Consider the following 61437-nt stretch of genomic DNA (forward strand, 5'->3'; position numbering starts at 1 on the left):
GTACTAAGTACTGAAGTTAGCATGTATTAGTAAATTAGTAGAGAATTACTGCTAAAGTAATTGATTACTTTAGTAGTTATCTAAAGAGGTCAATTGTTTCCTTTAGTACTTAATCACCTACAATGGATTACTGTAGATCAATAATAAAGAAATAATTGACTTTTGGTACTGAATTCACTAATTAATACATTCACCACACATTTTTAGACCCTCCTTTAGTCAAATACTTGCTAAAAATAGAATATGCACATACAGGTATTAGGTCCTGGGATTAAAAAAATAATTTTGGGGATTGAATGAGTTAAAGTGTTGACATGAAAAGTGAAGTGAAATAACACGAACACAAAACATAGCTTTAAAAACGAAGCGTTTTTTTTGTAATCCCTTGCATGATGATTTAAATGCGTTGTAATTTGACTGGGTTCCCCCATGGCCGGACCGTTCCAAACCATTCTTTGGCCACCGCACGGACTTGAAAGGCTTTTGCGTGTTTTGTTGTTTAGCAAAGTGTTTAGCTGGAAGTCGCTCGAGCGAAGAGACGTGGAGACTGGACGTAATGGTCCAAACAGCCCCAGAGAGACGGCAAAGAATCCGCCGCTTCCCTCCAGGGAGGAAACAGCCTGGAATAAAAATACTTCAGAGGAGACAGGAGGAAAGCCACTAATGATAGCAGACAATACAAAAAATAAATGAAAAGTTAAAAAAAAAAAAAAGCTACTGCTGGAGCGCCCACCTGACCAAGACATTAATATACATGCTTAAACAAACACACAAGCACAGAATGACCAACATACACACATGCACTAACACAACACACACTAGCTAACACACAGACTCACACAGAGACAGACACACACTAAACAAAACTGACAAACACATGCATGCACACACATGCAAACACAAAGACCAACAACTCACACACTTGTAGACGCAGACACACACATACTAACACACAGAAAAACCGAGTACACACTAGCCAACACACAAGCACTGACATACACACTCTCACGAAGATAGACTGACACATATAAAAACAAAGACCGAATACTTACACACTTATAGACCAACATACATACAAGGTAACACACACAAAAACAAATTACACACTAGCTAACACACAAAAACTGACATAAGCACACGCCCACAAAGATAAACTGACACACACACATTTAGATTGACCCACATTTCCACATATGCTGACATTAACAAACACACAAACACTGACACACTAATACACAGACAAAACATACATAAACACACATTGACTCAACACACTAACACACAGACACATTGGCGTACATGGACATATTCTAAATTAAATACATAGTCGACACAAACACACATAAGTACCCGCAAGTAAATGCACACACACTGAAACAGACTCAAACTTACACACACAGTCAGAGATAAAGATGCAACACACAAGAACACACAAAAACAAAGCACACATTCGATAACACACAAACCCTGACATACACAAACTCCCATGAAGACACTGACACACAGACATATACAAAATACAAAGACCAACAACACACATTTAGATTGACCCACATATCCAGACATTAACACAGACACAACAATGACACACTAAAACAGACAAAACACAAAAACATAAAATGACTGACAGACACACACACACTAAACAGTGACTCACAATGACACATGATAAATCAAATACTTACTGTAGCTCAACACAGCTCACACACACAAAGCAAAACACAGGCACACACAAACTTAGACCGACAGACACAACACACACAAAAAACAGCACATACTTGCTAACACACAGACGCACACACACTCCCACAAAGACAGACTGACTTGCAGACCCCCCCCCCCCCACACACACACACACACGAGACAGTGGGTGGTCGGGATGATATTCATGACATCCAAATAATGATGCATAATGACACGGAAGCGCCAACATTTAGCAGTTGCACAATTTCAGAGATTTACTTTCCAGTATTGTTGTGAAAACAAGACAAACACTGTTTCAGCACATTTTTTTTTTTTGTTTTAATACTAAAACTCGTCTAAGGCAGCAGTCTTGTGTTTACATGTTCTCCTAACCTCTTGCAGTGAATACAATCAAAATGATAGAAAAAGCAGTCGCTAAATACAAAGTCGGTCGTCATAAAAATATGCCTCGGAATCCAATCATTCATTTTCTCCCTTCAAGTATGCTACTATCCAAAGTGACTAGTGTCAAAGTTGGCAGAGGAAACAATTATTCGCGCATAAGAAAGGTCCAACAGAATAACAACAAAATAAAAAAAAAGATTATAAGTGTTTGTGTTGTCTTTGTTGGTGAGCAACTACTGTAGACAGTGATGCGACTAGCTACTGTTAAAAAAAAAAAGACAGTTTAACAACTCAGCGTTTAAGACTTGTGGAACAAATACAGCAATTTTTCCCTGTGTCTTCATGGGGAAAAAAATGCATATCATAAATTGACAGTTTTCCATAACATATCGTGGTGAGCGTGCCGTGAATACCATCTCAAATTTCGGAAAAAAACTTGTTGACCTCCGAATGTCTTTGTAATATCTCATTTGATTTGTGGATGTGGACAATTGAGAGAGCCCTACCTGTCTTGCCCATCCCTACCTGGGATTGATGGTGTGTTAAGACGTATAAATACGTCTTTGGGATTCAATGAGTTAAAAAAACAACAACAATGGCAGTTACTTGAAATTCATTTTGGGTTTGACTGGATGTTTTATGTGCCCTGTTGCCAAACAATCGCCTACGAGGACACTTAAAAAATAAAATAAAATGACTGCTTGAGCAGCAGATTTTGGAAAGCGCTTCCACGCTGATAAACTTCAGATGATTTCTGTTTTCGCAAAACAAAAATTGCGGTTTTAAGAATACGGAGCACAATTTGAGCCGGGAGAGAAAACGTTTTGAGTCAACACTTCCTGCAGGATGTGAGAGTCGGTGTGAAAGTCTCTTCGGTAGAGTGAAACAAAAGAATTTTGAAAACCAGGTCAAAAATGAACCAAAATTGGGTGGGAAAGTTTTGTACAAAAAAGTAATATTTTGGGGGAGGCTATCCCAATATCTTTATCTAAAAAGGGTGGGCCAAATATTGGGTTATTTCTTCAACTCCAAATTTGGGTTCAATAAACAACTCACAATAAACCCGTTTATTAGGTTATTCTGAACCAAACAACTTTCTACGATGTTCTTCGGGTTATCCAAGGCAATTTTGGGGGTGGCTTTACAATAGATAAACCAATGACATTTTGTTGGGGGGTTGGAACAAAACAACCCATATTTTGTGGGGCTGCCTTTTTTTTCCCCCTATTTGACACAACTTTTAGGGTTAATTATTCAACCAAGAAGTTGGGCTGAATAATAATAAACCCAGAAAACAACCCAATTTTTCATGTACAACCCCATTTATTGGGTTGTTTTGTGGTTTTGGATAAATATATGGATAAAACAACTCTCTGAAAAAAATATAGTCACATTTTTGGGGACCTGTTTTTTTTTCTTCCCAACCCTCCATTAGTCCCTACTTTTGACAAAAACTAATGCAACCCATATCAACCCAAAATCCCAAACAAGGCAGAGAAGGGACAAACCCAACTTTTGGGTTAATTTAACCCAAATGTGGGTTTTTGTAACCCCAATTTTATGACACTAATGCAACGCATATCAACCCAAAATCCCAAACAAGGCAGAGAAGGGACAAACCCAACTTTTGAGTTAATTTAACCCAAATGAGGGTTTATGTAACCCAAATTTTGTGATAACCCCTCCCATCTGACCCAACTTTTGGGTTGAATGAATAACCCAAGATGTAATCTAATTCATGTTTTTCCAATTTTCCAAATTTGGTGAAAAAGGGAACCACCTCACACAAACCTTTGGGATTATTCATGCAACCCAAAAAGTTGGGCGATATGTTTAAAAAAACATTTTTTTTAACCCAATATGAATGATTTTTTGACCCAACTGAGCAGTGACATATCAATAGTGAGTTATAGGAAGAAAATGATGAGCAGTGCACCTTGACTTCAATGCTACATGAACCCAAACGTGATAAAAACTTCATTTATAGGAGCTGATCTTACGTGATTTCTCTGACAGTCTAATAACACTATAATCAAATAGTCTGTACCTAAATGTAAAAATGAGCGCAAAAACTATGTACACAAATCGACACAATATATACACCTGACAAACGTCTTCCATCTTTAAGTTAATGGATGTCATGGGATGGACATCATGTTACTTGAGTCACAAGACTGACATCAGCTTTCTGCCAGCTCAAGACACGTCATTAGCAGTCAATCTCACACACACATACACACACACTTGCCAAAGTGGGTACCTTAGGCTTGAAATAAAAACGTCATGTTCCGACATATATCTCATATAAGATATAGACGTGACCCCATTCTGACAGAAAAATGATGAGCGGGACATGATGTGAAGGTGCGACTCCTACCCTGCGTTACTGCAGTTCAAAGAGGAAGCGAGAAGAAGTGAGGAATGCCTTCCAACAGCTTCAAGCTTGTCCGCAGTAATGACCTTCAGGCTTTGTCTTTGCGAGTCTCAGCATGACGGAATGACACTCCAGGAAAGTATTTCCCTTAAAGCGGCAGGCCAAAAATATCAATCACTGTCACAGCAATAATATTTGATATTATGGTTTGATGTCAATTCAGCTGTCTACGGTATAGCGCTTGTTCCACTTGCATTCGAAAAGGGGCTTTTGCGCTTAAATTTGATTGACAGGTGATTACTCTTGGGTGTGACGCCCAAGTCAGACTGAATAAACAGTACAAAAAAAATGGATGGATATGGGAGGGAGAGTAGATTTTATGAAATTAATTGCAAGCGAGTCAAGGTGTGGTCTCACGCATGTGCTGAATAGCAAATTTCGGGCTTGTCCAAGCTGGAAAACAGCACCTGATTGCAGATAAAATATTCCATGAAAGCATAATTAAAAACAGAAGTGACTAGAGGATCCAGACTAAGAGTCTGACATCTGTACAAAGCATTAAAAAAAGGACCATAAAGTCTAATTCAAGAGTCAGGAATGGAGTATTTACAGTGTGCAAATGAACCATCAAGCAGACAGCGTTCCGTCATTGGGGACTTCCTGCCGCGGCGCACGCCAAGTCTTCAGCACCTGGCAGTCCAAATCGCCGGCTTCCATCTTTGGATGGCTGTACTGTGCATTTCAAGAAAGCCCAAGGTTGCCACGCTTTGTTTGGGTTTCGAAGCCAGCTACAAGTAAAAAAAGACCACCGGGTGTCTGTTTCAAGGCGGTCTCAGCAGAGTTTAGAAGAAGATGACGTCTTCCTTGTTGAGGTCTTCGGTGTTGACGTTATAGGGCGGAGGCGGGAGCGGCATGCTGAGGCCCTGAACCAGCACGTGGGGGTTTGGGCTGAGACCTTGCGGCTGCACCTGGGCCGGGAAATGGAGCGACGCGACCGTGTGCGAGTGGGCCTGGATGGTGGGAGGCTGCAGCGGGGGGTGAGCGGGTGGCATTGGGGGCTTCTGGATTGTGGCAGGGTGGCCGCTGCTAGTGACGCTGGATTGACAGTCGGCTCCAAAAGCGTCCAAAGGATTTGGCTGATGATCTAATACATTTGATTTAGAAAAAGTACCAGTTAGAGTTGCTTCAATAGTACTGCTTTGTGCTCAAGTGTTTTTGGCAAATTTCCGATCGGAAAAGAATCGCCTCGTTAGCTTCAGTTATTCTCAAAGTATTCCGACCGCGGACCAGTGCCGGGGAAAGAGAGCATTGGCGCAAAGCAAATATCGACCTTTATCATCAAAATATTATGTTTGATAATGCACGGGAAACAACCGTGTGATTGAGAACATTTTACATTACATTATGTCTGATATTTTACATTTTTATGCAAAGATTGATCATACAATATACAATTTTGTTCACTCCTGGGAAATTCAGTGCTGACATTTCTTGTAACCCAAAATGAGTTTCCCCCCCAGCATTAACTCATATTTTGCAAGGGAGGAGGGTTCCATTGAACGTTCATCATATAATTCAGTGCTTTGTGTGAAAAAAATAGGTGCCAGTACACCCCTCGTTTAATTGTTGCAAAGTAAATCAAGCAGTGGGTAACCACAAGTCATTAAGATCATTATTTATAAACCTATAATAGACAATAAATAAAATCTGCTGGTTTTGAAACGTCGGAACACATTTGAATCTCACCTCATGTCTTATTACAGTATGACATCACATTCAAGTCGCCAAAGAAATCTTTAACCATTACGGCCCCTAATTTATTACTATTTTTTGTAGAGCAGTGTCAAAATGAGCGTGCCAGACCGAAATTAATCATTTGTGTAGAAAGACACACCGATAGATGTTTACACAGGGCGAGGCTGGGAGAAGAACAAAGATGGGTGGGGTCGCTGTTTGTGTGTGTAAAATTCATTCAGCTATGTTTGATTGCGGACGTCCTCGTGTGTGTGTATGTGTACCTCCGTGATGATGGAAGGCGGGAGGCAGAGGAGACGCAGACAGCGGCGCGTGCTGGTGGGGGCTGACCGAGCGCTTGGCTTTGAGGGCGTTGTCGTCCCGCGCAGATAGCTTCAGAGGGAGAATCTGCTTCATGTCCACCGAGGCTGAGGGAGGGACGAGAAGATTAAGCGGTTCGTTTCATTGTAAAATTGGATTCCGGCACTAAATTGGAGAAGCTTAGCTTCTCTCATTATTTGATAAAAGCACCGGGGACGACGCAATTCGGAGCACCAAAGTGATTCCAAAGAGCCACTTGATTGATAATGCTCTCTGACACAGTTTGGTTATCTGTCACAAGGCGATTCTTTTTATGTAATCAACAAAATTCATTATAAGTGCAAAAAACTATTATGGCTGTACTTAACTGAGGGGAGTTTTCTGTCATACAGAATTAGCAAATCAGCATACAGCTAGAATGACAAGGCAATGGGAAAATAAATCATGGAACTGGCTATAAGTTATAGGCAAAAAAAAGAAAAAAATCCAAAGGGGATCTAAAATGAGATTAGGCATTTGCCATTGTCAGATTCTAACAATATGATAACTTTGAGGAAAAAATATTACGGTATTAATGTTATTATTTTTTTCTTTTTCCATTGAACACAATCTATTTTATTTTCAAACAAAATGTTCAAACAAAATTTACATTAAGAAATGTTTACCATGTTTAGTACAAATAAACCCCCAAAAAATTATACAAACATTTTTCTTGTTTAATTGCTTTCAGCAAGTGAAGTTACTGTGATCTGTCACTGGTGAGCTATTTTAAAGAAAAAGACCTCCTTCTTATCCTCCATGCATGACAAGAAGGTAAAAAAGGCTTATTGAGTCAACTCTGCAAGCACTCGCGATATCATATCATTGAACTGCGCCGCGCTTCCATGAATCTCAATAAAGGCACACTAGACTGAAAAAAAATCCTCTAAAACAATAATATATTTTCAAAATAACTTAACATGTCTAATGTTAATTGGAACCCCTAAAATTATAGTTTGTTTGACTAGCATAAGCACAAATTTGTCCATTTTGAAGCCGTGTTTTGAGTGCGATCATGTAAGATCCAAAAAGGGTATGGAATGCGTGCTAAACGTCATAACTTGATTTCGATTGGTAAAGCTTCATCCAATCACGTCCCAGAAGTGAGTGACATAATCAAAATTCTGCATATTTATTGGTTCAGACACAAAAACGTGTCCTTTAGCTTGCTGCTTAGGTCAAAGGTGTTATGTCAAAGACCTCCTCCTTAACCTCCATGCGTGCCAAAAAGGTTAAAAAAAGAAAAATGATTGCCATCTAATTATTTTCAAGGAGGAGCTTATTTAGTCAACCCTGCAAGCAGCCAATCATATTTCAATGCCTCTTTGTTAGATTAAGCAAAAAAGAGAAGTTCTCATTACCGGTTAAACAGTAAGTGGTTATTGAAATGTTGACCTTTTAACCGTGGTAAACAGTCAATCCGGTTATCTGCCCAGGCTTACATTAAAAATGTATGTAATAACTTTGTTATTATTATGAATTATTAAAGAAAATTGTGAAGATATATATCTGAGAGTGATCATGGCCATGTTTTAATGGGTTCTCAAAGAAAACAAACAAACGAATAAAAAAAAATCCTTCAGATCTCAGCATCTGTTTGTGTGCAAATGTCACATTCTGTCTCTTAATTGATTTTAAAAATAAATTTCATAACTGCTTTACTTCTGCTTTAGATGTTTTTTTGTCCCTGCATTCTACAATGGTTCTGTTTGTCCACAGATCTAGTATGTTTTAATCTTTTAACTGCGAAAACAGCAAACGTCATGGGACTTTGAGTAATATTGCAATGGAGAGCAGTGCCTCTATTAATCTGCAGATGTAGGATCAAAAGCAAATATGAAAACCTTTTATGTTCTCATATCAAGAAAGCTGAAGAACAGAAAGAAACATTGCTAAATTAATACTTTATTGAATCCTTTAAAGTTGCAACTAACGACTGTTTTAATCTGTCCTTTGTCAATTAATTGATGAACCATGTTAAACACTTAATTTTTATCCCTTCATTAAAAAAAAAGACATTATTCAAATTCACAATGACTGTTTTCATGATTTGGTGAGAAAATTTGCCAAAAAATGTTGATCGTTGTTTTGAAATTTGCAAATGTTATTTTGAGTCAACACAATGTGCCTTTCCATTTCCCTCAGATTTACGCGAAATGCAAAAAAGAAAACTCACAAATATTAGAAAAAACGTTTTTACGCTCTCATAAGGTGGTTTTTTGAGATATGTCGAAATAAAAGAATTTTGCAAGTGGAATGGAAAAACTTTTCCCCCCTCATTTCCACTAGTCGTGTGACCCTGGCCGTACGAGTTCATGAGGAGTAACATGACCAGTATTCTTTTATCTTTGATTCATGGCTGCACATGAAGTAAAAAATAAGCAATTCGAACAACACCGAACAACTAAAATATTTTGAGTCACGAGCATATCTATATTTTTTTATTTTTAAGATATCAATTAATATGGTCAATGATTTGTTGTTGATTAATCTAACTTCTCGGCTCCTTTCAAAAAGAGCCTGCAGGTAAATCTAACGCTGTGGCTGACGAAGTATAAAGAGATTTTCTTTTATGTGGATAAATGGCTTCATAATTTTTTTTTCATGAGTCAGGCCCTTTAGATACGTGCGCACTTCAATTGCTCCGCTTACTTTTATTAGGAGTAGATGAGCATGTCCCAAAATAAACCTCATATTTCACTGTCCTTCTGGGAAAGCGAAAGTCTATGAGAATGTTAACGTCCTTCCAAAGAGTCTGGCTGACATAAGCACGTTCCCGTGGCAAATTTCTTATCAGGAGATGTCCTGTGGCTCACCTTGCCACATGCTGATTGCATCAAAATGGCGCTTGGCTGCTTACCAGTGCTGTCGGTGCGCTGCGAGGCCTTTGTGCTCTTCACTCCCTTGCCTTTGCTGCTGCTGAGGGCAGCCAGCTTGGTGGGTATCTGCTGCTGCACCCCCACCAATTTGTGCTGCTGGTTGGTGGTGCTGAAGAGGTGCAGCGGGACCTCCGTCTTCAGCGGCAGGGTGGAGGAGCTGCCGTCCCGCCGCAACGTCACCTCGGGCCGTTCCGGGTAGTCGGCCGGTGCCACCGACATGCTGCCGCGCGCCAGGGATTTCGGAGGCAGGGGCGTGTCGGAGAGGCCCGTAGAGATGCTGAGACCAGAGGATAAGAGGAGCTCTCCGTTTAGACTGCCGGACATGGGAGCCACCTGAAAGGGAAATGACGTCAACGATTTATCTTAATTACAATTTATCTTAAATGATTACTCAAATGTGGATAACACGAAGGCATTCCAGCATTACGTGAGATTTCATTTGGAGATGGGTTTAAAATCTAGTATCCGTGCAAAAACCTTTAAAAAAAAGATTGGATTATGTACATATACTGTAAATTCAGTAGGCTATTTAAATACATGATGAAAATGCAGTTGTGTGTGTGTATATATATATATATATATATATATATATATATATATATATATATATAAATATTCATATCCCTAGTATATGTTGCCCCAAATCATCAGGTTCCACAAAGTATCTCAAATGTCTTTTGAAGGATTATTAAAAGTCACAAACTCTTCTTCTGGATCATTGCATAGCTTTAAATTTGCATTCATTTTTCAGTTTTCGTTGGGCACAGGTCCTCAAACCTTTCCTCTAATGGCCGAAAATAGAAATACACCTATGCTGCAAATGGCCCCCGAGCCGTAGGTTGGACACCACTATTGTAGGTGTCATACTTTGTCTATACAGTGTTTTAAAACTAATTAATCTTAAATGCAGAAATTTGTAAGACAGTGACAGTATATGTAGTTTTCATTACAAAAGAATAACCATAATAAAATAAGAGCTTTCACTTCCTTTAAGCATCTTGACACTTTCACCTCTGTAATGCATCTGTGGTTAAGTTCTGTTAGGAACCAGAGGTGCTTGAAAGCACACATGACACACGTGTATTGTAAAGCGTCTGCGTGGCTCCGTGCCATTAGCGAAACGCAATCTGGAGAGCAGAAGGCGCATTTATGGGCCGCGGCGAGAATCAGAAACACATGCTGCGGCTTTCTGCTGAGCACACGCTTCGCTAAGTTTGCGGCTCGAGCTTTTGATGTGTTCTTAAGACGCTAAAGGACGACACACACAAATGGACAATCGCCCAAAATGAGAGAACATAATACCCTTAATGGTCCCTGTGTACACAGAGGCGTGTCTGCCTAAAGAGGCTGTTTAGACACGCAGGGCGAACATGTAAATGTGTGACGGAACAAACAGTCCATTGTACACCGAACTACAAAGAGAAAGTGAAAGATGATATGCACATGACAACTTTATCGTCTGATCTACACTGACCAAAAGGACCTCGCATCTTGCCTCCAGAGGTAAAGCCCCCACTGTCAACATTATTAATTACAGTGGAACCTCTAAGGACTTTGAACTTGCAGTGCAAACTATTTTTCCCATGAAGGAAATATTAATCCAGCCAAGTCTATTGTACTTGTTTTTAGAAGGGTCGCAGGTTGCTGGAACCGATACCAGCTGACTGTTTTTTGCTCGTGGGAGGAAGCCGGAGTACTCGGAAAAAAAACCCAAGGAAGCACGGGGAGAACATGCAAGCTCTACTCCTGGAAGGCCAGAAATTAGAGTGCCATGCCAGACCTCAGAACCCCAAACCTCAGAACTGTAAAGGGCAGTTTTTTTAAGTAACACTTTGTAAGTAACTACAGTCGGCTCCATAAATATTGGGACATCAAGACAATTCTCATCTTTTTGGCTATAAATACCACCACGATGGATTTGGAAAATGAAACAGACTTTGAGACTATTTACATCTAAATTAGGAGAGCTATGCAAGAATTACAAAAGTTTGTATATCCTCCTGAGACCAAGCCTATTCATTTGTGTCTACAGTTGACTGAGCACACAAGGACTTATTTTGGTAGCGCAAATGAGTACTACAGTGGGCACAAATTATTACGCTAAGTATCAGAAGGATGTATGCTGTCCACTTTCTAACTGACAAAAAGTAATAGAATAATAACTCAGGCCTGAGTCTGAAAAAACAAAACCAATCCATCAGAAAGACAGCAAAAACTAGGGGGGCCAATGTGGATATTTGGAAGAAAAAAAATATTGATTACTGATCAATCTTAGAGATTATAATCAATAAAATACTATTTGAAGCCTACCAAAGTATTTCATGGAGTGCCAATTATGGGCAGGATTTTACTATTCACTGAGCTGGCCAAGCTTATTCCTGTGAGTAGTAGGGGTCAACAATAATACATTAAAAAACAAAACAAAACAAAACAGGCAAACAAAACCTTTGGCATATTACTGAAACTTTTACAGAGCTTTAATTTGATGACATGTTGCATGATAACAAAAAAAAAAAAGTTTTCGGTTGTTTTGAATATCTATTGCATCCTTACTATATTTAATGTTTGGATGAGCTACAGACAAACTTTTATTGGATTAAAAAGAAAATCATGAAACTGTCTCCATATGGAAGGTTCAGTCCCTTTGTTGTGGGTTGTCTTTTGCTTTGCGATTTCCTTCTTCTTTACTGATTCCAGCAAGGACTTTAAGTAGATCCAGAAAGAAAACAGGAGGAAGAAATTCAATGGGATGGAAAGACGGAAGGGAAAAAGAAGCAATTATTGACATTCTACTTAACTATGGAAGCCCCCTTTTAAAATACTAACGTAACAATGTTGGGTTTAATGATGTATGTTTTCGCTACAGTCATTGGCTATAATTATATATTTAATGTCTAGATAAGTATAGGGCAGATATTACCCTAGGTTCAGCTTTAGTTTCTTGAAAAACAAGCAGAACAACAATATGCTGCCTGGTATCAAAAGAAAAAGGTCAAATAAATGCCGGACGCTTTTAAATGGGCCATTTTATAGCCCCACATTTGAGCACCCCAAAATCTTGGGTGGAAACCGGCGTTAATGTAAACCTTGACGTTTGCGGTGCAAAGGCCACATTATGAGCAATGATGAAGAATACATCCTGTGGAGACTCGGTGAGACTTTTACAAGGCGTGGAGGGCAAAGCCAATAGACTGTGACTGTGTTTGAATCCAAGCTCCAACAGCTGAGCATGATGGGAAGCCCCCAGGCACAGAGAGGCCCTTCACTGGGAAAAGTCGGCAAAAGTCCCTTGTTCAACCCCGCTCCCTCCTTCTTCAGTCTTCCTTCATGAACACCGGCTCGTCTTAGCACATAGACCTTCCATTGTTCCCCTGACAAGGTGACTGGCATGGCGCGGCCGAGGCGGCAGGTTTCCAGGGCAGGAAACGGCGCGGAAGCAGGGGAACATAAACAGCCCTGACTGACAGCACACAAACAATTAGCACTGGCGCTCTTCCAGAGGGTTCTGCTAATGACAGGCTTGTGCTAGCTAATTATACAGCCGGGTTCCTCTCATCCTGAAAACCGCTCGGATACTCCCAAATCATGCGGAGCCCCGCGAGAGCCTCGGTTGACGCTACACAATGGACTCTCTTGAGAAGGCCGACCTGCTCGAGGTGATCAGAGGTAACACGATCACCTGAGAATGAGTTTCCATGGGACATGTGAGCGGTGGCCGAGTACCATATTTTTCCTGAATATGAGGCGCAATTAACTCATTCGCTGCCGCTGACGGCTACAGATGTCAAATATCCTTTTGAACTGGGCTGGAAGGGAATTAATTAAAATTGGACCACACGATCAGGGTTTTGGAGGTAGATCACGAGTTTAAAAATAACCGCTAATAGATAGGTATTTAAATTACTTAAGGGAAAACATTGAAAGACGTCACTAGGGAGCTGAAATTTCACTTAGATGGTGACAACATGTCTAAGTTCAAAATGGCATGATCACTTAGTTATCACAAGACTGTGCCAGCCAATGGCAAAAATACTGCGAGAATATATGGAAGAAAAGGACCCAAAAATGATCAAAATGCTGCACAAGGTTTAACCATCTTTGCCACCAAAACAGAAAGATAAAGTGGTAAGAATGACCTCTAGAAAGCATTCAGAAAATGTTCCCACATTATGTGAAAGTTCAGTCAGGTAAACCAAAAACAAGTTGAGGCAGAAATAATGGGTGCAACTTACTGTAATTATCATACTATATCAACATGACTTTACGTCACTAGCAGGGCAAATAAGAAACTAATGCAACAACAAACATTCCTATAATTCAATAAAACAGTCACACTAGTGCAAATAAAAGGCTTAAGGTTGCACCTCAAAACATTCATACAACTTATCATTTGCGGAACAGATTGCTCGGCAAATTATGACAATACAGCTCATCACTGATCTAGCATAAAATGGAAAATATTGCCGTGAACTTGCTATGGTTATACGTAAATACTGTACAATTAGCCAGCAATTTCTTCAGTCATTTTTGATTGAATTGATAAACCCAATAAACATTTATTTAAAGATTTGATAGTGCAAAAAAATCTGACAAACGATAACACGTACAGATTTTAAAAGCTGTAAATTGAATTTAACCCATGAAAAAGCCAACAAAAAAAAGAGCAAGCCATAGCTTATGCATAACTTGCTTAAAGGCCACAATTGTTGTTCGCTACTACTGTAACGATATCCAGCCATTCGGCATCCTGCACTTATGCAAAATCTTCTATTTCACAATTTAGCGAATTTCCAAGTCATCATTTTTTTACCTGAGGGATTAATCAAATAATTTTGGTTTATTGTCCAGCCAGATTGCCAAGATACGTACGTCATAAATTACAGTACAGGATCTGTATGAATGTATTGCATCTGGCTTGAAGTCAGATTTTCAGAATCAATTATTTTAAATACTAAGTGTCAGAAAGGTTTTCACTTTGGAACAGATGCTTTAAACAGCCTGTAAAATCCCTGTGTTTGCAAAAGTCACACAAAATGTAGCGCTGTATTCAGTTGAGCAATTTTATGGAGTTGGGTTATTCTCAGGAGCATTTAACAACCAAGATTCCCTTCTCCAATCCTGTTGTCTAACACAGTTGTCTCTGTCTAAAAAATATTTTACACTTCTCACTAGAGGCTGGCGCGGAAATTGTCATCGTCACACGTCTAATCAGATTGCAGGATTTGTGTTGCAGTGTGAAAACGTACACTGTTGAGGCAATACCCGCAAAACCTCTACAAAAGATGGAGAAAAAAAAGCCAGATTGTCTCTAAGGCTCTGGTACAAATTTGACTGAATCAGTGAGGAAGAGGAATACATGTTTATTACTGTAGTTATAGGTAATATACTGAGAGCTTTTTCAAATATTTTGGTTCACTTGTTTAGCAAGATGACAAATGACTAAAAGTGCCTTTCAGTATTAGTAATTTGTAGTTGAGTGCAAAACACAAAATATCTTTGCATGAATTCAATTAGGGTTTCAGCCATTGAAAATTTTTGGTATTCTGATATCCTACAGAAAATGCGCATAAAAAATTGAGTATTTGGATAATGGTACTACCAATATGGTACTACTTCATATGGTACTACCGATGTCTACATAGTCATACAATCTAATATTCTGTCGGCCTTGAAAGATGTGTCAAAATGCTCGAAATCGGCTGGCACTCCAGGGGTTGCCTTTTCAGATAACGCACGGCACTGAAAGAGTTATTGCTACAACCCGAGCCACAGGTAAACACTGACATCAAGTGCCATAAGCGTCAGCGTGATTAGGTAATTTATTAGCGGCCTGAATTGGCAATTGATTCAGAAAAACGTAGTGTTGATATCAGGAGCCGGCAGCAACGGTTGCAGTGGAAAGACTAAACAAGCTCTTACACCTCGACATGCTGCCTTGAACTTCAAAATAAAAGCACTCTAAGGTGTTGGTGTTCATTTATTATTTGGTAAAAATAAGGTTTATTTTGAAGTTTATTCAAAATAGTCCTTTTGCGTTGGCAAATAGACAATATTTTCGCAAAAGACTCAAGTACAGGCGAACTGTACTCTAGTACAGGCGAACGAGTGATAAGTGGCTACATAGATTTCGTGCCCCTACTCAGTCCTTTCCACCAAAGGGCTCTCTCGGAATTTGCTCTCCACACAAACTGCTTCTGGCTGATTGTTAAAGAAAGAAGTCATAGGTATGTAGGCGGAGGTGGTAAGATTACTCATGTTTTTTTTTTTCCAGCCCACATTATACACAAACAGACGTAATATCAGACAACAGCCTGAAGACAAGAGGTGACCGAGATTGAAATGATAACTCAAGGTGTAGAAAGCATGGCTAAAAAGTGACCTTGTACTATCGTTACATTTTTGTTTACTGAAGCAAAGTTGTTCTAGAGTCTATTCAAGTTAAGTTAACTCCATTGATTGCACTTATGAGAAATAAAACATATTTCAGGGAAAAACAATTTTCTTTTTTGGGTTGCTCTTGTAAGTTTAAAATGAAAATAAATCAATATTTTGGTATCGGCTACCTCGCCATTTCTTTTATTAGCAACGAACATAACTGGAGTCACATGAACGGATGAATTGTGTGTGTGTGTGTGATCCAGTTCACACGGTCAGTGATTCATATCTTTGCAGTTCTATTTCATAGTTGTTCCATTAATTTGACACCTTCAACAGATACACACATTTGCTTTACCTGTGAATTGCTCCTTGGTGGCTGGTATAAAAAACAAACAAACAAACAAACTGCAAATACACTGCATTGGACTATAATCCCTGCAGGTTTACAACATGAAAAAAAGTTGCGGCTTACAGTCTGAAATTTATGGTATAGGCAAATAAAGGATTTTACAGCTAAAAAAGTGGACTGATACTTTAAGAAAGTTATGCACAAGCTAGGAATAGCTATTTTTTTTGGACATGGTATGAATGTTAAGTTTTCCTTAAAACTGCTATTAAATGTCATTTAAGTTAATTTTTGTCAATATTTTCTACAGGATATTTTTAATACATCAGATCTTTAAATAATGTATGATGGATTTCTTTCTACGATTAAAATGTTAATTCTCTAAAATGATTGCAGTAGATAAATGTCAAGATTTATTTTTTTTGCCCAAACCCTAGATGAAAATACAGGCAAGATGAGCACTCAGTGTATGTTGAGGTTACTGCACTTCATACTGGCCTGACATGGTGCTTATTTTTTTTTTATTTTAGGTGTTCTTTTATCCAATGTACCGTATTTAAAAGTTTTCAAAAAGCCAAGGCCGTTTGTTGCTGTTGTGTGAATGTACCCTTAGGTTCTAAAGTATTTTTACTGTACGGTCATATGAGCTGCCATGAAAGGTTTTCAGGCTCATGTGCCAGTGACTATTGTGCAATCTCACTCTACTGGATATGAGTCAATGGAAAATCTGTATCCAAGGCCTTCCGAATCAAAAGGGCCTACCCTGATCACATGAGATAACACACATGAAAGAAGTAACTCTGAAGTCTTCACGTGCTGCGACTCGCTCCAGACTCACTCACTTCTATATACTGTATGTTCAACTTGAGAGATACACAAACACGCACAGAAGCGTGTCTTTTTTGTTTTTTATGAGGTCTAATTATAGCGCTACGCTTTGCTGATGACTGCTAATGTTTGGTGGTAGGCATTAAATGACTGCTGATATCAGGCTGGCCTGGAGCCTGGAACACAAGAAGCCAGGGTCGCAGCGGATGAAAAGGCTGTTTAATGTGTTTTTGATGAAGAGAGGGTGTGTCGGGAGAAGGGTAGGGGGTGGGGACGAACCTCTTCCAAAATTTCCCATTAATGCGGCCAAGAAAGTCCCACGGCACAGCCAACAATATACAGTACAAACCCTGATCTTCGTGTGTACAAAACACACAAACAGGCGGAATGAAAACAAATAGTGCGGGGATGATGTCAGTGGGCGCCAAGTGCTGACATGGCCGTGTATCTCCCTGGCTTCAGATCAGGTCTCGTCTTGCAGTATAATCACACAAACAAACAAATAGCACTTATGTGTGCACGGCTGTTTGAGTCAAAAAATCAAGGCTTGTAATTACAAGGTTGCTGACTCATTACAGGTCCATCCAGGACAACTATCCACTACTTCTCACATGCCATTCTTTTCCTGGGAAGAGGTTCTTAAAATGCAACCCTTCATCAGTAAAGTAGAAACTTCTACATGTAACCCATTCGCTGCTAAAGACTTCAAAGATCGCTTTATCCTGGGCTGGCAGTGAAAGAGTTAACCATTGGACTGGAGATCCTTGCCACAGCTGTTAGCACTAGGCATGAAATACAGCCAAGTGGTCAAAGCTTTCCATGAAACTCACAAAGTCTTACATTGTTGCGCAAGAAGGGAAAGAGGGATGGAAGTGTGGAAACAGAGATGATGGAGAAAGATGTAAAGGGAGAAGAATGGAAAGAGTTCAGTAGGTAGATTACCATCTTGGGCCAAAGTAGTTAGAAATGTGTGTTTACGATTACGCTTAAATGATAATGCTGCAGGGGGACTGGAAACAACAACGCTTGCCAGAAGTGCAATTCCCTACAGACATTGCTTTTTGTTTAAGTCCTGTATAGAAGAAGACTACATTCAAACAGTGTGTAGTGATCACCATTAAACCGTTGATGACTTCTCTGTAGAGCTATCAAAATTAATCAATTTATTGACAACTAATTGATTATCACATTAATCGGCAGGGGTGTCCAAAGTCGATCCTTGAGGGCCGCTGTCCTACATGTTTTCCTGGTTTCTTTTCCTGACACACCTGATTCAATGTTATTATTATATTGTAGGTTTATGCCACCTTTTTTATAGTCACCTTTCTACTTTTAAGTCTAACCAGTCAAATAATAACAATTTTATTTATTTGGGAAAAAAAAAAATCAAACCTCTACAAGATGGATTTTCATTTATGACAATATCTATTGGAGGTTTACCTCACTATTTTTCTTGATATTTTTCCGCCTACAAAGTCAGATGAGACAAAAAAAACGATTTTGTACAAAAGAAACAAATTAAGAAAGCAAAACAGCAAAGAAAATTTGGTTACTGCGCAGAACGTAACCCCTGCGACAAATGAAAACACATTAAATGGAACAAATCTTTTTGCAAAACACTGACGCAAAATTCATTTTCTTCTGATTATTTTATGAAATAATCGATACGACAGTGAAAAAAAATCATAGTGACAGCTCTGATTGGTGGCCAATCCTTTTAGATTACAGCGCGCCACCAACCCAGAAACATGGTCGTGGGACACTCCCGAGAAAAAATATGGTAGATTGTTATAAGTTGAATGCTTGAAAAGCAGATCCTTGGAAAAAAAGGGGGCACTTTTGATTTACTAAGTAATTAAAATGGCCTATTTTTTTACAAATCTATTGCTAATGGTTGAATAAACTTACCATTTTGTGGGGTCTCCATAAAAGCAATGATTTTGGAGATACGAAGCCCCACTCCAACTACACTCTTGAGCTTATAAAATTCAGAAATTGTGAGAAAAATGCCTCTATCTTCAAGTGGCATAACTTTCGAAGATTGTGTGAGACCTAAGCGATTCTGAAACCGGTTTCCACAAGCGCCCAAGCATCAAGCAAGACTTTGCCTGTTCGCACCTCAATGGTTTTCCTTTTGATCTTCTTCTGGTGTTCCAGGCGTTCCTTCTCTTTCTCGACTGCGCGAGTGGACTCTCGGAGCCTCTCCAGGTCCTGTTGGTACGTCTCCCTTTGCCTCTCCAACTCCACCCTCTCTTCTGCCAGCCGTTCCTGTATCCAATTTTTCAATGGTTAAAGTCCAAGTCACACAGGCATTCCAACTGTCAGGTAGGTCTGACCACGTTACCTCCAGCCGCCTGCATTCCTCTTCCCTTTGCCGCAGCCGGGCCTCTGTGGCCTCCACTTGCTGGCGGTGCTTGGATCGCTCCTTCTCCCAGCGTTGCTGTTCCTGGCGATGTTGAGACTGCAGTTTGTGGAAGCTGGCGAGCTCTTCTCTCTGAAGGGCCAGCGTGCGCTGCTTCTCCTGCTCCAAGAGAACATTGGCGCGGTGGCGTCCAGGCAGGGAGGCGCGCTCCGTCAGTGAGACGCGCTGGAGCTCAATGTAGCTGTCCTGCTGAGATACGATGGCCTGGTTGTGCAGACAGAAGAAAATAGGTATTTTATAGCCATGGAAGAGATCTTCTCAACCTTTTTTCAATATGCACAGTGAAATAGTTTTTTTTTAGACAAATACTTCTTAACTAGTGCACAGCACTTTTGGAGAAAAAAAATGAAGACAAAGAACAGAAGGTGTATGATTTATTCAACTTCGGAACTTCATTGGTAAAAAGAAGTAAGGATAGTCCGATTATATCTGTGACAGACCTCCCTGTACTTTTTGGTACAGCTTTTCAACAGTGACGTATGTTGGCTAAAATTGATTAAAAATTAATAAACAACATGCTAAAAAATGTGAACAAAGATCAGAGTTGAAGTTTTTTCTTCCCACATAAACATTTTCCTTTTTATAGGAAATGGCTTTTGACTACTAATAATCAGTATTGTCACAGAAAGAAATCATATTGATCTATCTTTAATTTCTAGTGGTATCTCAAAACATATTTTATTATGCAACTTAGCAATAAGATGTTTGTTTAAATTAATTTGCTCTGAAAAATGTAATGTCTCTGCCACAACATTGAAAACATTATTACATTTATTGAGATCTTTTATAAAAAGCCTGTTAAAATGTCACATCATTTATAAAGTGCCCCTCATTTTGAAACCGCTGCCATAAAACATTCAAAACAGAATTTCTACAAATAATTGTGAGACATTTGGTGCCAGACATTACGAACTATATATTAACATTCCACTCTAAAAGTATCCAATACAAGTGTTGGCTTTGCCTTCAAAATATGATCGGAACACTGCTATTGGTTTAGCAATGGGTTGAAGAGTGCATTTGTTCATTGTAAATGTGTTGAACTGAATGACATTGAACAGAGATGAGAGCTGCAGTTCCCATCTACAGCCCATCATGTACAAACACAAAATTAAACAAGGATCAATATTGGTGTCCAAGCATTGGATTTCATTTAATTCTTCATGTATTGGGTCAGTGCATAAGCACACAAGATTATTTGTAGATATTTGACTCTGCAAGGGTAGTGTGCAAATATAAACAAAACATAAGCGAGGCATCATGTTACCTGCAGACTGTAGAGCCTTTGAGAAAGCATCAATACTTTGTCAAAGAACTGGAACAGGAAAAAGAGAGAAGAGTATTATAGATAAGACCAGTGTACTGTCATTAAAATAATACAACATAATCACAGGTTAGTATATAAACATCAAATCCTACATTGTTTTCAGTGAGCAACAAACAGATTAAAGAGGCACAAACCTCTGCCTCAGGGAATGAGTTGGACCAGATCCGGTTCCATCTTGTCGGTGTGCAGCAGCTCTCATCAACCTGGGCGACATAAACAAGATAAGTTTTTTAAAAAATTTTTTTTTCCCTTTTTGTGGTACCAAATTTCACTGGACCTTACATTCTTCTGAACCTCATCGAGTACAAATGAAGTTATCTGTTGATGTATTTATGTGAAAACTATATTTGACGTGTCCCATTTCAGGCCGGGGAAAAAAGTTGACCAAGCTGGGTAAGTCAACTTTAAAAATAGGTCAACTAAAAATATTCACCTCGAACCTCCTCTGGAACCATGTTTGTGCCACTATTTTCTACACAGACCATTCTTGAATACAGTTTGTACGCCGTGTTGCAATGCGGTGAACTATCTGAGAGTTGAGCCTGTCACTACAAAACATCTATAATGACAATCATATCAAAGCACGGAAGTGCCCAATTTGCTCATCAAGAAGACGATAAAGAAAAACGGGAAGTTTTTAACCCTGTAGTAGCTAAAATCCACTCCACTCTCAAGTTTGCTCCTGGTATATTGTTGAAGAACTGTCTATATGTGACATTACACATGTAATGTACATATAACATTATGTAAGTGTGAACTAAATGGTAGTGTTTTCTAAACATTAAATGTAATCACTAATGTGCTAATGCTAATTGTGATTGTGAACCAGTTAGCATAGGCAAGTTTTGTTGGTCTTAAAATTCATATGGATAGAAATAATGAACAGCTATATCCACTCTTCAACTCATGTGCAACTGTAGTAGATAGGTTAAAAAGAAAAAAAATCAGCAATGACACTAGTAACATTTAATTTTTTTTCAAGTGAGAACTCCAGTGTATATGTAAAAGAAACCATCATTTGAGAAACATTTGTCAACACTTTTTTGATCATAACAGAAATAAATCTTCCCAAGGTTGTGACCCTTTATGATTTTTGTCTGGTTTGAAGTAACAGCATATGTGACTTTTTGTGCGTCAGACCAACCGTCTGTTCCAGAGTTTGGCTGCCACAGAGATCTTTGAGCAGAGGGTCAGAGCTGGCCCGTTGGCTTCGGTCTCGGTTTCTGGACTCGCCAGAAAAGTTCTTCTTCGTATTGCCGTCTGGCAAAGGAAAGCCCAGCCACCCAGCCACAGACACAAACAATGACATAAAAAATGCAGTGAGACCAAACAGACGAGAAAACAGAAACATTAGCAACCACATAATGTGCACAAAAACAACAAATGAATGTGTCGTACTAGTATTGTAAATATCTTGTTTCTTGAATTTGCCATCAATTATTTCAAACATCAAAGACAGCAAACATTTATTTTGGCGGGCCGAAAATACCATTTTATTCATAATTTGAAAACGTATCCATTGCACATAGAGCACAACAGCACGAGCCATTAGATGGGCGGTTTCCTCAGGACATAAAGTGAACTGCACTCACTCTTGGTGAGGATGGCAGGGCTACTGTCATAGCCCCCAAAGGTGTCAGCTCTCCTGGGCAGGAGTCCAGAGTTCCCCCCTTCATCCAGCTGTGATGACAGCACTTCGTCCCTCACTCCAGACTGGAGTAAGTTCTGGAGGTTTTCCACTGAATTGATAGACAGAGCAAGATATGGTTCACATGTCGCCCCAACAACAATTTTACATTCATGGAGTTTCTAAATGCAACACTTCCCCACCCTCAGTGATGGCTCCCTTGAGCAAGGCCTCCCCCTGCTGGAGATCTGAGGCATCACCCCGTAAAAGAAGCTTCGAGCGGGAAGCTGTGTCCTCCAGACCAGCCACAGATTCTGCCATGTCTGCAAAAATTTGCAGCTTCTCAGAGAGTGCCTGGATAATCACGGCGTCTTTCTGGCTCAGACGTTCTACATTGGGAAACAGACATCATTGTGAGAATTGGTCATTATCCTCTTGCGCGAGACGTTAGACATTTTACCATTTGTTTTTATTGTGCCCCGCATATATGGTGTACCCCCATCCCCACTCCACCCCCCTCCAAAAAAAAACAAACCAAAAAAAACCTCAAAATATGCTCAGGAAAGTATTCTGGCTTTGACCATGAAAGAATAATGAGCTCTAGTCACCCACTTTTTTTGCAAAAAAAGTTTGCAATTGCCCATAGATACCATAAGATGGCAGCAAACTATATGTGATAGGTTAAACTGTATATTCTCTTAACCAGCTACAAGATAGATGTCAATACCTTGAAACTCTTTCAGCCTTGAAGCTCGAGCCTCCTCCTCCTCACTGAAGAACCTTTCCTCTGTATGAGGACAGCTAACAGCAACAAGACAGGTGCCAATAATTACCATATTATGAATATTCAATATCTACAGTGTACATAGACTGTAACAGCTACCTTTCAACAGCCTGTCGTATTTGCGTCATCCAAGTGTTTCTTTCTTCCTTAGAGGTCGTATGGATCTCGTACATCTCAGGCTCGTCGGAGGAAGCGCAGATCAGAAACATGGCTCTTTCGGCGTGGGCCACCTCCCTAACAATCAATTTCTGAAGAGAGATGACTGATGGCTTGTTGTCCTAGAGAACATAAATAAATAAGAAAAATAAAGGTTATATTTAACAATGGTCTTAAACCATCTCAATTGCTAATGCATCTTAAACTCACTTAACCCCAAAGATGTTTTACAGCTTTTAAGATTGTAGCCGTTCGATACCGGGTAGTCGTTTTATACATTTTTAAGCATGCAAAAGTGTTAACTTTGGAGATCAATAAAAAATGTACCCAGTACTATTTACTTCCCTTTTATTGACACATTCACTGCTGTTATGGCTATAGACTTCAAGAGTCCATTTTAACTGGGTTGCAATGAATAAATTAGAATTAGATTTTTGACTATACCGTATAAGGCAGTAAATGAATGCCAGCCCACTAAATGTACCTTTGACATTTATAGCTGTCAATGGCAGTGATTAAGTTAGTTATGGAAAAATTTGCGAATATTTTGTGAAATTGTAAATGTTAGTAGCACGAATATTTTTAAGAATTTTCAAGTGTGAGGTTAAATGAGGGTCTGAAAATTGCTGGGACTGATTATGTCTGTACTAGATTTCCATTAAAAAAAAAAAAAAATGCTCACCACTGCTGCAAATACATATCGCTGATCCTTCTCTTGTAGCAGAAGTAACACATCAGAAAGAAGAACTGCAAGAATGTCTGTGAGGACCACACAAGAAGACAAGATTACTTCTTCTAAAGTTAGTTAAGTAATAAATATTCCTCATTTGCGTCACAGTCCCTACCTTTGAGTCTGCCGGAAGCAGCTTTCCAGTTAACAGTACCCGTGTGCAGAAGACGTCGTCGACCCTGCGCCAAGTCTTCTCGGCGAAACACTCTGCCGTCTTTGATTTTGCCCAAAGCCTTTGGCTCCATCTTGTTGTGAATGTCACGAAGGCGACACGTCTTCTCATGCAGATTAACCAATGAGTCCACTTGAACAATTGTGTCTTTAATCAAGCCTAGCGCATGGTTTAGCTCTGTGTGTTCTTCAGTGCCCTCTACAGAAAAAACAAAGATTCAAATAAATCTCAATGAAAGACAAGTTTGTTTCCTCGGTGAACGTACAAATTAGTGGGGACAAATTGAATATGTAGGACCTTCAGTGCTGTGCAGGATGCGCTCGACAAGTGCAGGATACTTGGTAATGCGCTGCGTTACCAACAGAATACACTCAGGCACTCCTAACCTTCGCACAATGGGCAGATTGTTGATTTTCTGTGAAGAAAAAAAAACAAGACTCTGATGGCTAATGACTCCATTTAAAACTGACCTACTTATTTCAATTTTAAGTTACATTTGTAAGAGATTCTGCTAACACTGTGACCTCGCAGCAACTTTTGTTTAAAAAGTTAAATTGTAACATTTCTTATATTTTGAAATTTGAGGATTATGTTTACTATTGAAAACATTTTACTTCTTTAAGGTTTCATTTCATGCTAAGCCTCCCTGCGCTTCCTGAACTCTAGTTAAAATTCTACAAGACACATGGCATAAAAAAAGGGGGGTTGAAAAAGAAAATTCAACAAATCTGATAAGGTATTTAATAAACAAATGCTTAGAAACATTTAAATTGACTGCATAAATAAAAATAGAAAAAAAGAATAATCAATGAACATAACTGTTCATTATGATTTACATGTTCAAAAGGAGTAGGAAGAAGTACAAGAAATCTTGTCCTAGTGCTTGTTTTCTCTTTCAATCACATCTTAATACACTGTTATTATTTTTTACATACAATAACGTATCCCAAAAACCTACTAAAACATGCTCATCTTACATATGTTTACACAAGTTTATGTATTTATTTTGAACGCCAATAAATTCCCTTTTACTCAAAATTAATAGCAGCTCCAAATACCGGTTATTGGCCTCCTTGAATACTAATCAGCACCATTGGCCCTGAAACAACATGTCCATCTCCAATGAAAATGACAGATATTCTCGTCTCTCTCACCCGTATGATGCTGTGGAATCTTTTGTTTGTTTGCATCTGTTCTTTGTAGTAGCCCACAGCCTCAGTGTGGCGACTGCAGAAATCGCCATAGCTGTCCTTCATCTTTTCTCCTACCTCTCCTGAAAACTATATATGAAAAAACAAAAATATGAGAACAAAAAAAAATGTGTCGACTGGGTTATTTGTTTATGCCCTTGCCTTACCTGTGCAATTAATATGTCTGCTATTCTGTCCACTGTGTAGTTGCCCTCGGCGGGCGAAACAATGCTTTCTTGCCTGCGCTCTTTGAGACAGGACAAGAAATGCATGTGGAGCTCCAGGAGGTTTTCCAAACGTGGGAAGAGACATTCCAGTTTGCTCGAATCCATCTGGAGGTTTTCCTTCAACTCTCTGATGTAAACGCGGAGCATTATCTTCAGCGTCCGTACGTGGTGCATTTCCGTCTGCATCAACTCTGTTGTACAGTGACATGTGTAGTGACATATTACAATCGCTCAAAGATTTTGTTTGTTCTTGTAATTATAGCCTTTGTTTTGACGTGTGCCAATACCACGTTGTGTAATGTTTACATCCAGGCAAAATTGCAGGGACAAACGTGACAATGAGAAATATTTATTTGGTTCCCGTCTAAATTGAGTGTCAACATTAGAGTATATCCAGAAGCCTGCATTGATATTTTAATGGTCTGATAGTAATATGTTTTGTTTTGTTTAAAAAGCAACGTTAAACAAAGAGCATCCATACAAACGCACTAACCATATATGACATCCTGTCTCTTCACAGCCTCTTTCGAGTGTCTCTTAACAAAGTGCTGGTCGACCGCCAAACTCCAGGACTCCGCTTCCAGGTCCTGAGCGTCAAAATCCAGATCCGTTCGCACTGCAGCGTAGTGATCATCTGAGAAGGGAGGCAAACCAAATTTTACATTTTCTACAGTGTACGATTGAACATCACTTCAGATATACCGTCAGCTGGACATTACAAAGGTGGCAGAAGTTTGCAAGCCTTTACCACGTCACCGATTTATAGATCTCATAGGGGGTACTTAGCTATAGAAAATTTTGCAAATTTTATGATCAATTGTAATTTCTCTGTGATTTAATCAAACAATAATGTCATTGATCAAATTCATAAACTAAGACAGTATGTATTTCCTATTTCCTGTACTTCCTAAACAAGTATAAAAAACTTGATACAATGATTAATAAAGAAAATAGGACAGGTTAACTGATTATTAAAATTACTGTTAGTTCTTCAGCTCTAAACTAGACAAAATGTCACCAATGGAGTCAACTTACCTTCTACGATGATAGACTCAGTAGTTGAGGAAACAAGGGAAATGGTATCTTCATTACAGCGCTTCAAGCGGAGAGCGTCTGTTTCATCCATCTCCCCGGGGAGAGACCTGAAAGGGGATTACAACAATAAAAACACTTTAAAAAAATCCACAGAGTGCCTCTCTTCATCTTGATCAAATGTTGTGCTCTACAATTGACATTCTAGTTTTGTCTGTTTAGCCTGTTAGCTAGCATGCAGAACCAAAACAAAATGAGTGAGTGGTGCTGACCCTGAGCTGCTGTTGTGGCGTAGGCTGTGGCCGAGGTATGAAACAGTAGCTCCAGGAGAGTTGATGCTATGCGTAGCAATCTGTTGGTTACTTGGTCCCGAAGGAATGATGGTCATGCCAGGGGGGCTGGGAAAAGCTGCGTGGTCATTCACCTTCTGCGATGAGCCAGTGCTTGACTGTTCATGCTCTCTGTGGCGCTCCTTTAGTGCTGAGGGAAAAACACAGGCGTCACAAGGGTCAAATCTCAAAGGGGCTTCCAGCTCCTCCTCCCCAATCTTTTGTTTTCTGTCATTCTCTATCCTCTATCTCTTCCTTAACCCATCAGTTAGAGGCAGATAGCCACCTCACACTAAGCCCTGAAAACGAATTGAATTATACTCACCAAGATTAGGGGATCCTGAGGGGGCTGCCCTTGATAAAGAATCTTTCTGTTTGAGAATGGAAAGACAGAATATGCTATTTTTAAAACTTAGTGAAAACATTTTTCTTTTTTTTTTCCACAGGAACACACAAAAACTTTCCAGAAAAAAACATTAGAAATATATTCTAAATGTGACCCTGACTGATTTTCAACTATTCTGTGCTACACTATAAAATAAACAAACAAATAAAAAATTAATCATGATAAAGCATCTGTGTGGTTGAGGGAACTCCACTCTCCAGTCAGCACTATATTTCCCCACTTCAGTGGAGTGTTTACCTTGTTCTTAGTGCTGGTGCACTCACCCAGCAGAGACTTGCAGCTTCTATGAACATTCACAGCACAATCTGAAAGACATCAGCCGATAGTCAGTAGGATTTAGTATACAGGGTATAGTACTATTTGGTCAACAATAGAACTACACTCGATTAAAGTTCCAACTACTAATCAAGAATAACAATGCAATTGATCGTTAATTATTTCTGATAATTGACTTCATTTAAAAATTATGGACCAAAGCAGTCAGTAAATGATAATAAATATTGGGTTTTTATTACTAAAACCAAGTTATTCCAAAATTATATTTAAATTAGGACTGTCAAAGTTAAAGAGTTGACATTGAAGATTAATTTCACATTTATAAAGTGAAGAAAAAAAACTTAACTCAGTTTTCTTTACTTCCTGTGACAAGTGAACTCTGCTGACTTTGCAACCAAAATTAGGGGAAAGTCTCTGGCACAAAGATTGACCAAGATGGGTGTTTGTGTAGTTTATTTTAAAAAAGTTGCTTGATTGGAGAAAAAAATAGAATAGACTAGAATAAAATTAAAGCGAACAGAATTGTATACCTTTATTATTACTGAACACACGAATGCAACAAAATTGGGAGTTCTGCTACAATTGGTGCAGATGAATAATATTAACAATAAACAGAATAAATATTATATAAGTAAAGAATAAATAGAATAGAAATCATAGGTTTACAAGTGTCACATAAAAGACTTGTTAAAAATGAAATTAATCGCAGGTAAATATGAAAATTTAGCGGATTAATTACCGGTCGTTCAAAGAATTAATTGCTTGACAGCACTAATTTAAATAGAATGTAATCTGCAAATGTCACATACAATAAATGTTCTGACTCATACTATTAATATCCAACTGAGATGAGAGCTTTATTTACAACCAAAATATTACTATGACAGTAAACGTAGAATTTAGTAGGAAGTGCTAATAAAAGCACTAAAAGAAAAAACAATCTTGCTACTTGGCTGGAAATTCTAAAAGAGTAGGTCAAAAAAATCCCATCATTACTATGCAACCTGTGACTTCAGCAAGGTCAAACCCGGTCACATGGACTTGAATGCAAACCTGAAGCACACACAAATACCCAAATGTCAAAGCCAGAGAAGCTTCTCTGTAGAGAGTTGGGCTCATTGTAAGTAGTGATGTGTTGAAAAGCCTGAACTGTCCATTTATCCTTTTTGTAAAGCACTTGCCCTCATTTGGGTCATGGGGAAACTGATGCCTATACCAGCTGATGAGTACACCTTAGACTGACCACCAAACACAGTAGGCATGTTGACAGAATAGCTGAAATAATAATATATTTAAAAAAAAAAAACACACGTACACAACTAACTAAGGCTCAATTTGATTAATTCATCATTATTTAAATCGAAGATCTGAAAATTTAATCAAAAGTGGCCAAGTGCTGGATGATGTTTACAAGAGATACTAACAACATAATTGTGACATTTTAAGCCACTTTCAGAAGTACATTTATTTTGTCGATAATTGACTCTATTCCTAACAGCCATTTTTAGAGACTCCTTAATACTTGAAAATATTCGCGGGGAAACAAAAGTACCTGGGATTGAATGTGCGGACTCTTAAAAATGTAAAATTCATGATGTCATTGTGATTCAATAATCTATTTTTCAGATGCAATTAATACTTTTAAAAACACATTTCACTTGCTGTCTAATAAAAATAACCAATAAATCACAGTTCATCTTATATGTGTCACATGACCAACAGGTGAGCCATGATTGGTTGTTGCCCAAGCCTTGAGCACAGATGATGTCATTTTCAGTTGACTGCAGTAGGTTTTTAAGTGTATTAATTGTAGCTTAAAATTGAGCATTTTGAGAATTTAATTTGATACTGAGAATTTATTTTTTGGCCATATTGTTGAAAACATCATTGTTTCAATGCGGTTGCATTGCAGTGTGAAAAGGCGACATTCCTGTCAACAACACAATGTCAAACTAGCAACTTCCACTTCAAGTGTGTAGCTCAACTTTCTTTTGTGGGCCACAATGAGGGCAAACTTGAATTTCCTTTACATTAAAGGAACATTAAACTTTTTAAAAGAAGAATAAAAGAAGTAAAAGAAGAGTTAAGTCAATTATTTTGGCAATTTAAATGGATAGCTAAATTATTTTTCCATGTACAATAAATACCTTTAAAAGCACATTTTGCCAATTGTTGTGGACTAAAAATATTACCTGAGCCTTTAGCGTGTGCGGTCATTCAGTCAAAAGCAAGAGGAGAAATGTAAAATAATTCAATCATCATATTTTAGAGAAAATATTAACCTATTACTGCTGAAATCGATTAAACAACTTTAGTACGCTTTTAAAAAAGCAAAGACTGGAATACATATCGGACTATTTTCATAGGTATTTTTAGTTTCAAATATCACCAAATCCCTCTCTATTTTTTTTTCCAAAATCAGCCACTGAAGCCCTGTTCACTCCTCCCGTTACTTAGTTTTTGGGTGAGCTAAATGAAAAGTCAACAGAAAGTGGCTTCTGAATAAGCTTCAACAGCAGCGTCATGACCTTTATTATTTTAAAAGGTTCCAGTATCACTGAACGGGCGCTCTTCAAGACATACTAAAAATATAAATCATCATTCTATTTAAGCAGAAATAACAAGACTTACTGCACTGCTTTGGATCACAATTCACACTTTGGCAAATCAGCCACATCTACAGGTATTTATCTTACTCCAGCTCAGGTGTATAGAAAAAAAAAAGTTTAAAAATAAATAAATAAATAAAAGAAAACCACACACACATACAAGATGTCTTTTTTTAGTCCTCCTTAGCAGCTTTACCTTCAACAAAGCGTAAACATACTGAAGAGGCTATGCAGGAGAAATAGCAGCAAAAATATAAAGACTTGACAGGTAAGCATCCGTTTTCCAAATAATCAGATTGAATTTAGTGTCATCTGCGAAGAGCCCATACGCAAGCTAAATCCTTTCAGGAAACATGAAAGGATGGTAGAGAAGTGCAATGACAAGAATTCTGCTTGCTCGAGGTAAAAGATTAGCCAAAGATAAGCAAGGACAGGGTGCTTTTCTGTTTGCTGATATCACGGCTCTTATCAGCACTCAGACCACCTCAAAGTCTGGCAATTGCATGCTCAGAGATGCCCCAAGCAGGAAGCAAAGATGGCCAACAAAAAGGTAAAAAGTTAAGTCAGAATAAGAGAAATAAGTCAAACGCCATTTGGCTAGCCACTTTGTTATATTATAGCAATGTCAACCCAGGGGCCACATTTGCACCCATATCAGAATTTTATGTGGCCCAGGAAAGCAAATCCAGCACAGTATGTCAACTTTCATGAAGTTCGTTAAAAACAAAATTTCAATGTCATAAGTAATGAATGAAAACATTGCATGGATTTTCTTAAAGGATTTTCTTTCTTTACATCATCACGCACACAAGTGTTAACACTAAAACGACTCCAAATAAAAATCTGCCAAAAATGACTGAGCCAAAACATGTTGAAGGCGGAGCAGCGATGCATGCAAGAAATACTGCGCTAAACAAGGTGTGATGGTTAAGAAGGGTTCTATTCTGCTCTGATGGACCTGCCAAGCACAGTCAGAACCATGTGACCCGCTCCGTGAGACAGCCAAGAAATGTCCCCCCCATTTCATTCCAGAGGGGCTCTAAAGGAAAGAAAGGGCATCACCTGCCCCGACTGAGGAATGGTAAGAATTCTGACATGCCACAAAACATGTTCACGTCAAGGATTACGTGGTCCAGTAATCCCAAATTACATTTGTAATCTCATATTTCTTTCTGTCTGAGTCAATCAAGATGGAGACAAGATTACAAAGTAAATCAGGGAGGTAAAAGCATTGTCATTATTAGCCTCCATCTCAGCGATACATTACTTAATTCATAAAAGTACAGGTATGTGTAGAGCAAAATTATCTCATGTATTATTGAATAAAGCTGTTATAATCATCACAATTAGTATTTCTTTACAAAAACGAATGCATCGTTAGTCAATATCAATGCCACTGACAGACAGCAGTCAAAGTTTTGGAAACACCTTCAAATTCAAAATCAAATTAACTGTTGAAATAGAACAACTGTGAACCAAAAGTCATTCCAAATCATAAAGCATTATCCACATCATAAATGTAATTGCGAAAAATATCAAGAATTGCCGAGCTATTATCTAGGAAAAATATATCTTCTTTGAAGGTTCTTTTTTGTTATTATTTTGATTATATCGGTAAACATGACTGTTTATTGAAGATGACTTGAGTATTGTCCTAAAATTCGTTTTTTTCTTAAATAATCCAAAGGGAATACTGCATACGGAATTCCATACTTACCATCGCACCTTAAAGCTTAAATTCATAATTACATCAGACATCGTGGTATTTTGCATTAAATGGGTGGGAGATGGAAAAAAAAAAAACTTCTTTAACACTCCTCCAAAGGAAAAAAAAAATCTGTCACACGGATTTAATCCAATAATAAACTATGAGCTAACGTTAACAATCACCTGTTGAGCCTCAAATCTGCCTTGTCCAACTCACAAAGCTACCAAACACAAAATTACACCGAAACTACGTTTATGCTTGCATATGCAGGAGCAACCTCATTATCGTGCCGATGGAGCACGGTTGCTATTTAAGTCAAATATATTTAATTTGCAACTCGATGCGGTTTGGGGACAAGCTAACTTGCTAGCAACAAACAAGAGGCTACCGTTAGCTAACTGGTCAAGAAACGACTTAATGTAGTTTCCACTGAGTTCCGTAAATACAAGTTGGACCGTCGTGCTGATACAAAGGCAATGAAAATATAAAAGAAGCGATGATTTTATCGTAGTTGGAAATAAACTGAGCGAATAACCACTAAACTGCATGTAAAGTCCATTGAGGGGAAACAACGGGAAGGATCCACCTGATCCCGCTACAAGAGCCGCTTCTTACCGTTATGAACGCCGACACTTCGCTTCGGTTCGGATGGTAACGCAAACAACAAGAGCGGCTTGGTTGGGTAAGCGCATCATTGACGCCAATGGCATAAAGTCTTCCCCGTTGTTGTTTTTTGTTTTTGTTCCACTTTAGTTCGCCGTTCTCTCCAACGGGAACAATCTGTGGCATACAAACGGCGCATTCCACAGGCTCAATCCCCTCACTGCCACTTGGCTCCAATTAAAGGGGCCACTACACTAGTTTGTCCGCTTCCAAGAACACCCGAAGCAAAAGCAGGAAAGGGATAGGAATAATATGTGTCGAACGTTCAGCATTTTCTTTTTGAATCAATTCAATTTAGATAAACGGTGTAGAACCTACGGTGCGCGGGCCGGATCTGGCCCGCAAAGGAGGTTCAATTTGGCCCTGATTTTGTGAAGCATTAAGAAAAATGAATAGGAAGGAATTCATTAGTTTATTGTCCATAATCAATAAACAAAAAATATCTTACTTTTACAAACAATGCTCAGAAGAGCACTGCAATTTACAAGCGGAAATGACCAGTTGCTTTTTCTGCTCTCGAATCGTGCATTTTCTGTTTTTACTCTTTGCAAAAGCCAGCATATGCCATTGGCATAGATACAGTAACAAAAAGTACTGTACATTTTCTAGTAAATAAATCAGAATTTTTGGAACAATCAAGTAAAAATTGATCCTTTCTCCGCTACACCTGATTATCTTTCACATGCCTAATTTACAAAAACAGTGACTGATGAAAAGGTTGGAAACCTTTGATCTGAATTCAGTGCATAAAGAGACACTGTGTAAGATTTAGACCGTTTTTCATTTAAAATGAACAAATTGCGTTATCATAAATTTAAAAAACTTGCAAATAAATGTGTTCTTAATGACCAACAGTACCTTTTCAGTATATTCATAGGTCTAGTTATCATTCAATTCTATAACATGGGGGTGGCACTCCTCCAGGGGTATAGATCTTATAGCTACGGACAGCAGTTGGCATTTTTAATTTTTTCTAAAGGGAGACTGCGTAAGATTTAGCTATGGACAGCAGGAGAAGGAGTGTTTATTGCTGCGTTTACCATAATGCCCATAAATTAAACACACTCCATGGGAATATGTCAAATTTTTTGCCATGCGCCCATCGGGAGCTTTAGGGGCATTGCGGTAAATGCAGAAATAAACACCTCTTCTCCTGCTGTCCGTAGCTAAATCTTACGTAGTGTCCCTAAAAAAAAATAAAATAAAAAAAAAAATAGCAACTTTTGTCCTGAGGGCTGGATACAGAAAAATACACAGACCTAAAGGCCATGTTATTTATTTTTAAAAAATAAACAATCAATTACGTATTGTTATATAATGTAGTTATTAAAAAAAAACTGATAAGTCAAGACTTTCTGTTAAAGGTGATGAGGTGAAACTGAATTTTGCAAAGGTCATGAAAATTTATATGATTTGCTTTCACGGGCCACATAAAAAGACGTAGCGGGCCGGATTTGGACCCCGGGCCTTGAGTTTGACACTTGTGCTTTAGTTAATGAAGTACTAAAATAATGAAAATAATTAAATACTTAATTTGTTTACCAGCCATTTCTAGAGAGTTCTTTAACCAAAATACTTGGGACTGAAAGTCCGGATTCCTAAAATCAAACTGTAAAAATACGTCTTTGGGATTGAATGAGTTGAAGGATGGAACAGAACGAGCTGAATGACTTACTTTACTCCTAAAAGTAGACTGAAAAAAAAAAACAAAAGGTATCTTTGATTCTGAAGAGCCAATCGTAAAAAATGAATAACAAATGATTAGAAATCAAATCAGTTGAGTGCTTTGTCCGGTCTCAGTGGGCGTGGCTTCCGCTATAACAATTTTCCTCATTGGCCCTCGACAGAGTTACGCTCGAGCCCTACGAACTCTGATAAGCGACAACCAGAAACCTGAAGTTACCAGGAAGGAGATTCTGACGAGTTGTGTTGATCTCGGTCGCTAGTAACAACGAAGCAAAACAAACTTAGATCATAGTTGCGTAGCTCTCATCAGAGGATGTTTTTAGCTGCGCGCTTCTTTCATTCGACTTTGCTACGCTTATCAGCAATTCGAATGAGAGCAGCAAGGAGATACGTGGTGTTGAAATGTCCTTCACGGGTCGTCTGTTTGTTGTGGCTGCTTACACACAACACAGACCTACTTTGGCTCATTGCGTAGAAATATGAGGAACCAAATTATCTGGAAGCATACAGTGATTGCGTGCTGGAGATTCAGGATAAACAGCTGTCCGAGTAGGGTGCTGATGGATGAGATGACCCGCCCAAAACAGAACCAAGCATTGTGCAACGCAAAGCTTCGAAACAAAATGCAGATGTTGCCGTGCCGATGAGGTTCTTGGAAATGCTTGTCCAATATGGGAGGAAAGACACTAAACAGCAACAGTTTTCTTTCCAGAACATTAAGCAAAGCCGTAGTGAGAATGACAGCTGATGTATTATCTGTAATCATCTGCTCCGAAATCAATGCCAAATTTTATGACACAATGTTTTACATTCTATTCACTCTGCTTTCAGGAGTGTAAAATCCAAAAGCTTTTGGTTTTCAAAGGTGAAGTCAAGTATTTTTCGTAACTAAAGGATCTTTTTACTTGCAAATAGTCTAATCTGTTCCAAGCACAAAAAAATGCTCTTTAGATAATTACCGTAATTCCCCAAATATAAAACACTCCTCTTTTCCCCATAAATGAAGGGCAACAGTATGTGTAGCCGATTGAGCTAGACGTCGGACGTCAGTTGGGTGTTAGCAGCCAGTGCCTGTTGTAGCAAACAGAAGCTCGTGTAAGCTAAGGTTGTTAGGGCATTATTTTCAATAAAAGAAGCGTGCAGACTGAACCAACGTCCGAGTCCAGCCTTGTTCACACACAGGAATGTTACTAAAATGGAGAGAATCATGTAAAAGTTATGATGTCTCCATCTGATTCAATGAAGTGTGGCTAGGCATGCAACCGAGTGCTCCCGTTAGCGAACACGGAAAGGTATTCCAGATGACTTGTTTTTTAATTGTGGTCTTTTTGTTGGAACATGGATGGTGCGCAACTTCGGTATTTATGGCAAAATGAACTTGAGCTGTGTCGCGAGGAAAAAGAAAAAAAATAACAGCTTAAACGCGTGTTCAACGTTACATGGGCACAGCGTTCACTGACCGCTCACAATGTGGGAAATCTGAAACAGACTTCACTTAATCCGACAAATATATAATTTACGGATATGAACACAAGAAATTATGAAGGATTTACGATAATATTGATTGTAGCAGTCGACATTATGAATGCAGTTCATTTGTTTGCCTGGAAATGGCGGTGGTGTGTTGGTTTGATTATGGGCTTTGTTAGATCAATCATTCATAACATCCTTGATTTTACCGCGTTTTAGAAAAATGACAGTGATTTTTACGGTGGCCCTGAAGTGCAAATCACACGCTTCTTTTTTGTGTGCTTCTTTTTTAGTGTGTGCTTTTTTTTTTTTTTTTTACTGTGTGCCTCTTTTTCAGTGTGTGCTGTTTTTTATAGTGTGCTTTTTTTTCCTTGTGTACTTTTCTCTTGTAAGGTGTTTTTAATTTTTGTTTGCGATGACTTTTTTGTTTGTGTGATTTGTACTTCAGGGCCACCGTAGTTTGGAAAAAAATGCCCACTATAACACCTCGAGAACATATATGGTCCCCATTATAAAAGTGTTTCTATAATTAGTAGATTTTTCCTTTTTTTCCTTTAAATACATGAAATATTTTCCAGAGGATCAGCTCTCTATTCAGCACACTTTTGTTTTTTTTGTTTTTTTCTGATTCAAAATAAAAAGTAGAGAATTCATAAATACTGTACTTCTCTACCTATTATAGACACCTAGAGCGAATGCAATTTTCTGACCTTGTATTAAATGTCAAACTTGCGCAAGTTGTTGCTTGCGTGTTTACTCACTCGAGTCTTCCGGCCAGCAGGTGTGCAAGCAGTAGCGTGGTTATAAAAAGCCAGACGTTTGCATGTGAGCGGAGCACCTGTGTTCACGCGTGTGCGGGCGGGTGTGGGCGTGTGTTTGCGACAAACACGAAAGGGCGTGCGTGCACCTGCCGTGTACTCACTCATGCATTGCAGGCTGTGCTTTTTCTGAAGCGTCTTTCCGCACAGAGAGCAGGTGGCGCAGCTGGAAAAAGCGCCGGGCGCTAAAAGATGCCCGTTGCTGTGGCTGAACTGCGTCTCGTTGGCCTCCCTCTCCTTCTCCTTACCCTTCTGCTGCTCTTTCTCTCGGTTCTTACCCTGCGGGGACACAGTTAGCCGAGAAGTGTGTCAGGTGCCATGAGCAACAGGGTTTATGTAAGGAGATTAGTGCGCATCACGTGCAACACCAGGTAAAGGTTTACACTTGACAATTAGGTCAGTGTAATGCAATTAATGCTCTATCCATGACTTATATGATTAACTTTAATGTTGTGTTGGGCGTTAAATGGGTAAAGTAACCTACTTTTTTTCTGTGTGGAGCATTAAGAGATATAACAGACATAGTTAAAATCAGTGTTGTTCCAAATTATTGACATACAGAAGCTCTTAATACATCTCAATTATTCCACTTTGAAGCTTCTTTGAGGGAAATAGTTCATATTTCGTATTAAAATTCTTTATTTTGTATTTGTTTCTTGGGGGGAAAAAAGCCATAGTTGTGACAAAAACAGCAAAGAAAAACAAAAAAAAAAAACAACTAATATATGACAAACTTCATATCCATTTTTAGATCTAACACGAATGAGGATTTAATGTGTTAGGGTTAGAGAAACGCAAAAAAAAATACTTTAATTATATAAACACTTTTATTTCAAGGACAATTTATGGTCCTTACAGGTAAGGGTGTGATTTTTTTTTTCAAATCATCATTGCTCCAAAAAATAAAATTGCACCAGACTCATATAACTCAATTCAATTCAGACCTATTCCACTTTATAACATTTCTTAGAGGAAAAAGATGACATATTCTGTGTTCCTTGAAAGAAACAGTGACTATTGTGACAAAACCACATAAAACATCAAAAAATGGAAAAAAGAGAGAAACTTTATGGTCGGATCTAAGATTATTGACAAGTTTTGATGTGTTGAAAGCAAAATAAATTAGCACTTTTATAACTGGGACTATCTATGGTCCCTAAAAGTTAGTCAGGTTTATTTAATTCTATCTTTTTTTAATTAAAAAAAAGCTAATAAAAGCTAATAAAAAAAAGCCAAAAAAAAAGCTCCATTAATATCAATGATGTTATAAATTATTACCCTAGCAAAGACCCTTTGAAGAACTTTTTTTCTGGATTTTTTTTTCTTAATATTTGAAAAAATAATTTTGCTCTCTGTCAAATTAATAAATCAAAATTGTTGGTGTGTGTGAGAAAGAAAAAACTCAGAAGGGTTTAACATTTTAGTTCGTACACAACATTTGCTTACCTTATCTTTATTGAAGGAGCCCGTCATCCTGTTCCTCAACGAGCTGAGAGTCCGTTTTACTTTGGTGCCTTTTTCCACTTTTTCACTTCGATCATCCTCTTCATCATTCCTGGCGGATGATTTAGAAAAGGTACACACAAGTACACATTGAGTTGACTTCCATATGTAGTGGATCATAGAAATATTTGATCACTCAAGTTTGCGCACTTTGGCACATTGTAGTTGCCACCTCATGCAGCAGAGGTCACTGTTTTGGGTCAAGGCAAAATTTACGTTTTTTGGAGGGGGGGGTGTCGTCTTTTTTTGTTGTCTAACTGAGATGCAGACACAGTTGGCTTTGTTTATTTGTATGTTTGACTACTATTCTATAAAAACGTTATTCCATTTCAAGGGTGGCCATTTTGCTACTTGCTATTGACTAAGAATGAAATCACAGCATCTTAAGGCTCAAGTAAGGACCAATCATGGCTCAGTTTAGTACATTTGTTCATGTGACATTTGCAAACTTAGCCTTGATTGGTCAAACAAATCCAAAAGAAATATGTTTACATTTGTTTTTAGTCCAAGCATTCAATCCCTGGTAATCATTTATATTTTTATTTTATTTCAAGTGATTGGCTCAAGAAGGGTCTAAAAATGGCAATTACTATATTAATTAAGTACCCAAGTAATCAATTACTTTATGTAATTCACTGCCAATGACGGCTATAGACGTCAAAGAGCCATTTTTACCGGGCTGGCAGTGAATGAGTTAACTGCAAATGAAATTGATTACTTTAAGTTGTCAAGTACTAAAGTGTTTACTGTATGTACTTAAGAACTGAAGTAATCAATTACTTAGGCACTAAAGTATTAAAGCCATTGATTTGCGCAATTATGTTTGGGTTAGTAGCTAATTAAGTACGAAAGTACTAAAAGTAATTCATTACTTTGGTACTAAACTACTTAGCATTTAAGTACATAAATTACCGTAATCAATTACTTTAGTACTTCATTGCATAATTAATGGCTACTTTTGTAACGATTTACCTAAAGTAAGTACCTTAAATGTTCAATTACTTGAGATGCTAAAGCGCTAAAGTAATCCATTAGGATAGTTTTGTATTCATTAAGTACTAACCATTTATAGACCTTCCATGCCATATCGCTGAAGAAATATCACCCAATTTGCTCAGAGTGAAAAAAATATCCCAAAAATGATGAAAATACTGTACAAGAGTTAAGCAATTTTAAGAAGGGAACTCACTCATTGGAGAGGAACTCGTACCAAGTGACGTTCTCAGAATCTTTGTCATTGGCTTTGCTGTTCCTCCGCTTGGCTCTGTGGAACATATCGACAATATTTTGATCATGAGAAGCTGAGCATGGAAGTTGGGATGATGAAGGAAAACATGCAGAAAATTGTGAATACAAATAATGTGCGCACACACAAGGGATTGGACTTGATATGGCGTAGGTAAAAAAAATGCAGATGTATTGTGGTAGTCAAAACATCAAATTCATATTGTGCAGTGAAGAAAACAATATCCACATTTTTTTTCTAATAAGTGCCTTTCCTCGATGAAGTATATGAAAAAATATGCTCTTTAATCTCAAGTGTTCCCTTCCACAGGCAACCTGGTGGCATGCACACACACTCGGTGCCTAAGACTTCGTTTTTGAGCTCAACCTGTTTACTTACCCGTGGTACAACTTAAGCTCCTGCAGAACTTTCTGTACCATCAGCCTAAGACAAACAAGACACTGATGCTGAGTTGGAGCAAAGTAAAGAAACGGACACACACCTTCCCACAAGAGCGTACGCGCTGTCGACGCATATACACACAAACACGCACGCCATCTAAGGGGATGGTGGGAGAGAGGACAGTCGTGGGAGGAGGAGGTTGTCGACACATGACATGGAGCAGAGATGTCAGCGGGGAATGGGGAAAGCCCCTCGCTCTTATTTTATGTGGGAGGGGCCGTCTGCTTGGGGGAGAACAGAACAGGCAGCCGATGCGGGACATCATGTGTGCACCAACACAGTGCGCAGACATAAACATTGGGGTGCTTTCAAGCTGCTTTGTGTAGATTTTAGAGGTGCCTTTTACTAGTGTTACTTGAATGCAACACGTGCACTACGGTGTCTCAGAGAGATCATACTTTGGAAGCACACGCCAAGTGAGTGAGCGAATACAAATACAGCTCGTTGTTAGTTTCAGTGCACAATAGTGCGGAGTTTACAAAAATTTGCAACTCTTAGCGGTCAAGTAGAATGCAAGAAAGCGATCCAGGAAAGCCGCAGCTGCTCTTTCTGGCTGTTCTTTCAAAGGTATATTCTTGATGTATCACAAGGTCTTTTTTTTTATAGCTATGTAAATAATTAGTCATGCTAACGCCCAAACCAGTCATTTTGCACGTTGTGAAACTTGTGCTGGGTGAAACAGATCCTCCTTCTCTTCCTTCTTCTTCTACTTATGATTGGCGTACACACCTTTTAATTTCCTTTTTTTTTTTTTTTTTTACACAATTTTAAATGGTTCAATTTGTGTTTCATTTGCAAAGTTATTAACTCTTTTAGTGCCAAGTGTTATCGAAAAAAGAAACATCTAGACGGCCAGCAAATTTAGCATTTTGACTCATCTTTCACGGCCGACAGAATATTGTGTGCTCGGTGTAAATATGGGGGGGTATCATATGAAAGATTGATTTCCATTCGTTTTGAATTGCATGAGCTGTAGGTAATATCTGTGTTGTAAGTGTGGAAACAGTGCCATCCAATGGTCATAATTGTCACTACAGCGCTCAATTGGCTTATATTAGGTAAGCATTAGTCAAGGGTGTCAGCTACCCTCCATAAAAAAACTTTATTTGACAAGATTTTTATTATTTATTATTCTCATTACTATTTTAAAAAAACTGGAATTCTAGTTCACGGCACTTGCTATCCTGCTTTTTGGCCAAAGTGAGCTAGGCTTCAGCTCAACCATGATCATAATGAGGAGAAGCACTATGGGAAATTGACGGATGCGTGGCGCGTAGAATGAACCATGAGATACAGTGACACGGCTTCTGCTTTCAAGTCTTTTTTTCTGACAGCATACAGTGTCGCTTAGCGGCGTGGGATCAAACCAGAAAAGCAGAAGAGTCATGTCTTCAAGCATCATTAAGCCTGAGCTGATGGGAGTCAAGTAGTCATGTAGTGGAATGCTCTCTGACCTGACTCCAAAGGGTTTAAGCACACTTCATTGACGGCAGTGTCGACTTACATATGGCTCTGCCCCTCGCTGGAGTGCAGGTGTTCCTCGGGGTCAAACTCCTCCGCTGTACCACAGATAGAGACGATGCATATGCGATTAAAATAATCCTAATGTCTAAAAAAATGAAATACCGTGTAGTCTATACCCCCACGCCATAAAAATTCATAATTCATTCATAAAAAGCTGCTTAGTTTAGTGAAAAAGGTTTTACTATAACAAACTATGTTATCCGAAATGTTGTCAATACAAAGTTTGTTAGTAGTTAGTTTTATTTTTAATTAGTTTTTAGAACGTTAGTTTTTATTTAATCTTTTTTCTTTGTTGTAGTTTAGTTTGTATTTGTTTATTTTTTCTGAGCATCACCTAAATTCACTCCTACTGATGGCTACAGACGTCAAAGATCAATTTTTATTTGTCTGGCAGTGACTGAGTTAAAGGAATGATGAATGACGTACAGTGGACAAGATAAAAGTTGAATTTTCCACAATAAAGTTAGAATATTATGATATTAAAGTTACTATAAATGAGGGATGAGGGTTAGATGTTAGATACTGAAATTAAAAAGTGTCAACCTAAAAGGAGCGCTGTTTATAATAATAATAATAATAATAATAATAATAATAATAATAATAATAATAACTTCCTTTCTGTAATAATAAGACTCTTGTGCCCCCCACCCAGCCAAAATTAAACCCCAACAAAATCATATCACACCTAACCAGCCCAATGTTAAACTAAGGAAAGAATTGTTGTTTTACTGTACGAAATACTGTAATTCCCCAAATATAGGATGCACCAATTCTGGTGTGTTATCGTTTATAGAATGCACCAACAGTCTGTAAAACCTATAGCAAGTCGATCTCTTCTTTGTAACTCCTTCATATTTTCCTGTGTTCATATCCGTAAATCCGTAAATTTCTTGTGGAATAAGTTAAGTGTGTTTCAGATTTCCCACATTGTAAGCGGTCAATGAATGCTGCGGCAGTAACGTTGAATGCACGTTGTTTTTCCTTTTCCTCGCAACGCAGCCCGAGCGGTTCTGTTCCCCCATTTGAGAACCACTGGTATAAAAAAAAAAAAAAATCCAATCTTTATGTTACCATTTATAGGACGCACAAATACTTTTGGCCTTCATTTTGGGGAAAAAAGTGCATCTTATATTTGGGGAATTACGGTAATCTTTTCTAGCGAATTTTTCTGTGACTGGAGACCATGGGTTTTGTCAGGACCCCGCTTTGCAAACCGCAATCCTACCCGTGCAGAACGCAACCCACCTCCCGCCGCCCTGGCAGCCTGTTTGGACGTCTGTACGATCCGAGAGACGTGCGCCGCGCGTGAGCATTCGTCTGTGGCCAGGATCTCCGAGCGGGAATATACTTGCTTGCCGGGAAGGACATCGGTCTGAAACTTGCAAATATAAACAGTCATTTTTCAAACTATTAGTTGTGTCAGCAGTTTCAGACTCTACATTAGCAGTAGGACAAGAGAGCTTCATCTTGGGACCGTCTGTGGCGTCCAGAGGACAGCTTGTGCAGATTTCAGTTGATTGCCGGGTGGACTGGAAGACACCATTGTTCTTTTCTTCGTTCTCGTCTCCATCGCTGTCCATGGGCATTGTATCTAGACTCAGCCTGAGTGAACCAATCACATTCAAATGCAAGTTAGCGCACATCTGGTTAAAGCCCAATAAAGCTCAGAAGTTTTAGTAGGCTTTTTTCTGATATATTCTGAGGAATTGTGTAAAATGACGAGATGTCTTCTAGAAAATGACATTCAAATTTGTCTATTTTTTTTAAGTTGCAAAATATTTTGAACCTTTCCAAACATGAGAAATGACGGAGGTCCGACTTCTGCTATGACATGAAAGTGTCTTTCCGATTCAAAGGAACAAGGAACACAAAACATATGTTGGCCCCGCTTTTCATTAGGGCAGCGAGGTGGACTAGTGGTGAGCACGTCTGCCTCACAATTCTCATTTTCAGGGTTCAAATCTCACTCACATCTCACCCCAAATCTGCTGGGATGGTTATGAGTGAACATAATGAAGGCAAGCGCTATAGGAAGTAAATAGATGGATGAATAAAAGGGGAATTCTTTCAAGCGTTTGACGGCTTTGATCATTCCCTTTGATATCGTTTCCTTGATCGTATAAACTTTGATTTTATATGTCTTTGATGTGGCAATTCTCACCAAAATGGAATAGGAGCGTTGTTGGAATAATAGGGAACCATTAAAAAAAAAATAGAAGACTTAACATTATGAAAATTTTAGACACAAATTTGGAAAAAAACAACAACAACAACAAAAAAACACACTGGCTGATGAACTGCCTCCCAAATGGATTTGATTTTCTTGACAGAATCCAAAGAAATGAACTCATTCAACCCAGAAGACATATTTCAACGTTTTCTTTCGATCTCAGATACTTATATTTTTTTCAAGTGTTCGGCCAAATCAGTGCTTCTCAAATAGTGGGGTGAGCCCTCCTCGTGAGGCGATGCTGAGGGTGTGCGGGGGGGCGAATGACTCCAAGGAAAAGGCTGTGTTTTTATCATGTGAAGTTTAATTGCAATAAAATAAGAATTTCCATCTTTTTTTTTTTTTTATTTTCAGCCACTTTGATGCACTTGTTAGTTTTTTTTTTCCATTTTAGACTAAGCTGTAACCCATATAAACGCTGTAAAAAATAATTAACAGTTGTTGAAATTTTATATTGCAATTCTTATCTATAATGATCTTATTTATAGTCAGCACGTTGAGTGAAAAATTTTCTTTTTTCTGGGGGGGTTGAAAAATATAATTGAGAAGCACTGGGCTAAATGAAGGTCTGAAAAAAAGGCTGGTTTTGTACTAATGGAACTAAGAACTAAAGTAATTGATTACTTTAGTACTTAAGTAGCCTATTTAATTTAGGTTCTTAAATTCTGAAATAATTGATTACTTGAGGCAAGCATGTACTAAAGTCATCAATAGCTTTTGAACTTTAGAACCTAAAGTAATTGATTACTTAATGCACTTTTCTACCTAAATAAATCAAGCACCAACCCTAAAGTAATAATCACTTAATTACCTAAATAATCAATTACTTTAGTACTCAGTTAATTTTGTATAATTCATCATATATAAATATATAAATGCCTTTGGGATTGAATGAGTTATATATGTAAAAAATATCTAATGTATGTTTTCAATGATGGAAAAGAATGGAATTATACACTGTATTTTCCGCACTATAAGGCACACCTAAAAGCCTTACTTTTTTTTAAAAAGCTGATGGTGCGCCTTATAGTCAGGTGCGCCTTATATATGGATCAATATTGATTGGGATTGGTAGATGGGGAATGAAGTGATAAAGTAAGCTTTACCTGTGTCTTTTGTGTGTTTACAGTCGAACAAGTTTGGTCATATTGACATTGAGTTATTTTGCTATTGGGCGTTTAGAGTTAATATTTGAGTTATTATTGTTATTACTTTGAGTATTTGAGTATTGAAAAGGTTTTAAAATATGTCATTATTGAGGGTGCGCCTTATAATTTGGTGCGCCTTATATCTGGAAAAGGTTTTAAAATATGTCATAAATTGAGGGTGCGCCTTATAATCCGATGTGCCTTATAGTGCGGAAAATACGGTATTTGGCGGCTAAAATACAGGTAACGAGAGCATTACCTTCTTCCCAGGTCGATAGGCGCGACGGGGACACCCCAGCTGTGTCTTCGTGAGGTCGACATGGATCTCGCCAAATTTGGAAAACTGTCAAGCTCGACGCCTCCATTTAAATGCCCTGTGTTTCCACGGTTACGCGTTTCCGCGTCAGTGTGAGCTTTTCCCATCGATCCCAGCAGTTCGTTCAGATCTATGGTCATACTAAAACCGAGTCCCGGGCCCGAGCCATCGTGGTTGTCAACCACACAGTTCGGTAAGAATCTGGGGCTCAGTTCCGTGACCACGAGTGTGCCGGGCGCTGATGACGCTTGCTCAGGCAGACGTGGAGGAGGTGCGGTCTGGGAGGTCAGCTCTGGGCTGCTAGTTTTCAGAGGCCCGTCCAGATTCACCTCAAGGTCTTTGAAGTAATCGCAGTCTCCAAAGGAAGCGCTGAGGACCTGCAGGTCCTCCATGCTGCTGTTCACCTCCACACCTTTCGCCTCACACTCGCTCACAACAGAGGACGCATCCTGCAAAGACAAAAGAGCATGGCAAATAAATCATAAAATGTTTCACGAACTCGTCATTGCTGTTTGATTTTAGTATTTTTATTGATGTTTCAGATGTCCTACTATGTGGTCATTGAATGCACCTCCAGTCAACTGCAGAGCGAGTACAGCAGGAGTGGGAATCTTTGAATGTCTCACGAGTCGGATCGATTTTGGAGCCTTCGATTCAAATCGGAATGGATTTTTGATACAAAATAATTTGATGAAATAAAAAATGATTTCTGCCTCAATCTATTGCTGTGCAAAGCATCAACATACTGTTTCAGTCTGCTTTGCAAGACAGAATAACAAAGGGAAACAAAGTGTATATTTTGTTTGATTTGTAAGGAACATGCCTTATCCACAAAAACAACATGTGGACAACTGCTCCTCTTTGAAGCAAAATATACATAAATTGTACAGCTTTTATAGTATAAAATATTATGACCCAAAATAAAGTGCATATTTATCATTAAAAATAAAAACAAGATACATTACCATTTCACAGGAAATTGTAGTTTAAAAATATTATGTGAAAAAAACGCCCAAATGAAAAATATTCATCTTTCTCAGTGCATCTATGAAAATCAAGATATGAAAATTAGATTTGTCAAGGAAGTAGCTAAATTGAGATAATGGGCAAAACATGAAAATTGAATAACCTACTGAACATAAAATCTGTTTTCTGACCTTAAACTTTCCTAAAACATTGAATTAATTCAATCACTATTTTAGTTCCTTCAAGTACCCCCATGTGGAGATGTTAGTCAGTTTGCAATATGATGTTTTATAAATCAAATTCACCCCACCAATAACAATGTAACCAATATTGGACTTCATGGTCGACGGTGTTTTACTTACTGCGGAAATACAATCGTGTACAAAACTGTGACATTTATCTTGGCTGGTCAAGAGCTCAGCACTCCTTCAATCTGATTCTTAAATCACCCCTGATCCTTCATGACTTCCCACTACAGCCGAGGGCCAAGACCTGATTCGTGGTCCACAGTATTAGGGACACAATTTACATTTACAGTGGTGTCAAACTGCGCTGCATCATACTGACAGAGTTTTCTAACATTTTGGTTTTAACTACACAAGACACTGCAAACTATTAGAATAAACATCCATCCATCCTACTTTTCGATAGAACTTGTTCTCATTAGAGTGACGCTCGAGTTGGAGTCCATCCCGGCTGACTGCAGGCGAGAGAGGCTGGGGACACCCAGGACTGGTCGCCAGCCAATCAGACAAGGCTAAACATATTGTTGAATTACGACTGAGCGTTTTGCTCGCCACCAGTGAGATTACTTTTAGAGGATTTCATCTGTTGTTCTTACAAGGATTACGTGCAGTATAACCCACTTGAGATCATGGTTATTATTTCACACAAAAAAAAAAGTCAGAACTCTACACTGTAAAGAAATATGCTGTTTTAAAGTTTAATTAATTTTAAGTTAAACTGTTAAATTACCAACAGATTTTCTACTTTTATATAATTACAAAATGAACGGTGTAAAAACAACAGTATCACTACAAGTGTTTACCAGTAAATGTAAAGAATGTGTTACTGTTTTTTAACAGTATTTTTTTGGCAACCAAGATGCTGGTATTTCATTGTAAAAACAGCAATTTTTTACAGTGTATTTTCATGCTCAGCAAATTTGTTTTTTGTCTTGATAGAGTTTTCTATAAAAATGGACATTTGCGCCGTTGTGGGCGTGAACACAGGTGACTTATTTCATGGCCAATAGAAGAGGCTTTTCTCATTCTCTTTATAGTAATTTTGCTGAAGGAAAGCAGAGCTTTTGTGGGATCAAATGCGTTCGCACACTTTGCATTAAATATAAAATACCTGATCCTCGTTGGCCCCCCCAAAAAAGACATCCTCAGTGATGGAGGGAGGCGATGGAGAAGGCGAGGACGGTGTCCCCGCAGGAGCACAAAGTTGATCGTCCTGTTGTCCGCTCAGTTTTCGACTCGATTGTTTGCCAGCATGTCCGCTGGTTTGTCCAATGGGTCCGCTGTACGGCTTGCACTCGGAGGCTGAAAAAAAGAAAGTCTCAAGATCACATGACCTGTAATCATAAATGATCAAATTGATATTTTTTTTTGACAGACCTCATGTATTAGATATCTAGACTGAGTCGGTGTGTATAATATTTCTCGAATGGAAAAAATGTGGTCACCTTTTCATGTTTTAATCGCAGCGGCAAAAACTCCGCTAGAGCGTCATATCTCGGTTACCATGGCAACTTGAGCCACACAATCAGCAAAGGGGAGGGCCAGACTTATGACAGCTTACGTAAGTCTTATTTCATAAGAGCGTTTCCCGTGAAGCCGGGCCTGGGACTAAGCCGGCCCGGCTCCACAGTTCCTGAATCGCTTTCTTTTCAGCTTGAATGCAGCCGGCCAATCTGTTTATTTTCTCCTCTAAAGGTCGGGTCAAATACTTATTAACTCGTTCACTCTCAGCTCAGTTAAATTGGATTTTTGATGTACAAATTCTTATCAATGGCAGTGAATGACTGCCAGCCCAGTAGAAAAAAAAAAAAAAAAAAAGAATCTTTGTGTCTGTCATCAATGGACGAGTTAAGCTAACAGCTAAGCTAACAGTTAAGGTGGAACAACACAGAAACACAGCAGTATATTTATTTTATTGACTCAAACTCCTTTTTTCCCTCATGAAATTAAACACAAAACATAAAAAAATATTGTATTTTTGTTGTTTTAATTGTCTTTAGAGACAAGAGACAAAACAAGAAATTAAAAAAAGACAAACAAAAACGGAAAAATACATGACAAACGTTGAGACACACAAAAAATACAAACAAAAATAAACCGCAAATAAAGTTAAAAAACACTTTAAATCCAACAGCAAATTAAAATATCACACAAAACAATAAAGTCTAAATTAAGTGCAGACAAAATTTACATTACAAATGCAAAACACAACTGCAAATCATAAAAAAATCGCAAAAACACATGAAAAAGGCCATTGGTTTAGTTATTTGTTTATGTAACTTGCACTTCAGATCCACCAACACTGCAAAATAAAAACTAAAGAAAAAAAAACAGAAAATAGAAGAATATATTCATTTAATTGATCTACCAATAGAAAGGGAAACGTGACTTTGCGACACTTACTTAATAAGTAAACATAAGCAGCCTCAAAAACAAAGTTTTACAAACGTAAATATATTAACTTAACCATATGGACTTACAGTATTCTATTCGCAAGATTAACCTGGTAAGAACAAATATCTTGGCAGAAAAGGAACATGCACATATTGCTCCATGTTCTAATGAATTTACCCTTAATTTGAAAACAAAAATATAGTTTAGTTTGCTAGTTTGCTATTTATTCAGTGCATTGACAAGGAAAAATGATGCTAACCACAGAAAACAGAAGCTTAACTAATCTATTTATGACCGCAGCAGAAATCCAGTTTGCAACGTACCGCGTACGCTAATATTAACTTCATCATCTGTACTGTCTTTCTTTGTCCCTGTGTGCTATTCGTGTACAGTAACTTAATCAGAGCAGCTTTGATTATATAAAATCGATCGCAGACGGGCCGAGGCAGCCCGTGTAAAAACCACAGCCGACGTTTTCTACTCTACATCTACTGTATTTTCTATACGACTAAATCACCGGCGTTTGTAAACACGGACGCCTGGAAGGGGCCTTTTATGGTCACCCGTGCGTCACGGACAATACATCACACCGCCATCAAAAGCGTGTGTGTGTGTGTGTGTGTGAGCGCGCGTGTGTGTGGGCTTGTTATTGTCAGCTGAGTCTCCACCTCACTGGAAGTGATCTGCCCCTGAATTTAATGTCAGGCATTAAATCACTTTTACACTCTCCTCAAGCAACACAATGAATGGCGAGGGCTGCCATCTACTTTTTACAAGTTTATCTAGTTCAAGTTTGAGCTTTTGTATGTTTAATCATCTTCATTGTAACTTTGAAAAGGTTATTTTTACTCACAAAGTTTGGGGCTATCAATTGAAATTTTCAGGATGATCTATAAGGGAATTTGGTCTTCTTTACAGGGGCGGAGCTACGTGGTGGCCACGTCATTCTCTGGTGGTGTTTTTTCCCCACCCCCACGACTCGGGGGAAATTTTCAGATTTGTAATTTTACAGCCAGTTTTAAAGTATTCTTCGAAACGGAGACACCAGCCATTTATTTATGTTGACTGTATTTTTTACCATAAAATTGATTCTTTTAATTCTACTGCTGGACACCCCAAAAATTTTCTAACTACGCCCCTGCTTCTTCAAACGTCCGCATGCATGCTTCTGATTGATGATTAATATCGTAAATTAAAAGAATAAATCATCATGTTTTCATTCATTATGCTGCTCCTTCTGCTGTAGTCAACAAAACATGATTAAACAGTCTTATTAAATTTATAAATTTAATTAATTATACAAAATTAGATATGGATTAAAAATAATATAATTAATAATACAATTGTATGTATATTTTTCTAAAACATATTGTAGTATATAATATATTTATATTTAATACTTGATTATATATAAGAATAACTAGCTAAATAAAATGAATTTAATTTTATCGATATTAATTTGAACAGAAAAACAAAAACCACAAAAATTTTAGTGATAATTAATGAGTAATTTTAATATAATTATATTTATCACTGAAAAGAAAAAGAACAAAAGGGAAATAAGGATCAGAAGGTTCACCGGTGTGTGAAGCAGCATGACAATCACAAGAGGAACTTGCTGGGCGTCATATGATTAAAACATATGAGTTTCCTTTAAAGCCTATTTCATTTGGCATCTTCCAAATAACCGTCATGACGGTGTAAACATGTTGATAGCAATTCTTGAGCGTCCTTTGAATCGTCACTCAGTTGTAGGAGCGTACCCGCCCCCAAACTGTCGTCATGGCAACCACCGCGAGTGTGTAAACAAAATTACAGGGCATTGTTTCATGAATTCCTTCAATATTTCTTCAAAAATGTCTGGATTACAGTTAACTGTATTTTACACAAGTTATAAGTACAGTTATAAATAAAAATAATGGCGACAAAAAAACCCTCGCTGAATTTGAGGGTGTTTCCAAACTTTTGATTGGCTCTGTATAAATATATATACATCTCATTTAATCCCTGGGACATTTCCGTTTTTAAGAATCTGGACATTCAATTAAAAATAAAACAGCCTTGTTGTTTTTTTTGTTTATTCAATTCTCTTATATATTAAAAAGACACCAAAGTGAAATGATTTGTCAATTGACATGTATCAAACCCCCAAACCAAAAACCTAAACCTGTTTCCTTCTTAACATTAGCAAAAGAAAAATGCAATCTAGATCAACTTTTGGTTATTTTTTACAGCGTTTGTAATGGTTACAGCTTAGTCTAAAACTGAAAAAAAAAGAACCAAGTTCATCCAAATATGAAAAAATAAAATAAAATAAAAGATGAAATGTCTTATTTTATTGCAATTAGACAAAACCTTTTCCCTGGGGTCATCTGCGCCCCCCCTCGACCTCACCTTGCGCCCCCCAGGGGTCCTGCCCCACTACTTGAGAAGCACTGGGTAAAAGCAAGGTCTAAAAATGGCAGATACTAAGCTAGGATATTAAGTACCAAAGTCTTACCTAAAGTAATCGATTATATTAGTACTCAAGTGCCAAAAGTGATTGACTGATTGATAATAAACAAAAGGAAAAAGATGAGAAAGAATTCTCTTCATGAGCTTCCTCATCAGGCTTGAATTTTACTCTTTTTTTGAATTTAGCTTGCATTTCGACCATATTTTCCATCAGGCATTTTGCAAGTGTGTGTGCACGCAACATGGAAAACAAGTGTTAGCCCTCAAAACAGCTTGGATGATCTACCCCGTGCCCCGAAAGCACACCTAACACTTCCTGTTTGTTTCCTGTCCACCATATTGCTCTGACGCTAGCATAGTGACACAAATGTGACACAATTGCACACGAGCTTGTCTCAATCCTAAAACGATGCCAATTTCTTGCACTTTCTTGAACACTCAACCTCAAGGCAATAAAAGTAAGCGAGAGGAAAAAAAAGGGAGCAAAATAGTGCAAGGTACCTCTCTTGAAGGACCACCTCTTCATCCACAGCTTGGAGAAGGAGGGCCAGGAGTTGTTGAGCGGAGCGTCCGCCATGCGAGCAGCGCGCTGTGGAGGGTCAGCTGGAATTGTGGCACGCCGCCGCCGAGGCTGCTGCTGCTGCTGCTGCTGTGGTGCGGGAGGAAGAGGAGGAGTGAGCGCGAGGGGAGGAGAGCATGAGGGGGTTTGCTGCTGCTCTCGGGGATTACCTCAAACTTATGAAACAGTGGCCTCCAGAGCCAGCCAGGCCCGAAAGCTAATTCTAATAATCGGGCCATAAAACAGCATTGATATATCCCCAAAAGTCTATTCTATTCATTTTACAACGTTTCTCTCAGTTTAGATTTTTCATCCAATCAGATTTCAGCCTCTTTGCGTTGCCATGTCAATCTAATCCGCCCAGGGCCTTCAAATCTAGCAAGGCCTTTTCTGTTGGCCTAAACTTGATCAAGAACTTTATTCATCCATCCATTTTATGAATCGCTAATCCCTCAGAAGGGTCACGGGCTTGCTGGTGCCTATCTCAGCTGTCTGTGGGCAGCAGGCAAGGTATGCCATGGATTGCTAGCCAATCGCAGGGCACAAAAAGACAAATGAACATTCAAACACACTTAAAGAAATGTGGACGGTAACCAGAATACCTGACAAAAACACACACAGGCACAGGGAGAGCATGCAAACTCCACACAAGAGCCAGAGTCGAAATCCACCGCGCTGGATTTATAATCTAATTCTAATGTTTGATAAACAGCATCAGTTTATTCCCAATAGTCTATTCTTTTCATATTACAGCATTTCTCTCAATTTTGATTTTCTGTCCAATCAAATCTGAGCGTCTTTGTGTTGCCATGTCAATCTAATTCGACCGGGGGCCTTCAGAATCAGTTGTGTTGACTGATGTTTCCTTTTGTTTGTTTTTTTTAACATTACTTTAAGTTCCTTGAGTTCCTTGAACCCACCAGAGTTCACATTTATCCTGAGTGGGCCATTTAAGTTGCTCACAATAAAGTCAGCATTTTTCTGTCCTCTGATTGGTTGCCCACAGCAAGCCAAGTGTGACTAGCAAAGCACGTCTGTCTTGATGTGCGCATATGGACATTACATGCTAAAAGATCTCTCTGGAATATTTATAAAAATAAATGGAATACTTTAAAAAAAAAAAAAAAAAAAAAAAAATATATATATATATATATATATATATATATATATATATATATATATATATATATATATATATATATATATATACATATATATATATATATATATATATATATATATATATATATTTTTTTTTTTTTTTTCAATTAATTAATTAATTATTTTTTTCTGAGACATAAGCCTTGTTTTGTGAAAATGCATCAAAACTAAAAAAAATAAATGATGTAAACTACAACTAGTGGCCCAAAAACATTGAAAATAATCACCCCCACACATGGAAACTTTGTTGCTATTCAATGGTTTACATTTACTTTGCTCAATATGCACAACGCCAACAAATATTCAACATTTCTTTGGATTAAAAACGAACAAAAAAAAACCCCATCTCATTCCCACAGAAATATAATGCAGTATCTGTAAAATGACACATACAGAAAAAAGGAAGTGTGACTTATGAAAGGCAGATGAGCAGTGAAGCATTTCATTTTCTTTTCTATGCGGGAACAAAATACAAAAAAGAAACAAAAAACAGTGTAGATATCTTCCATAAAGCTGTGCTTTTTAGGATACATTTCCAAGCTGGCAAGTAAATGGCCGTCACCTTTCTTGTGTAATGCGCGGGATGAGTGTCAAGTTGAGTAGAGTGCGCACGAAGCGGAAAGAGTCTCAGCACTTTCCCACACACAGGACAGGCGCAAAAACACCAGTCACACTCAAGACCTTATTTTTCAGAAATACACTGATAGACTGAACACACACGCTCATCAAAGAGTACTTACGCGGGGATGCGAGGACGCCGTGTTCTGTCTTTGTCCTCTTCGCAATGACTGACGACGATGATTGGCGGACAGTGATTGAGTCAGCGCCGTTTCCTCTTTGTACCCTTACGCATAAAAACACAAGAAATTGTCTTCAACTGGAGGATTTCCTCATGTGAGACAAACACACACACACACAGTTTTTTTTTTTCCTATCATAGCGGGGACATCATTGACAATCATTTCCTCGTCCCTAAACGTAACCCTTGCCCAAAATTCAACCAAACCCCAATTCAAAGCTATACTCTAAAAGCAAGACCCTAAAAAAAAAAAAAAAAAAAAAGCAAGACGCCCCCGATAAGATTCAAACCCAGCATATGGTCTCCACTATGTGGCAAAAACCAGATGACACACACACACACATGCACATCACCATGTGTGATGTGCAACCTGCAGCTTTGTGCACCTTGTACATTGAGCGATGTGGTTATTGTGGCGTATAGTGGATTGTTGTTTTTTTCTCGTGTTGACTACATACAGTAGTTTTCATACTTCACTAAAGTGCGCAATACTTTTTCCATTTTAAAAAGGAGGTTTGCCAACGTATGCCACACTCCAATTTGATGAAAAATGAAAGAGAGAACATGGGTAGAAAAAACAAAACATAATGTGGAATAATAGGTGAGGCAGATCAACTCATTCAATCCCAAAGACCTATTTTTACGTTTTCTAAGTGAAGACGATCAATCCCCAGTAGTTTTCGAGTGATTGGCTAAATGATGATTGAAAAAAGCTCGTACTCAGTCAATAAAAAGTCATTGATTACTTTAGAAACAAAGTAGTACTTTAAGTAATTACTTTAGTACTTACTTTTGTACTTTAGCACCCAGAGTAAACGATTAGTACTTATTTATTTAACGTAATCAATTACTTTAGTCCTTATTACCTAAAGCAGTGGTTCTAAAATAGGGGTACTCGATATTTCAAATGAAACAAACATGCAAAAATCCTTTAAAAATAATTATCAGCTGGATTAAAAGTTAATAAAACAAATATTATGTTCAGCAGGTTATTCAGTTTCATTTTTGAACAAAAAAAGATTCTCAGGTTCAATCCAACTTTCTCGTGCCACCTCTCGTTACCTGTCTAGTTAATGATTTATTTTTGTGAACACATCTTACCATGATCCCAAAAGAAGACACTTTAAGTTGATTATTTTTCAAATATTTATTCATAATTATTTCTTTTTGACAACAGGTCTGAAAATTTATTTTTTTTGTGGAAAATATTCATGAATTAATAAGTTATTCCTCTTTGAAAACAGCTTTCTTCTATGATTCAAAAGAGAACCATTTAGATTGATTATTTTTTTGTGGAAAAATATTTATTAATTAATAAGTTTTTTTTCTTTGATGACAGCTTTCTTCTATGACCATTTTTTGTGGACCAATACAAATGGAGTTTGAAAGAAGAAGAAAAGTGGCGCGACATTGAAAATGCCAGTTTCAGTTGAATGTACCCAGTACAGTAAATATTGGTCTAGCGCAGTGTACAAATAACATAAAAAAAAAAAAAAACATTTTAATACACAGTATATACTTCATTAATAGTATAAAGAAAGATGTACTCACCTCAGCAGATTATAAATCACACCGTCAGCCCCACTGTGGCCATCCGTCAACAATATACGAATATATAACACTTCCGTATTTGACGTGACGGCCTGACTTCTTCTTCGTGAGTTTTCATCTTCTTCTGTGCTGTATGTCATGACGTGGGTGCCACCCGGTGTCCAAAATGAGACACTACAGCATCATTTTGTCCCATTTCATTTTCTTTGCACTTCACTGTACTCCTTGAAAAGAAGTTGCACAATAGCATATTTTGATTGGGGGATTTTCCTTCCACTGGATTTGTCATGCTATTTATGGAAAATGCTTTTACATTATCCCTTATTATATATAAGGGACCAAAAAAGGAAATTATTTTACTTTATCTTTTTGTTTATGCATCAACAATGTATTAAAAGATGTCCATAACTATTTGCTGGGAATTGGGACCAGGCCGGCATGCGTCGCAATATGATTGACAGCAGTTGTTTTTAAATTTGATACTATGGTTTTACCAGTGGGCCCCACTTGAGACTAGATTTTCCTCCATGTGGCCCCGGAGCTAAAATGACTTTGACATTGACAAGCAATTTTAACTTTTAGCACAGTGTCAATTTGTAGTAACTTGCAATTCGCAGACAATATGTTCAGTTGTTGCTGATATTGAAGTTAGGAACAAGAAATAAAATTGTAACTTTTGCACAAACGTAACGTATATTTTTAACAAGAAATTGACACACACACACACACCCCCCAAATAATTTACATGAAATATTTTGCAAATTAAAGACGTATTCCTACTCAATACAGTAAGTGAGAGAAAAGACATTCTCCAATAATTTTATTCATAATTTTAATATAAACAGTTAATTGTTGAATAATTTACACACAGCAAGATTTGTATTTTCATATCATTGCAACATTTTCTGTACATGTCACTACTTGGCTCTCCTTTTGAAAACATAGAAAAAATAAACTGTCAAGCGTTTTCATTTAGTCATGGCACATTTTTTGTCTTTTTTTTTCTTTTGATCCTGTACAATATGCATCGTGTAATTCTGTGTGTGTGTGTGTGTGTGTGTGTGTGTGTGTGTTGATATATGCGATACATAAAGGCAATGGCACATTTGGATCCAGTGTGAGGGCTGAAGCGATCTCTCTGGGTTTGGACTATACAAACATAAAACACACACCACTGACTGCTGCAGACTCACAACAGGAACCCCCCCCCCCCCCCAAAAAAAAAAAAAAAAAAACAACAACCCACAAACAAACAAAAAGAACACATCATCAGCATAAAGAGAGATGAAGTCGAAAGAAGTAACCTGCATGACGACGACGACGACACAGCAAGGTCAAGGTCGTGTGAAACTGGAGCAGACCACTGTCCATAAACACAAAATATGAAATATCTCTCCACATCAGCAGTACTTTTTTTTTTTTCATATTAAATTGGGGGCAGGGTATGTGGTTGAACCATCTTTATAGCTTATTTCATCACTCGGCTTGCTCCCTTTCCAAAGGATGTGCAGTGGTCTTGTCCAGTTTACACATTTTGCCCCATCAAAATCAAATCAACACAAAGTTAATGTGCCTCGGGGGGCTGTCGGGGCTCGTATGGGGAGCGCGCGCCGCGCTGATTGAAAGCAAGTACGGGGGGGGTCAACGAAACGCTGTGTCGTCAACGAAAATAGCCTTTTGATTTAGAAAATAAGGACAAAAATTAAGTTCTATACACATACACAATCACAATTTTGTAATGTACAAGCGCAGTAAAGTTGACACAAGCCGTTTTTGCCCTTTGGCTAAAGAAAAAAAAAAAATCAACATTTTTAAAAGGTAATACTTTCTTCTTTAAAATGACAAAAATAATACAAACAAATGCTTTGTTCTCAACCTGCACAGATATATCTTTTTTTTTTAACAAGAATGAATGGGAATACAGGGAAATAGAGCAGAATTTAATGTTAAAGTTTCCATCAACAGAAAAATGAATACTTTTGTTTATATTTCAGAAAATCTGAGAGGGAACCAATAACACAAACTGTATACATATATTAGGGGCATAACAAGAACTGATTCAAATCAGAATATCAAGCTTGATTTAAGATATATATATATATATATATATATATATATATATATATATATATATATATATATATATATATATATATTAGGGTTGTAAATTTCAACAATTTTAAATCCGTTTACTTAGAAGGTTCGAGATCAAATTTAGAGGAGAATGATTGGAACAAAGAAAGGCCAAGGTGAAGATTAATGTTTGAAAACGTTTGTGGAGATCGTACAAAGGCTGCTGGAGTGTGTGTGGTTCTGATGGGCAGGACGAACCCTTTTTGGAAGAGGTTTTTGGGTTTCTGAGTAAAGACGATAAGAAAAAGCAGATTTATTTAGTTTACAGGAAGGTAGTCTCGGAACCGAAAATAATGCGATTCATCGTAATTATTTGTGTAAAATGTGGCAATCCATTAGTTCAAACAATTAATTCTTGAGAGCGCTGCCTAAATCCCAATTAATTCCCATTATTCTCACAGAAAATGTCCGAGCCAATATTTTCAAGAAATGTTTCTAAAATCAATTGCAACCTAAAAGATATAAGTAAGATTTTCTTTTAAAAGGTCACGAACAGAGCAAACTTCCCTAAATCAAGTGCTTTCATTTTTCCGGGCAGAAGGGGGGGGGGGGTCCACTGCTATTTACAGTTAAGAGCAACTTAATCAGCTTATTTTTCTGAATGTTGGGACACAGCAACAATGGGAATCCCCACATTGGGACAAATTTCATGAACAATGGACTTACATAATATATACGTGCGTGTTTGTGTGTGCGTGCGTGTGTGTGTATTAAAGGTCACATAAAGAAGCTATCCGCTGGTATACGTCATTTTTTTTTTCCATGCATGAAGCAAGCCTAGCAGAGCAAGACACAAAAGTTCCATTTGTTTCTTTTTTTTTGGTACGAATCACCAATGATTAAAAATCCTAAATCATCATTTATGCAACGGTTTGAAGCCGATTTCACGGGGTTTGATTTCACACTTGGAGGTCTTCTCGAGAGATTTTAGTGGGTTCAAAGCAAGGCACTATCGTGGTGGGGTGGGGGGGTTGCTTTGCAATTCTCCCATCCGGCCACTAGGGGCCGCCTTGACGTCAGAATGAGCTGAGGGTTTTCCTGATTGTCTCCAAAAGCAGAGGATGGTGAAAAGGGGGAGATGGGAGAAGAAGCAGTCCTTTTTTATTTTATTTTTTTTGCATGGATGCTTGAGTCACAAGTGACTAAAAGTTAGCTATGGTGTGTATCTTTTTCATCCTCTAGCGACACGCCGCCTCCCTGAGACTAAAAAGAAGTTCCACTCGAGATTTTCTACATCTGTTTTCGAGTTTGTATGGCACACAGGATTGTCCTGGTCCTGTTTTGTCTCACCCAAGAGAGATTCAATTTGGAGTTTAAAACCAGCCTCAACTGTCTTGCTCGGCCATACACGCGCAATCCGCACAAAATTAGTTCTTTTCTTGATATTCACAGTAGAAAAATTAAGACAAGAAAACCACTGGAAAACTTCATGCACTCAAGTCTTGGGAAGCGGATATCATATTTTGAAAGATAAAAGAAAGAAAAAAAACTGGATCTTCTCCCGCGTCCACAAAGGTCCAAAAAACAAGAATACTAACCACAAAATCTTGTTTTGTCACGAAAAGGGGACCGATTTGATTTGTAAAAAATTCTGTTTCCGTGTCACACTATTTAAGTCCATATAATATATAGTGTGTATGGAGCACACGTGATTAGACTTTCACAAAGGGGCTTCTAGTAAAAATTTGATTTAAAAAAAATGGGGGAATGTAGTCAACAATAGTATGCTAAGAGACCCAACAAAATGCATGTAAGGCAGGAAGCAGACAGAAGGAGGCCACTCATGTGAGCAGTGTTCAAAAAAAGCCTTGTGTGATTCCTCTGCGTGCACTGAGGTAGACTCCGGCCAAGACAACATTGACGAAAACAACAACAACCAGAAACGACGCACAGGCATTCTCCAACAACAACAGGACAGGACTCCGGCATCGCTCCACCCTCACACACCCATTTTCTTTTCTTTTTCTTTTTTTTAAATGCTCCACTCGGCTGCTAGCCACTTTTCTCTTGATCGTAACAAAATAAATATCTACAAGTACGGGCACCATCTTGATGAGAAATTGCATATGCCGCGAGAGGTGACCCAGAGCTGCGTTCACGTTTTTTTTTTTTCATACGACATAGTACGAAGCTCTGAGCCGCTTGTGTTCACAGTGACTTGTGGCCAAACAGTGCCGCGTTATGTACTATATCATATGTTAGCGCAGTGATTCCCAACCCTGCCAATTACGCAATTTCGCTTCATTAGAACGATTAAAAACTCTTCCACTAGGGGGCAGAAAGCACAATTGTTCATATCCAGCATTGCAATGTCCTCCTTGCTCATGCAATGAACGTTAAAATATATATTAAAAAAAAGAGAACCTGCCAGACAATATTTAGCATTAATTTCTAACTGACCTGTCATTTTTCTTATTTTCCCACCCTAATGATCAAATTAGAGCCGCCCAAAACGTTTTTTCCACCCATCCCTTCTTTTAAAAATGAAGTCAATTGACATTGATGGCCCTAGGTAAGGTTTCTGTTGACGTACTTTCACGTAAATGGCGCTCAAAGTGTCATGTAGGGGGTACTCGAGATTTTCAATAAAACAAACATGCAAAAATCCTTTATTGATTTTTGCAAAAATAATTATTGAATTGTTTCAGGAAAATCTAAATTTATATAACAAATGTTATGTTCAGTAGACTATTCAATTTTGTTTTTGTAAAAAGCAAAATACTCCCCCATACCAGAATGGTTCAACCCAACTTGTTAGATGCCACCTCTCATTACCTGTCATTTTTTTTTTTGGAGAGCACTTCTCTACTATGACCCCAAAAGAGGACATTTTGAGTTAGGTATTTTTCTGTGGACAAATATTTATTCATAATTATTCATTTTGGGAACAGGTCTGACACTGTTGATTTTTATGTGGACAAATATTTAATAATAATGTTTTTTGTTTTTGACAACAGATTTCTTCTATGAGCCAAAAGAGGACAGTTTAGGTTGATTAGTTTTTGTGGACACATACAAATGAAGTTTGAAAGGGTCTAAAGATGAATAAATCAGACACTGATGACATGTTTAAAGTCAAAAGATATTTCACAGGGGTACACCACTGAAAAAATGTTAACCACTGTTCTAGATTTTTTTTTTTTAATTATTAATTTGTCCTATTGTATTTCAACGGCCAATTTTCTTCCAATTTTGGCTATTGTTTAAAACGGACTGGCTGGATTTTTTGACATGTGTGAAGATTGGTTTTCAAATTTTTTCTTAACTTACTGATGGCGTAAAGCCGAGAATAATCTTTTTGACATTTTGTTTGCTGAGATTTTTCTACGGTCCAACATGCGCCTTGGCTCCATAAAGGTTGGGAAAAACTGTTCGTGTGACACAGCTCATGTCCACCATGTTTCTGTCATGCGTCGAACCATTCGTTTTTTTTTTTTCTTCCCATAACTACATCACATATCATCTACAATAGCCCAAAGATTTATCTCTGCTCGACCTCCTCAGACGACTCTGCAACTCCAAGCTGGAGAAGGCACTGGTATAAAACAGAAGGGCTTCCGACAGATTCAAACTGTTGGGACTTCTCAGAAAGCTGCCGAACTGTAGCGGGGCCCGATCGGCGGCCGTAATTGTCGGCCGGCACGCTCGTCGACTGATATGGGTTTAATAAATGAAACCATTCACTGCCATTGACGGCTATGAACGTCAATGATCCATTTGAACCCAGCTGGCAGTAAATGTGATGTTTGTGAGAGACATGATTAAAAAAAAAATAACGTTGAGTATCAAGCAGAAGTAGGAGATAAAAAAATGAGTAAATTGCTGCTACTACGATAAATCCCAAAATGTCAGACCTGAGTGGACTTGCGACGCTTTTCCACTGCTCTGCTCAACTGGCCTCTGTTGGGTTTTCTACTGCAACAAATAAGCAAAACAGCTTCGATCACAACAATCAAAAAGGGCGGACATTTTAATTTGACGTCACCCCCCCCCCCACCCCCCCAGAGGGCACACTGCAGCAAAGTGGAAACCGCGGACTAACAGTAATACTGCAGCGACTAAATCTAAGGCACTGCATGGGGGTCAGCAGATGTTAAGCATTGACATGCATCACCAAACCCTCGACCAATGAGCAGCCAGCAGTGTTT

At 38.2% G+C, this 61437-nt stretch overlaps 1 protein-coding gene across 1 annotated transcript; it reads right to left on the reverse strand.

The window, feature by feature from the left end:
- Window positions 1-1932: 1932 nt before the first annotated feature.
- arhgef18b (Rho/Rac guanine nucleotide exchange factor 18b) lies at window positions 1933-51678 on the reverse strand. The gene is made up of 32 exons (XM_088426283.1): window positions 51588-51678; window positions 47350-47540; window positions 44971-45476; window positions 42773-42935; window positions 42579-42705; window positions 41314-41368; window positions 39747-39791; window positions 39312-39386; window positions 38066-38174; window positions 36724-36898; window positions 27627-27694; window positions 27309-27354; window positions 26927-27134; window positions 26658-26764; window positions 26116-26256; window positions 25563-25813; window positions 25360-25485; window positions 24503-24620; window positions 24149-24403; window positions 23986-24062; window positions 23247-23425; window positions 23091-23164; window positions 22567-22752; window positions 22329-22475; window positions 21881-21996; window positions 20871-20939; window positions 20677-20724; window positions 19332-19613; window positions 19106-19255; window positions 9417-9768; window positions 6481-6624; window positions 1933-5606 (listed from the first exon to the last, which is right to left on the reverse strand). The coding sequence occupies exons 1-32, from the start codon at window positions 51661-51663 to the stop codon at window positions 5305-5307; spliced, it is 4968 nt and encodes a 1655-aa protein (XP_088282409.1). The 5' UTR covers window positions 51664-51678; the 3' UTR covers window positions 1933-5304.
- Window positions 51679-61437: the final 9759 nt, after the last annotated feature.

This window comes from Hippichthys cyanospilos, chromosome 10 (genome assembly GCF_059441005.1).
Source record: "Hippichthys cyanospilos isolate Australia breed blue-spotted pipefish chromosome 10, RoL_Hcya_1.0, whole genome shotgun sequence".
NCBI lineage: Eukaryota > Metazoa > Chordata > Actinopteri > Syngnathiformes > Syngnathidae > Hippichthys > Hippichthys cyanospilos.

Coding starts and splice junctions, on each gene's coding strand:
- arhgef18b (XM_088426283.1), bottom strand. CDS start 51,663: ATGGCGGACGCTCCGCTCAACAACTCCTGGCCCTCCTTCTCCAAGCTG. Junction 22,753..23,090: donor AAGGCTGAAAGAGTTTCAAG/GTATTGACATCT, acceptor TTCCCAATGTAG/AACGTCTGAGCCAGAAAGAC. Junction 20,725..20,870: donor ACTCATTCCCTGAGGCAGAG/GTTTGTGCCTCT, acceptor TTCCTGTTCCAG/TTCTTTGACAAAGTATTGAT.